At 43.8% G+C, this 72,089-nt stretch overlaps 5 protein-coding genes across 5 annotated transcripts; 1 reads left to right on the forward strand and 4 right to left on the reverse strand.

The window, feature by feature from the left end:
* Positions 1–15,990: 15,990 nt before the first annotated feature.
* Positions 15,991–18,778, reverse strand: LOC123449936 (UPF0548 protein At2g17695). Its single transcript, XM_045127308.1, has 4 exons — positions 18,641–18,778; positions 16,849–17,116; positions 16,551–16,767; positions 15,991–16,458 (listed from the first exon to the last, which is right to left on the reverse strand). Exons 2-4 carry the CDS (start codon positions 17,109–17,111, stop codon positions 16,243–16,245), a joined length of 696 nt encoding a protein of 231 aa, XP_044983243.1. The 5' UTR covers positions 17,112–17,116; positions 18,641–18,778; the 3' UTR covers positions 15,991–16,242.
* A 4,849-nt stretch (positions 18,779–23,627) lies between these two features.
* Positions 23,628–24,728, reverse strand: LOC123447473 (LOB domain-containing protein 42-like). Its single transcript, XM_045124079.1, has one exon. It carries the CDS (start codon positions 24,693–24,695, stop codon positions 23,829–23,831), a length of 867 nt encoding a protein of 288 aa, XP_044980014.1. The 5' UTR covers positions 24,696–24,728; the 3' UTR covers positions 23,628–23,828.
* A 6,484-nt stretch (positions 24,729–31,212) lies between these two features.
* Positions 31,213–32,214, reverse strand: LOC123447474 (LOB domain-containing protein 41-like). Its single transcript, XM_045124080.1, has one exon. The coding sequence runs from the start codon at positions 32,168–32,170 to the stop codon at positions 31,361–31,363; it is 810 nt and encodes a 269-aa protein (XP_044980015.1). The 5' UTR covers positions 32,171–32,214; the 3' UTR covers positions 31,213–31,360.
* Positions 32,215–42,814: 10,600 nt separating this feature from the next.
* Positions 42,815–44,280, forward strand: LOC123450891 (mucin-2-like). Its single transcript, XM_045127936.1, has one exon. The coding sequence runs from the start codon at positions 42,815–42,817 to the stop codon at positions 44,273–44,275; it is 1,461 nt and encodes a 486-aa protein (XP_044983871.1). The 3' UTR covers positions 44,276–44,280.
* A 609-nt stretch (positions 44,281–44,889) lies between these two features.
* Positions 44,890–46,875, reverse strand: LOC123447475 (protein neuralized-like). Its single transcript, XM_045124081.1, has 5 exons — positions 46,220–46,875; positions 45,885–46,146; positions 45,636–45,804; positions 45,401–45,500; positions 44,890–45,272 (listed from the first exon to the last, which is right to left on the reverse strand). Exons 1-5 carry the CDS (start codon positions 46,252–46,254, stop codon positions 45,155–45,157), a joined length of 684 nt encoding a protein of 227 aa, XP_044980016.1. The 5' UTR covers positions 46,255–46,875; the 3' UTR covers positions 44,890–45,154.
* Positions 46,876–72,089: the final 25,214 nt, after the last annotated feature.

The following is a 72,089-nucleotide window of genomic DNA, read 5'->3' on the forward strand; positions in this document are numbered from 1 at the left end:
CTCGGATTCAACTGTCTTCTTATGAATAATACAGAGTACAACGCAGATACAACCAATGTAGTTCCGGTACGGACTACAAAACAAGGGAAATGCTATGCTACCCGCTGCAGGCCCACGATCACGACCACGGTTCAGTCCTCTGGATAGTTCACGTAAAGGCGATCTGTCTCCTCGTCGTACTGCCACGCCAGCTGGGTGCCGTCGGGATCATCTGACTCTGGGGTACCTGTACCTGCTGGAAATTTCGGAGTAATCCGTGAGCCACGGAGACTCAGCAATCTAAGGCCTTGGTGCCAGATCTAGTCCTGCTACTGGGTAAGGAAGGGGTGAAGTGTTTCGGGCTGCTGCATCCTAAGGTTGAATAAGTGGCTAGCTTACGCAAAAGAAGAAGTGACAGTGTTCTATACAAACGGTCGTGAATACTTCATCAGAAAGTGATCCTGAACACCTACCTACGGCATTCATAACCCCGCCGTGTTCCCGATCGAAGAGAGATCTTCGAAGGGACAGTCACGGTTACGCACACAGTTGGCATATTTTATTAGTTTATATTTAAGTTTTCTAATACCGGATGTTAACAAAATATTCCAAGTTGCCACATAACCGCAGGCACGGCTTCCGAAAGATTAAACCCTGCAGGGGTGCTCCAACTAGTCCATCACAAACGAACACAGGCCGCAAAGGCATCCTCTATCACGAATCTCGTGATCTCGTCGGATTCCTTAGAGGAAAACCTCAACTCTGGGGGAAACCAAAGCTTCACCGGGATTCCTATACGCAAGATATACCGCTAAGGCAAGACAAGACTAGCAGGACCTCCCGGTGTGTCGACGACCCGATAAGAGCCGCGTATCTCCGTCTCAGGACAACACCGTCTATGCAAAGTGGACAAGGACCAAACCTCAAGTTACCCCGGGGTGGTCTTGCCGACTGCTAGGTGGTTGGACCAACACTCATGAGGAGCACTGGCCCGGGTTGTTGATTAGGATCCTCGGGGTAGCTATTCCCTATGCAGATTATTATTAGGTGATTAGCAGATAGTACCAAAGTTGGGTCCTGCCGGACAAGCCTTAACACTACGCGATTTATCAAGGGGGTCCCCATAACAACCCCGAACGTGTTAGGAGCGATCATTATGGAACCAAACACCGGTAACCGGAAACTAAGGCGGCAATAACAGAACAAGACACCCGGCAAAAGGCTAGGCCTCCCGTCATTTACCAAGTATATAGGTACATTAATTTAAATACAGGAATTAGGATAATGATATCAAGCTCATGACAACTCATGAGTTATAATCACCTGCAACTAACAATGCTAACATTAGTAGCTGAGCAAGCCTACCTAGCCATGCAAATTTGCTAGGAAAGGGTAAGGTGTTTAGGCTCATGGCATATGAAGAGGCGATATGTTTTTAGTGGTAGGCAGCTAGCAATAACGTGGAATCGAAACTAACATAACAAGTCTAGATATGGGATCAAGGTCATGTCATCTTGCCTGTGATATCCTCAGCTTGGAATGGTTCTGGATCGTCCTGCAAGTACTCTCCTGACTCCACGTAATCGGTCTCCGCTCCCGGTGCTACCCTGTTGGGGAACGTCGCATGGGAAACAAAAATTTTCCTACGCGCACGAAGACCTATCATGGTGATGTCCATCTACGAGAGGGGATGAGTGATCTACATACCCTTGTAGATCGTACAGCAGAAGCGTTAGTGAACGCGGTTGATGTAGTGGAACGTCCTCACGTCCCTCGATCCGCCCCACGAACAATCCCGCGATCAGTCCCACGATCTAGTACCGAACGGACGGCACCTCCGCGTTCAGCACACGTACAGCTCGACGATGATCTCGGCCTTCTTGATCCAGCAAGAGAGACGGAGAGGTAGAAGAGTTCTCCGGCAGCGTGACGGCGCTCCGGAGGTTGGTGATGACCTTGTCTCAGCAGGGCTCCGTTCGAGCTCCGAAGAAACGCGATCTAGAGGAAAAACCGTGGAGGTATGTGGTCGGGCTGCCGTGGAAAAGTCGTCTCAAATCAGCCCTAAAACCTCCGTATATATAGGTGGGAGGGAGGGGAGGAGTCAGCCTCAAAACCTAAAGGTTTGGCCGAAATTGGAGGTGGAGGAGTCCTACTCCAATCCTACTTGGAGTAGGATTCCACCTTCCCACTTGGAAACTCTTTCCACCTTGTGTTTTTTTCCTTCTCAAACCTTATGGGCCTTAGTGGGAACTTATTCCAGCCCACTAGGGGCTGGTTTATCTCTTCCCATAGCCCATGAGACCCCTTGGGGCGTGACACCCGTCCCGATGGTCCCCGGCACCCCTCCCGGCACTCCCGGTACACTACCGATGAGCCCGAAACTTTTCCGGTAATGCACGAAAACCTTCCGGTAACCAAATGAGGTCATCCTATATATCAATCTTCGTTTCCGGACCATTCCGGAAACCCTCGTGACGTCCGTGATCTCATCCGGGACTCCAAACAACATTCGGTAACCAACCATATAACTCAAATACGCATAAAACAACGTCGAACCTTAAGTGTGCAGACCCTGCGGGTTCGAGAACTATGTAGACATGACCCGAGAGACTCCTCGGTCAATATCCAATAGCGGGACCTGGATGCCCATATTGGATCCTACATATTCTACGAAGATCTTATCGTTTGAACCTCAGTGCCAAGGATTCATATAATCCCGTACGTCATTCCCTTTGTCCTTCGGTATGTTACTTGCCCGAGATTCGATCGTTAGTATCCGCATACCTATTTCAATCTCGTTTACCGGCAAGTCTCTTTACTCGTTCCGTAATACAAGATCCCGCAACTTACATTAAGTTACATTGCTTGCAAGGCTTGTGTGTGATGTTGTATTACCGAGTGGGCCCCGAGATACCTCTCCGTCACACGGAGTGACAAATCCCAGTCTCGATCTATACTAACTCAACGAACACCTTCGGAGATACATGTAGAGCATCTTTATAGTCACCCAGTTACGTTGCGACGTTTGATACACACAAAGCATTCCTCCGGTGTCCGTGAGTTATATGATCTCATGGTCATAGGAACAAATACTTGACACGCAGAAAACAGTAGCAACAAAATGACACGATCTTGCAACCTCCACCACACTCCACACCACCTATAGTGCTAAAACTATGGCTCACGCTCATGTATTGCATGAGAGTTGAAAAAGTTTGATAAAGTAAAGGTGTGAAACAATTACTTGGCCAATACCCGGGTTGTGCATGATTTAAATTCGTTGTGCAATGATGATAGAGCATAGCCAGACTATATGCTTTTGTAGGGATAACTATGCTCTATCATCCTTGCACAACGAATTTAAATCATGCACAACCTCGGTATTGGCCAAGTAATTGTTTTCACACCTTTACTTTCTCAAACCTTTTCAACTCTCACGCAATACATGAGCGTGATCCATGATTTTAGCACTATAAGTGGAATGGAGTGTGGTGGAGGTTGCAAGACAAACAAGGAGAAGATGGTCACATTAACTAGGCATATCAATGAGCTATGGAGATGCTCATCAATAGATATCAATGTGAATGAGTAGGGATTGCCATACAAATGATGCACTAGAGCTAAGAGTATGTGAAAGCTCTTAAAGAAAACTAGTGGGTGTGCATCCAACTTGCTTGCCCACGAAGACCTAAGGCAAATTTGAGGAAGCCTATCATTGGAATATACAAGCTAAGTTATATAATGCAAATTTCCCACTAGCTATATGGTGGTGACAAAACAAGAGACTCTCAATCATGAAGATCATGGTGCTTAATAAGCACAAGTGTGGAAGGATAGTAGCATTGTCCCTTCTCCCTTTTTCTCTCATTTTTTTTGTGGGCTCTTTGGCCTCTTTTTTTGGTGGGCATATTTGGCCTCTTTTATTTCCTCACATGGGACAATGCTCCATCAATGATGATCATCACACTTACAACTCAAAATTAGAGCAATGACTCTATATGGAATGCCTTCGGTAGTGTACCGTGACAATGATCTAGCATGGCATAGACATTAATGGAAACATCATGCTAGCTATCTCACGATCATGCAACGGCAATGTAGAAGCTGTGGCACATGTCATGGTGGTAATTGCATGGCAATATATCTCGGAATGGCTTTGAAAAAGCCATGGTAGGTAGGTATGGTGGTTGTTTTGAGGGAGGCTAATGGTGGGTTTTGTGCACCGGCAAAAGTTACACGACACTAAAGAAGATAGTGATGGTGGAAGGTGAAAGTGCATCTAAACCATGGACTCAACATTAGTCATGAAGAACTCATATACTTGTTGCAAAAGTTTTAGTAGTAATTAAAACAAAGCATTCAACGCATACTCCTAGGGGAAGGGTTGGTAGGTATAAACCATCGCGCGATCCCGACCGCTACACAAAGGATGACAATCAATAGACTAATCATGCTCAGACTTCATCACATAGCGGTTCACCATACGTGCATGCTACGGGAATCACTAACTTCAACACAAGTACTTCTAGATCCACAACACCTTACTAATATAACTTCAATATTACCACAACCACAACTCAAAACTAATTGAGATGAATCAAACTTCTCCAACTATTCAATGCACATGAAAGTGGAAGTTTTCATATCCCTTTGGATAACTACCCCTTTTGAGACTACTTTCATAGCATAGATCAACTACCAAGCCACGCGCTTCCGTGCTCTAAAAGATATAAGTGAAGCACATAGAGCAAAATCAACTAGCTCAAAAGATATAAGTGAAGCACATGTGAGATGAATTGTCTAACCAAAGGATATAAGTGAAGCTCGACAAAATCACGGTGAGTGCATGTCTCTCTCTATAGGTGTGCAGCAAGGAAGACTGTGACACAACAAAAATAAAAGACTCCTATGATACAAGACGCTCCAAGCAAAACACATAACATGTGGTGAATAAAAATATAGCCCCAAGTAACGTTACCGATGGATTGAAGACGAAAGAGGGGATGCCTTCCCGGGGCATCCCCAAGCTTAGGCTTTTACGACATCCTTGAATCAACTTGGGGTGCCTTGGGCATACCCAAGCTTGATCTCTTGCCACTCTTTATCTCTTTGTCCATAAGAACTTCACCCAAAACTTGAAAACTTCACAACACGAAACTTAAACAGAAACTCATGATATCATTAGTATAAGAAAGCAAACCACCACTTCCTTAGGTACTGTAGCAAACTTAGATTCTACTTATGTTGATGTTGGGTTACTGTATTTTCAATCTTCCATGGCTAATACCCCCCGATACTATCCATAGTTTCATCAAAATAAGCAACCAACTCAACAAAAATAGAATCTGTTAACATCAGACCAGTCTGTAGCAATATGTATACTTCGTATACTTCTGGTACTTCAAAAATTCTGAAAACTTACGACAGTCTGAAGAATTTGCGTAGCAATCAGCAGCAAAAAATCAACTCAAAAGCTCTTATAGAAAAAAATGAAAATTCTTTTCGTGAGCAGAAAGTTTCTGTCTTTTCCAGCATGACCAAACGATCATCCCCAAGACTAATCATAACAGTTTTGCTTGGCACAAACGCAAAAAGAAACACAAAAAACACAATCATAACAGAATTATGAAAGTGTGGAAAACACAAAACAGAAAGAAAAAGGATAGATTCGTTGGGTTGCCTCCCAACAAGCGCTATTGTTTAACGCCCTTAGCCAGGCAAAAGGTGATGGAATCACGTATAGTCATCTTTGGTGCTCAAACCATAAGTAGTCCTCATCATAGATTCATAAGGCAATCTTATTTTCTTTCTAGGAAAATGCTCCATGCCCTTCTTTAGAGGAAATTGAAATCTAATATTCCCTTCCTTCATATCGATGATAGCACCAATAGTCCTTAGGAAAGGTCTACCAAGAATAATGGGACATGAAGGATTGCAATCTATGTCAAGTACAATCAAATCCACGGGTACATAGTTCTTATTTGCAACAATAAGAACATCATCGATCCTTCCCATGGGTTTCTTGACAGTAGAATCCGCAAGATGCAAATTAAGAGAACACTCTTCAATCTCATGAAAACCAAGAATATCACATAAAGACTTTAGAATCGCGGAAACACTAGCACCCAAATCACACAAAGCATTGCATTCATAGTTTTTGATTTTGATTTTGATAGTAGGTTCCCACTCATCATGAAGTTTTCTAGGTATAGAGACTTCTAATTCGAGTTTCTCTTCAAGAGATTTCATCATAGCATCTACGATATGTGCGGTAAAGGCTTTGCTTTGGCTATAAGCATGTGGAGAGTTTGCAATGGATTGCATCAAAGAAATGCATTCAAACAAGGAGCAACTATCATAATTGAATTCCTTGAAATCCAAAGTGGGAGTTTCATTACTACCCAATATTTTGATTTCTTCTACTCCACTCTCCACACCTTTATCATCAAGATATGTGGACTCCGAATCATTGGGGCGTTTTTCAACCAAAGTGGATTCATATCCAGCCCCTTCATCAATAGGTTTGACACGCGAAAACAAAGATTCAAGAGGAGTCACACCAAGCACTTTAAGATCTTCGTGATTTGCATCACTAGGACACACCCTTTGAAACCATTCATGCCTAGCGCGAATTTGGGCGGTTCTTTCATTGCTCTCATTCATGGAGACACACATAGCTTTTAAAGTTTCATCCAAGTTGACCTTGGGAGGAGCACATCTAACTTTCAAAGCATCAATATCACAAGACATGATATCAACGCTTTTAGCCAAATCGTCTATTTTGAGTAGTTTTTCCTCTATGGACGCATTGAAAATCTTTTGAGAGTTGATGAACTCTTTGATATTACTCTCTAAATCAGAGGGTAATTTGTTGTGATTTCCATAAGTGTTGTTGTAGGAATTGCCATAACTGTTAGAGGAGTTACTAGGAAAAGGCCTAGGAACATAGTTTCCTCTAAAAGCATTGTTGTTGCCAAAATTGTTCCTACCAACAAAATTAACGTCCAAACTAGCGTTGCTACTCTCAATCAAGGAAGATAGTGGCATGTCATTAGGATCTAAAGGAGCATTTCTACTAGCAACCAAATTCACCAACTCGTCCATCTTAGCACTAAGCGAGTTAATTTCTTCTATAGCGTGTACCTTTTTGCTAGCAGGTGACCTTTCAGTGTGCCACTGAGAGTAGTTGGTCATGATATTGTCTAGGAGTTTTGTAGCGTCTCCTAACGTGATTTCCATGAACGTTCCACCTGAGGCGGAGTCCAAGATATTGCGAGAAGCAAAATTCAAACCAGCGTAAAAGATTTGTATAATCATCCACAAACTCAAGCCATGAGCGGGACAATTTCTAATCATTAACTTCATCCTCTGTCGCGGTAACGATTCCGACAATAGAAAGAGGGTAGGATAACGGAGCATGATCTATCAAGATACACATGGGTGACACGGTGGTTTTAGCGAGTTCAGGCCTCTCACAGTGGAGATAACAACCCTACGTCTCGTGCTCCGGAGAGGCTTTGTTTTATCTGTCATGGACATGAGTTACATGGTGTAGAGAGAGCTAGAGCTCGAGGGAAAGAATGAGCCCGAAGCCGGAGAAGAAGAAGATGTCCCTAGTGGAAGGGAGTGGCTTATATAGAGTGCGCCACCTCCTCACCTCTTATGTTACAAGATGGGGCATTGATGCCATAATGTCAGCCCACTACAGATGTCTTGTCGACTGTTGGTATTTGTATGACCGAATGAGTCATACGACCGAGTGGTTGACTGTCATCCGAGTGGATGGAATCTACTGGTCTGAGTGGATCCGTACCGAGTGGATTAGCTGTTGTCACGATCCAGTAGGAATTTCCCTTGTAGTCCTTGAACTAATAATTAGGTGCCCTTGGGTAGGACGTATTGGTCAGACCTATGACCCTACCCTAGGGCTATATCCCCGTCATCCTCTCCCAAGATTGTGCAACGTGTTCATGATCAAGTTGTTTGAAATTCATGATATCGTTACATAGAGAGATAATCTTAGCCGACGGAAAATACATGGATATGTAAACATCTTTGCACTTATCCCAAGAATCGATACTATTTTTAGGCAAAGAAGAAATCCAAGTTTTTGCGCGATCTCGCAACGAGAAAGGAAAAAGCTTCAACTTAATCACGTCATTATCCACATCTCTTTTCTTTTGCATATCGCAAAGTTCAATGAAGGTATTGAGATGGGATGCGACATCTTCACTAGGAAGGCCAGATAATTGCTCTTTCATAACAATATTCAGCAAGGCAGCGTTGATTTCATAGGATTCCGCACTAGTGGCGGGAGCAATCGGAGTACTAATAAAATCATTATTATTAGTACTCGAAAAGTCGCAAAGTTTGGTGTTTTCAGCCATGATGACTTCAACAAACCAACAAGAGCACAAGCAACCAAGAAAACTGGCAAAGGAAAACGACAAAAGGCAAAAGAAAACGACAAAGGAGAAAGGGAAATGAAAACGGCAAAGGAGAAAGACAAATGAAAACGGCAAATGTGAAGTGGGGGAGAGGAAAACGAGAGGCAACTGGCAAAAAAGGTAAATGCAAGAGATGAGTTTGTGACACCTACTTGGATAGATCTTGACTTGATCTCCCTTCCCCACGCCAGAAATAGGCGTGTTGACGGGAGATTATTCTTGTCTTGATACTCCTCGGCAAGCGATCCTCCTCCCTGACAATGGCGCCAGAAATCCTTCTGCTACTGCGACAACAGACCTTCCCTGGCAACGGCGCCAAGAATCCTGTTGCTACGGCTACGCCTATAGGGACTTCCTTGACAAATATGCAAAGGATTTCCCCACGGCCATGGAGCCTTGTGTTGGTGTTCCCTTGAAGAGGAAAGGGTGATGTAGCACAACGGCAGTAAGTATTTCCCTCAGTTTGAAAACCAAGGTATCGATCCAGTGGGAGGATCGCGTCGAGTCACAAGTACCTGCACAAACACAAAGAGCTTGCACCCAGCGCTATGAAGGGGTTGTCAATCCCTTATAGATTGTTTGCAAAGTGAGAACTGGAAGCAAAGAGTAAACAAAGCAAAGTAGAAGTGAAAGTGGAGACGATAGTTGTGAATAGACCCGGGGGCCGTAGTGTTCACTAGTGGCTTCTCTCATGAAAGCAAGTAGACGGTGGGTGAACGAATTACTGTCGACCAATTGATAGAACCGCGCAAAGTCGTGACGTTATCTATGGCAATGATTATATCTATAGGCATCACGTCCAAAACAAGTAGACCAATACTTTCTGCATCTACTACTATTACTTCACACGTCGACCGCTATCCAGCATGCATCTAGTGTATTAAGTTCATAAGAACAGAGTAACGCCTTAAGCAAGATGACATGATGTAGATGGAAAATCTCATATCTATGATAAAAGCCCATCTTGTTACCCTTGATGGCAACAACACGATGCGTGCCTTGCTGCCCCTTCTGTCACTTAGAAAGGTCACCACATGGTATGAACCCAAAACCAAGCACTTCTCCCATTGCAAGAATCATAGATCTAGTTGGCCAAACAAAACCCAAGACTCGGAGAGACTTACAAGGATATCAAATCATGCATATAAGAAATCAGCAAAGACTCAAATATAATTCATAGATAATCTGATAACAAATCCACAATTCATTAGATCTCGACAAACACACCGCCAAAGAGTATTACATCGGATAGATCTCCATGAAGATCATGGAGAACTTTGTATTGAAGATCCAAGAGAGAGAAGAAGCCATCTAGCTACTAACTACGGACCCATAGGTCTGAAGTGGACTACTCACGAGTCATTGGAGAGGCGATGATGTTGATGTACAAGCCCTCCAACTCCAAAGTCCCCTCCGACACGACACCGGAAAGGGTCTCCATATGAGATCTCGTGGAAACGGAAGCTTGCGGCGGCGGAAAAGTGTTTTCGTGGATGCCCTGATTTTTTCTGGGATTTTAGGGAATATATAGGCGAAAGAGCTAGGGCAGGGGAGCTCCAGGGGGCCACAAGCCTAGTAGCCGCCGACCTCCCCTGGTGGCGGCTACAGGGCTTGTGGGCCCCCTGTGGCTCTCCTGCCTTGGCCCTCAAGTCCCCCAATCTTCTTCTGTTCTGGAAAAATTTATTTCGGAGATTTTATTCCGTTTGGACTCCGTTCCAAAATCAAATCTGAAAAGAGTCAAAAACACACAAAAAAACAGGAACTGACACTTGACACTGAATTAATAAGTTAGTCCCAAAAAAGATATAAAAGATATATAAAACATCCAAAGTTGACAAGATAACAGAGTGAAACCATCAAAAATTATAGATACGTTTGAGACGTATCAAGGGCCTCTTGAACCCTCTTTCAATCCCCTTGAGGCAGATTTGAGGATTAACCGAACAAGGTTTCATCGTGGTTTCATGCGATTGTTGCAGCAAGTGTACCGATGTGCTGCCACGGCGTTGCTCCCCCCTCCCCTCCCCTCCCCTCGACTCGATAAAAGCATCTACACCCGGACTTAACAAATATGATTTCGTAAATGTTCGCGGACGCGTTCAGTCAATGACCAGACGTGTCTCTTTTGTGCCCTTATTTCTTCATTTGCGCAATCATATATTTCATATTTTTCTCATATGTCCGGTCACTTGCATGTGATTGATCGAGAAGAAGAGAGAAAAACAAAAGAATGAATAAGAAAAAAGAGAAAAGGTGGTCCGAGATGTGGTCATGTCTTATGTGATGGACTGATCAGGCGTGCCCGAAAGCGTCCGCAAACCCTCATATCGTTTCTAGATTTGAGATGGATATCGGGGGTGCCAATCAGTCTGGACATTTAGGAAGGAAGTGAGATATCCGGTTGAGAACTTTTTTTGACCATACACCGACCAATAGCGAGTTTCACACGTTTGAGGAGGATATATGAGTCCAACTGTAGATGTTTTTTTAATATATTACAAATGTAAGCGTTTATATACACGTGCATACACTCACCCTTAAAAATGCATACATGCACACCCTACCTTTATGAGCATCTTCAAGAAACTGAATTGAAATATCAGACTCAGATTTATGAAGTCATCGTAGGCGTCTCGTCATCGACGGAAACATCCCCTCGCCAGAATTTTTAAGATAAATCCAAAACTAAATGCGAGCACCAAGATTTGAATCCTAGTGCGCTGGGATATCACATTCCCTTTTAACCATCCAACTGGTTTGGCGGCTGTAGATGCTTTAACGTGTGTGATTTTCGCTATTCCTTTCTTTTCTTTGAAAGGTTTTTCGCTGGTCTGATAGTCTCACTCGCAGATATATAGCGTATTTGTTTTTCCGGATTCGGTGGGTACCCGACGAAGCGAAACGAACGCATAGGATACCGTAGCGAGAATGGATCTGGGATATCACACTCCCTTTTAACCATCCAACTGGTTTGACGGCTGTAGATGCTTTAACGTGTGTGATTTTCGCTATTCCTTTCTTTTTTTGAAAGTTTTTTCGCTGGTCTTATAGTCTCACTCGAAAGATATATAGCGTATTTATTTTTTAGGATTCGACGGGTGCCCGACGAAGCGAAACGAATGCATATGATACCATAGCGAGAATGGATCTGGGATATCACACTCCCTTTTAACCATCCAACTGGTTTGGCGGCTGTAGATGCTTTAACGTGTGTGATTTTCGCTATTCCTTTCTTTTCTTTGAAAGGTTTTTTGCTGGTCTGGTAGTCTCACTTGGCAGATATATAGCGTATTGTTGGGAAATGTTGCATGGGAAACAACAAATTTCCTACGCACACGAAGACCTATCATGGTGATGCCCATCTACGAGTGGAGATTAGGATCTATGTACCCTTGTAGATCGCACAGCAGGAAGCATTAAGAAACGCGGTTGATGTAGTGTAACGTCTTCACGTCCCTTGAACCGTCCCACGAACCGTCCCGCGATCCGTCCCACGATCCGTTCCGATCTAGCGCCGAACGAACGACACCTCCACGTTCAGCACACGTACAGCTCGACGATGATCTTGGCCTTCTTGATCCAGCAAGCAAGACGGAGAAGTAGATGAGTTCTCCGGCAGCGTGACGGCGCTTCGGTGGTGGTGATGATCTACTCCTGCAGGGCTCCGCCCGAGCTCCGCAGAAATCGGATCTAGAGGTGAAACTGTGTGGTTTAGGCTAGAGTTGCACGTGGCAAAGTTGTGTCTCAAAAAACCCTAAAGAGAGGGGGCCTCAAGGGTGCGCCTGCCGCCAGGGAGGAGGAGGACTCCTCCTCCAATACGGTTTGGGAAGGAGGAGTCCTCCTCTTCCTTCCCACCTCCCTCTTTCCTTTTCTTCTTCTTTTCTTTTGGTATTTTCTATATGTGGCGTCATGGGCTCCTTGGGCTGACTCCACCAGCCCACTAAGGACTTGTGGCGCTACCCTAGGGCCTTGGGATCACTTCCGGGTGGGTAGGCCCCTTCCGGTGAACTCCCGGAACCCATTCGTCAGTCCCGGTACACTGCCGGTAATGCCAGAAACTTTCCGGTGACCAAATGAAACCATCCTATATATCAATCTTCGTTTCCGGACCATTTCGGAAACCCTCGTGACATTCGTGATCTCATCCGGGACTCCGAACAACATTCGGTAACCACACATATAACTCAACTATACTAAAACATCGTCGAACCTTAAGTGTGCAGACCGTGCGGGTTTGAGAACTATGTAGACATGACCCGAGGCACTCCTCGGTCAATATCCAATAGCGGGACATGGATGCCCATATTGGATCCTACATATTCTCCGAAGATCTTATCGGTTGAACCTCAGTGTCAAGGATTCATATAATCTCGTATGTCATTTGTTTTGTCCTTCGGTATGTTACTTGCCCGAGATTCGATCGTCGGTATCCGCATACCTATTTCAATCTCGTTACCGGCAAGTCTCTTTACTCGTTCCGTAATACAAGATCCCATGACTTACACTTAGTCACATTGCTTGCAAGGCTTTGTGTGTGATGTTGTATTACCAAGTGGGCCCCGAGATACCTCTCCGTCACACGGAGTGACAAATCTCAGTCTTGATCCATACTAACTCAACAGACACCTTTGGAGATACCTGTAGAGCACCTTTATAGTCAGCCAGTTACGTTGTGACGTTTGAAGCACACAAGATATTCCTCTCGTGCCAGTGAGTTATATGATCTCATGGTCATAGAAATAAATACTTGACACGCAGAAAACAATTGCAACAAAACGACACGATCAATATGCTACGTTCATAGTTTGGGTATAGTCCATCACATGATTCTCCTAATGATGTGATCCAGTTATCAAGTGACAACACTTGCATAGAGTCAGAAAATCTTGACTATCATTGATCAACTGGCTAGCCAACTAGAGGCTTGCTAGGGACATTGTTTTGTCTATGTATCCACACATGTATCTATGTTTTCATTTAATAAAATTATAGCATGGATAATAAATGATTATCTTTAAACATGAAATATAATAATAACTATTTATCATTGCCTCTAGGGCATATTTCCAACACGTATCTGTTTTCCCGGATTCGGTGGGTACTCGACGAAGCGAAACGAACACATAGGATACCGTAGCGAGAATGGATCTGGGATATCACACTCCCTTTTAACCATTCAACTCGTTTGACGGCTGTAGACGCTTTAACGTGTGTGATTTTCGCTATTCCTTTTTTCCTTTGAAAGGTTTTTTGCTGGTCTGGTAGTCTCACTCAGCAGATATATAGCGTATTCGTTTTCCCGGATTCGATGGATACCCGATGAAGCGAAACGAACGCATAGGATACCGTAGCGAGTATGGATCTGGGATATCACGCTCCCTTTTAACCATTCAACTGGTTTCGCGGCTGTAGATGCTTTAGCGTGTGTGATTTTCGCTATTCCTTTCTTTTCTTTGAAAGGTTTTTCGCTGGTCTGGTAGTCTCACTCGGCAGATATATAACGTATTCGTTTTTCCAGATTCGGTGGGTACCCGACGAAGCAAACGAACGCATAGGATACCGTAGCGAGAATGGATCCGAGATATCACGCTCCCTTTTAACCATTCAACTGGTTTGGCGGTTGTAGATGTTTTAATGCGTGTGATTTTCGCTATTCCTTTCTTTTCTTTGAAAGGTTTTTCGCTGGTCTGGTATTCTCACTCGACAGATATATAACTTATCTGTTTTCCCGGATTTGATGGATACCCGGCGAAGCAAAACGAACGCATAGGATACTGTAGCGAGAATGGATCTGGGATATCACACTCCCTTTTAACCATCCAACTGGTTTGGCGGCTGTAGATGCTTTAACGTGTGTGATTTTTGTTATTCCTTTCTTTTTCTTTAAAAGGTTTTTCACTGGTCTGATAGTCTCACTCGGCAGATATATAGCGTACCTGTTTTCCTGGATTCGGTGGGTACCCGACGAAGCGAAACGAATGCATAGGATACCGTAGCGAGAATGGATCTGGGATATCATACTCCCTTTTAACCATCCAACTGGTTTGGCGGCTGTAGATGCTTTAACGTGTGTGATTTTTGTTATTCCTTTCTTTTTCTTTAAAAGGTTTTTCACTGGTCTGGTAGTCTCACTCGGCAGATATATAGCGTACCTGTTTTCCTGGATTCGGTGGGTACCCGACGAAGCGAAACGAATGCATAGGATACCGTAGCGAGAATGGATCTGGGATATCATACTCCCTTTTAACCATCCAACTGGTTTGGCGGCTGTAGATGCTTTAACGTGTGTGATTTTCGCTATTCCTTTCTTTTCTTTGAAAGGTTTTTCGCTGGTCTGGTAGTCTCACTCGGCAGATATATAGCGTATTCGTTTTTCCGGGTTCGGTGGGTACCCGACAAAGCGAAACGAACGAATAGGATACCGTGGCGAGAATGGATCCGGGATATCACGCTCTCTTTTAACCATCCAACTGGTTTGGCGGCTGTAGATGCTTTAACGTTTGTGATTTTCGCTATTTCTTTCTTTTCTTTGGAAGGTTTTTCGTTGGTCTGGTAGTCTCACTCGGCAGATATATGACGTATCTGTTGTCCCGGGTTTGGTGGGTACCCGACGAAGCGAAACGAACGCATAGGATACCGTGGCGAGAATGTATCCGGGATATCACGCTTCCTTTTAACCATCCAACTGGTTTGGCGGCTGTAGAAGCTTTAACGTGTGTGATTTTCGTTATTTCTTTTTTTTTAAAAAGGTTTTTCGCTGGTTTGATAGTCTCACTCGACACATATATAGCGTATTTATTTTATCGAATTTGACGGATATCCGACAAAGCCAAAGGAACGCATAGGAAACGAACGCATATGATACGGTAGCGAGAACGGATTCAACGCACCACGTACGCGGCGCCGACGATTGCGATGGTATCTCTGCTGTAGATTGTTCGCCTCGGATTCCCGTTCCCGTTCAGAATTTCATTCAAACGAGAAGACAGACCAGACCAGCAACGTGCGTGCGCGACCAAGTGATAGGGACGGAAGGGGACGTGTACCTGACCAACCAGACCATGGTCTGACTCCCGCTCTTACGGACCCACATCATCGGATGCGCCGAACCGTGGGAAGAGGGGATGGATGGATGAGCTCACCACGTCCGTCTTTCATTCACTCACGTTGTGCAGCCGCTGTGCCGTGTTTTTTTTTTTTTTGACCTTTCGTCCTCGTCTTGAGAGTCAGTGCGTGCGCGTCGGACAACAAAACGAAGAACGGAAATGATTTGTTCAGGAACGAAAGTGCTCTTCTACACACGAGCGGGTGTACAGTAAATTTGAAAATATATATTTTAGACATGTTAAAAAAATCTGAATTTCTTTTACAGCAAACATTTGACAAATATTTTATTAACTAGCAAAATTTCAGTACGAAATCATATTTTTTGAAGTCGTGAAGAAAAAACAATATTAGTGCTTCAAAATGCTTTTGAAAGTAGCATTTTCAGAGTTGCAATTTTGTTTTTTTTTGTCATGACTTTCACAAATGCGATTTCATGATGAAATTTTACGAGCACTTATAACATTTGTCAAAGTTTTTCCAAAAAAGAATCAGAACTTTTTGAACATTTTTACAATACTTTTCGAATTTACTGTTCACCTGAGCTCATTTTAACGAGCTCGGGTGCAAAAACATCGAGTCAGTTCAGGAGCGCCTACGCTGCTACAGGTACCACGAGACGAGAGCAACCTGCCATCTTTCTCCACATGCCCCCACATGTATGTATACATCGTCCAACGGAAGCAGAATGGAGCAGAAAGGACGTCGATGATCACTGCATCGGCGGCGGCGTTGTTGACGAGCAGGCCGCGGCAGCGACGTGCCTGAGCACCGCCTTGCCGGACTCCCGCGCGAAGTGCCTCTGCCGGAGCCGCACGTAGGGGTAACACAGCGCCGACAGCGGGTGCGCCGGCTTGGAGAAGGACACCACCTCGTACCACACCCGCTCCTCTGCGTCCACCTCCACCGAGAACCGCTCCTCCCCGGCCTGCAATGCATCCACAAGCACCGTGTCACCCAAACCATGGTCATTTTGCTTGCTGCAACTCCATCCCAACCGGAAACAGAATGCACTAGTACCAGCAGATGGCCCTGCAGGGTGCCGCTGCCGAACGCGAACACGCCGCCGTCACCGCCTTTCCCGCGCTTGCCGCCATTGCAGTCGTCGTCGGTGACGTAGGCGATCTGCAGCGGGAACATCACCCAGGGCACCACCTCCTTGTAGCAGATGCAGAACCTCGCGCCGGGTTTCACCGGCGTGCCCGGCTCCGCCTCTGCCCACCCCAGGGCCAGGTGCCTGTCCAACAACAACAAACAAGTTTCAGCATTGCTGCAAACATATACTACCACAGCGGAGTTCAAAACAGGCCAGGCTTACTTCCACGAGAGGAGGGCCGACTTGGCGTGGCGGAAGGCGTCGGCGCCGGAGCCTACGAGGACGCGCGACCGGTTCACGGAGAAGCCACGGTTCGCAAGCGCTTTGTCCGTGTCTTCAGAGTTTGTTAATGCGGTTGGTGATTTCGGGTTTGTGGCGCCGTGGAGGTCCGCGTCGTAGTTGAAACCGCTGGCAGCCGCGAGGCACGACTTCTGCTGCTCCGGTGTGGGGTGGCTCAGGCTCAGGAAGAGACCTCCCCACGCCATGGATTCTACAAAGAGAGAATGGTGTGAGGCTGTGAGGGGAATCGATACATAAGGTTCTGTTCAGTTTCAGTGGATTCTGTTAATTTCTGCTAGGTAGGATTTAATCAGAAACAAGCTCACATATATACTTCACTTATGTACTGAAGCACAACCAACTATTTTTTGTCGAAGTTCTAGAACACCATCAAACACAGCTGTTCACAATTTAGAAAAAAATAAAGATCCAAATCAAACACAGCTGTTCATAATCCTAAATTTTCTTTTCAAATGACACACACTGTAACATGCAATTGCAGTGCATTATTCAGAGTTACCACCTACATGTACAACATTATTCAGAGGATTATGGATTGTTGATACCAAATTTTAATACTAATGGATACTCTGGATTTGTAAATCCTGCATCGACTATGGTTTGCTAATTCTATGAAATTCTTCATATAGAGCTGTGCGGTTAATTCTATGCATATGGAAACTCAACACAACACGCTAATTTTGCTTCTGTATACTTATCGCAACTAAGCAGAGCTCATATTATACAACTCTTGGAGCTGACAAAGAAACTCAGAATATAGCTGGAATGATGGTTGTGAATTAGGCTTACAGGCAAGTCATACAACGCCCATGATTGACTGCTCGTACAGGACTACAATAACATGCCAGACAGAATAAGTAGAATTTTCTTCTAATTTAACTATTTTAGTTGCCAGTTAACAGATGGATTATCCTGCTCCCTTAATCTGGACTATAACAAACAATCCAACTACAGCTGCAATGGGGGAAAACAATCACAGGGCATATGAATTCTAGATGATGCATTTAATAATTTAACACCACCTTTCATATAACGAACAAAATGCTATAGAGTACAAGCCAAGCTTATCAAGAAATTCATCAACTACTAACTGCTACTAACAAAGTTGTGTCCATTCAAAATATCACTAACCGTAAGGATTCCATAATGTTTGGCAGCCGACACTCAAGTAAACTAGCTAGGTTCTGAGCATAGTGCTGAAGTGCATAGTATTAATGTGCTGCATCACATTACATCGATGCGATGATACGGTTATGAGCAAATTGAGTATCCTGAACCGAACTCTACCCTGAACTGTGACAGAACACCCCCTCGACCACGAGGAATAGATACTCGTAGATCAAGATCTTTATTTTACCATCTAAGTAAATCTATGAACACATGAGTCAGCCCAAATACACTTGAGCCAGTACTAAATGGGAACCAGGGAGCGGCGAAGGTTCAAGCCACAGCCAATCTGATCCACCCAGCGATTTAGTCACCCATCCCCTTTTTCGAATAAATTCAGAAACATAGCAGTGTTGCTACTTCAAGGGTACATAATATTCATGGACTGATGATGCGAGGCCTATTGTATCAATTCCGAGATGGATTGAAAACTCTAGGGTTACTTGGGTCGTTCTTCCTAGTCTGGTGGGTCCTAAAATTGTTGGAGGTTCCTGGCATCGGACGATCTGGAGATGGATGGGGGCTGGGCTGGGGAGGGCATACATACCTGCAAGATTAAGGAAACGGAAGGCCGATATAGCGGGCGGCAGCGACTGGCCGGCGAGCGCTGCGGCGAGCGGCCGGCAAGAGGGGCAACCCGTGGCGAGGTCTCACAGCCTCTCAGTGTCAGAGGCAGCCGCAGCCTGCACTGGAGGGGATACCTCGCTCGCTCGATCTGAGGCCGTCTGGGTCGGCGTAGGCCCAGCTACCGGCCCAGGTTCATTTCAGTTGGACCTACCCCAACACACTTCTCTTGCGACCGCCTCCTCGTCTTCGTGGGCTTGACAAAAACGAGCCCAGACGCTCGCTCACAAACGCGCCGTTTTTGTTTTTGTTTTTTAGATGACTGGTCGCTCGGTTCGCTTTTGACTGGTCCAATGATGGTGTTCGTTGTTGATTAACCACAAGCAACTACTCCCTCCGTTTCTAAATATAAGTTTTTTTAGAGGTTTTACTATTAGGAGTAGTTAGCAAGCATTTTTTGGGACCTTATGAGGGTTACTCCCACGTGTCGTCGCTTGGCACATTCTCAATCGTCGTCATGTGTCGCACTCGGATTTTTTTCACATGTGTTTTCGGTTTTTAAAATTGTGTTTTTAGGTATTTTTGTATTTTAGTTTTTCACCGGTCTTTTGTAGCTTTTGGACGAAGAAAAAAATTCAAAAAAATTGCGTGAAAAAATGTGTTTTTTGTGAGAGACACGATTTTGCTATCGCGATAGGCACGGACAAAAAGGAAAAAACGTGTTTTCTATTTTTTTACGAGAGACACGGCCGTGCCTTTCGGAAAGGAAAAAAACGTGTTTTCTCCACTCTTTTTTCTCGCGAGAGGCACGATTTTGCTTGCGTGAGAGATATGGTTTTGTTATCGCACCTCGGTAAGGAAAAAAAACGTGTTTTCTGCTCCCTTTTGTTTTTCCGCGAGCGGCACGGTTTTGCTTCCGCGAGAGGCATGATTTTGCCTTCGCGAGAGGCATGGTTCGTGCCTCTTGGAAAGGAAAAAATGTGTTTTCTGTTTTTTCTATCACGTGAGGCACGTTTTTTTGTTTGCTTTTTTTAATCAAAATAAATTTCTTCAAAACCTATCAACATGGATCTAGTTTTGAGGATCTCGACGTGAGAAACCCAACGGTGAAAATGGTTCAAGATTTGAACGTACGGTTTAGGAGATAAAACGTTTTAAAAATACGGATCTACGAAAAAAGTGAAACTCCCTAGTTGCGACAAGTGGCGCGCATGTAGTGCGTTACTTGTCGTAATTCTGGGGAGGTGGAAGTAATCGTTGAAAGGGGTACTCTTCAACTAGTGAATTCGACTATTTACTTTTGAAAAGAATGCAGAAAAAAACAATTCACGAATTCAAAATCACTTTGCCTTGATTTAAAAAAGAGCTCACTGTTTTCGCATGATAAATATTAAATCTATCTGCGTTGGCATTTTAGGTGCGGGCATGCCAGTATACGAGTGTATATAAATTAAAACAAAGCACATAAAATATCACATAGATAAACTTGTAATCTTTATTACTTTGGACATACAAGCTCACTTTACATGCTCTCGCGGTAGCATCTGACATATAAAAGACAATTGTACAGTTCTCGACTCCTAGGGCCTTGAAAGGACCTCTAGTTAAATTACATTCATAGATTCATGTCCATGAAAGACCTCCGATTAAACTGCCTCAAAACGGTCATCATCATTATCTAACCCATGACTTCTGTCTTCAAGGCATAAAAGATGCAAACGATCAATGGAAAATAATAATGTCGTCATGCTGGAAATTGACGGATTTCATGCATCGATCAAACGCGAAATGCAGACCAAGTCGTAAAAACAAAATAGTTCGGCCTCGTCGGTCATGAACATAATGTATCCCGCCTCGTCGGTCAGGAAGTATATATGAGTTCCGGCCTCGTCAGTCGCGGAAACAAGTGTGCTGAGCATGGACTTGAAGATGAACCCATCGTTTGACTTGAGAAACATGATTTTGCAAAATTCCAAACATGGCGTCTTATTTATTCAGGTGTAGATGGCCATGTCTTTATTATTCGCAGGATAAAAGTCCTCATCCTTTGCATGCTGCATGATCTACTTGAAATTATTAATGACTCCTGATGATTTGCATGGGATGACTCGCAATGTTGATTTTGAGTATGTATGTAGCCGTGTCATTGCTCTCTAAAGCCGGACTTTGTCTACCACCTCGAATGAAATATTGCAAAAAGCACTGCTGAAAACTTTGATGAATCCGCAGCAACGATTTCGTCGTGTAGAGCCGCAAAAAGTCACCTTAAACCTTTTTTTATTTGTCGGATTTAACAATAAAAAACATCCGCGGTGACGATTTGATCGCCACGTAGAACCACAAGATGCCAACTCTTCTCTTTCTTTCTTTTGTTCAGACCACGGAACACCGGCGGCGATGATTAGATCACTATGTAGAGCCACCAGGTGTTGGTAAACACTTTTTGTAGATCGGCCCGTAAAACGTCTGCGGCGACGGTTAGATCGCCATGTAGAGCCGCGAGACGACCCTCTTTCAGTTTGTAGCTCAAGCCATGAAGCGCAGGCGGCGACGATTAGATCGTCATGTAGAGCCGCGAAACGCCAGGAAAGAAATAGGAAGAACAAATAAAGTAAAGTAAGCAAAAATAAAATCATATGCAACCTTCATATGATTTACTCACCATATGGCTGCGCCATGGACGCCGGCCGCGAGGGGAAGACGCCGGACGAGAGTCGAAGACGTGCGTGTATGTGAATACTGGAATGGAGATGATATGAAGTGTGTGCGTGTGTGATATGGTGAATGGCAGTGAGATGAGCGTGTAAACGTGGTGTGTGTGGTGAGTAAGCTGAACTTTTTTTCAGCCACTAGAGCAGCCCCTTTTATAGCCTCGTATCCCTTGGTTAGCCATGCAAGTACATAGAAAGATAAGCATCGGAGACTCGCTTGCCGTTGCCGTTAATAACAAACTAAATCTTATCTCTAAACTCTCGGTGCCGTTGAGGAGGAAAAAACAACAAATTCTGTTCAAGCTCCCGTACTCATCCTTGATGGATTTAGTCAAACCAAACAATTGATTTTTCTTTTATCTCCAACCGACACACACCTTGGTTTTGTACCTGTTGGAATACGTACACGTCCAGGTCCAGCTAGCAGGAGGGATTTCGTGTCACACCAAACGTTTTTTTGCATGGATCGTTACTTAAACAATGGGTCCATGCATGCACACATGATTTATTCCCACGATGGGCCGGTCCACGATGGGCCGGTCCATTTACTATTGAATGATGGAAGGGGGATGTGTGATCGCATGATAACTTGCAACGGACACTTAAGCTGCCAAATAGGCGGTGGTCATTTAACACATTCTTTCATCCCAAGTTTTCTAGAATTACAACTTTGGCGGCAAAACTTTATTAGCTCCGATTTTAGTTTCAAGGGGCTTGGGTCGAACTATGAAGTGTCATGTTCTCTCTCCGTTTATCAGGGTCACCGTTAGTCGCTTGGTGTTCCTCATGACTCTTTACGTATCTCGTGGTAGATACTTGTACTATGTATTTTTCCCATATCAATACAATTAAAAGTAGGACGTTGGGTATTATCTCCTTAAGAGAGCCCAAACCTGGGTAAAATCATATGTCCATGTTACCCTCGCTCCAAGATGCCTAGCTTAGGACCCCTACTACGAGATATGTCGGATTTAACACCGACAAGGGGAAGGGGGGAGGGGTTGTGCCCTTCATGGGCTGGTCCATTTACTATGAAAGGAAGGGAGGGGGGTGTGTGCCCTCGACGGGTTGGTCGATTTACTATGGAAGGAAGGGAAGGGAAAGGGGATGGGGGAGGGGTGTGCCCTCGATGGGCTGGTCCATTTACTACGGAAGAAAGGAATGGGGAGGTGGAAGGGGGGAGGGTGTACTCTCAATTGGCTGGTCCATTTACTATGGAAGGAAGGGAGGGGAGGGGGAAGGGGGAGGGGTGTGCCCTTGATGGTCCGATCCATTTACTATGGAAGGAAGGGAGGGGGACGTGTGCTCGCATGATAGCTTGTAACGGACGCTAGTCATTTATTGATCCTAGAAATGACACATTCTCTCATCCCAAGTTTTCTAGAATTACAACTTTTGCGGCAAAACTTTGTTAGCTGCGATTTTAGTTTCAAGGGGCGTGGGTCGAATTATGAAGTGTCATGTTCTCTCTCCATTTATCAGGGTCACCGTTAGTCGCTTGGTGTTCCTCATGACCCTTTACGTATCTCTATGGCCATCTCTTTTGATCATAATGTTTCGTGAATTGCTAAAAGGAAAGCTTTTCTAAAACTTGAGTGGAGGTGCATCGGATCACGGTGCCCGTCAGTGGGAGGGCTCTAATTCTTTTTTCTTTTCTTTAGTTTTTGTCAGCACTAGGATCTGTTGTTTCTTTCTTTCTTTTCCTTTTACGTTTTCTGTATGTTTCGGGTTGGTGAGACGATGGGTGTCCCGAAGTGGGAGTAAGGTCCTTTCCCGCATTGTCCTCACTCAAGTGGTAGTTCTACTGTCGGCAAAGGGCGCGTGAAGGTCCTTTCCCGCTTTGTCCCCTCCCGGGTGGTGCCTAAGGTTATGTTCCGGGTTGGTGAGACGATCGTGTTCCGAAGTGGGAGTAAGGTCCTTTCCCGCATCGTCCTCGCTCGGGTGGTACTTCTATTGTCGGCAAAGGGCGCGTGAAGGTCCTTTCCAGCTTTGTCCCCTCCCGGATGGTGCCTAAGGTTATGTTCTACCAAATATGGTTGGGTCGTGTGGCGTGCGCGGGTGCAGTCGGTGTTGCTGTGTCGAGGTACATGTATATCTAAGTTGTACACTCCATTGCATTTTAATAGCTAGCACAATCAACCTCTCATACCTTCCCCTCACGCATATAGTCTTCAAAATACTAAAACAAGATAGGTTTAGTCATTTATTTCCTGTTAATGAAATAATTGATGTATCCGGCCCTTGGAACAAATAACTCAGGAAATGCAGAAGTCCTAGCATTTTATTTTATTTTATTTTTTCAGGCCTCAGGTACTACAATGTTTTTCTCTTGTACAATCTCTGCCCGAAAGGTGTCAGTATGACACGAACGATGATCCCCAAAAAAACTGCCATTTTTGTCTCTCTCTCTCTCTCACTCAGGTCTCAGCTAGCAGTACGAAGTTCGGCACTTCTCTTCTCTCACACCGGGAGCTCAAGCAGCAGGCCGATGTGGCCGCACTCGGCGCTCGAGCGTCTGGCCGCATCGGGGCGCGCCGGCGGCGACCTCAGCAGGCGGGTGGCCGGCCCGAAACCGAGCGTCAGCTCCAGCCCAACTTCGTCGTCGTCCCCCTGGGCCAGCTGCGGCATTGGGAGGTTCTGCTCTGCTTGGCTGACGTGCGAGTGCGCTTCGGCCCCGGTGTCCGCCGACGACTCTCCCCTCACTTGCTTGGCTGCCACTGCCACTGCCACTGCCATGCCGCCGTCTTCAACAACGTGGTCGTGGCTTCCGGCCGGCTCCTCGTGGCTCGGCGCGCGGTCGAGGTCGCCGTGCTTGGCGCCGGAGGAGATCGTTGGTTTGGCCGTCGAAGAGGATGACGCGCGCTTGAACATGGTGCGCCCAGCGCGGGAGACGCCGAGCGGGCCGGGGGGCGCAGGGACGACCATGGGTTTAGGGACATGGCGGACGTCGAACGCCGCCACGAGGCCGGGATGCCTGACGGCCTCGGACTGGACGGCGATGCGGCGGCCCTCGAACACGGCCTGGACGGCGTCCTGGCACGCCTCCCACCGGCCCATGCAGAACAGCCCGGTGGCGCCGTAGACGGGGTTGGCCACCCGGCCGCACGCCTCGTAGAGCAGCGACCTGAAGAGCGCCGGGCGGAGGGCGGCGTCGGTGCCGGCGGCGAGGAGGTTGAGCAGCCCGGCGCGGCCGTAGAACTTGGCGAGGAAGACGGTGGCGTTGGCCTGCGCGTCGGCGCCCCGGATCCAGGCCAGGCAGGGGCGGATGGTGCAGTCGTCGGTGCACCCCTTGCGCAACACCCGGCAGCCGTTGCAGCTCGCCCGCATCGTCGGTCTTCCGGTGAACTGGTGGTGATGGTGATGTGAGACGGCGGAGATGGGGGCCGGGGCAGGAGGGTTTTATAGGTTGGTTGGCCCATAGTTTTGGGAGGGTGGGTTCGGCGCCGCTGCCAAAACAATGGGAGCTCGACCATGCAGAGCGTGCTGTGTTCACCCTGGGGTTTTAAGAAACGGATGACAGTAAATCGTTTTAAAAGTAAAATTATTCTGAAAAAATCTGGAGTTTTTTGTGGTTCAATATGGTCATGGGCAGTGGCGGATCCAACTCAACATGACTGGATGGTCCAACAGTATAATTCTGTATATTTTCTATTTTTTTCTTTGATATATAGACTATGTGGAAATTTCATGGTGGTTCATGGACCATCCTGGTCAACCCCTGGATCCGCCACTGCTCATGGGCCTGATTTCGGTGCAAAATTTGGTGAAGTTTGCACATTCAAAGAGATCATGGCAAAAAAACAAAACAATAACATCCAAATTTTGACACTTTTTTGCGACAACATCTTGAAAATTTGCATGGACATCACACATTTGAGCATATTGCATTACAAAAGAAAATCTTTTTTAATGTTTCTGCTACTTTTATGTTATTTTACTGTTCACCAGGTTTAGACAAGTCCGGCCATACGAATGGTATTTTAGGAAAGAAATGGATTTTAGCTTAGAAACAATAGGCGGGAGGGAGCTTTGGGTGGAATTTCTTTGCGGCGTGCCGCCGGCCGTTTTTTTGGAGTGATGCGTGTGTGCTATATTACACGAGCATCACACATTTGAGCATATAGCATCACAAAAAAACCGTTCTTTAATGTTGCTGCTACATTTATGTTCTAGCTGAGTCCGCAAACTGGATTGCATTTTTTTTGGAAAGAAATGGATTTTAGCTTAGAAACAATAGGCGGGAGGAAGTTTTCGATGGAATTTCTTTGTGGCGTGCCGCCGCAGTTTTCTTAGACTGATGCGTGTGTGCTACACGAGGATCACACATTTGAGCATATTGCACCACAAAATAAAATGTTTTTAAATGTCTTTTCTACATTTATTTTATTTTACTATTCACCGTGTCTAGATGAGTCCGCAAAACCGAATTGAATTTTTGGAAAGAAATGGTTTTACCTTAGAAACAATAGGCGGGAGAGAGCTTACGGTGGAATTTCTTTACGGTGTGCCGTCGTGGATTTCTAGGAGTGATGTGTGTGTGCTATACGGTAGGTGATATCCCGGCCCACCCAATAGGAAGGGATATGGTGCAGTCATGCAGGTTTGGTCCGTCAAACATGAAGGGGGCATGTATGAGGCTTCAATCTACACACTCATCTGGGTTGTACCCTTTTTTAATATTCGGCGTTATCTTCATTTATTTTAAAATATCATTCTTCATAAAATGTTTGTGTTTTAAAAATGTTAGAAACAATTTAAAAATGTTAGTATTTAAAAAAACTATTTCACATGTTACAAAAATGTGATCAGTTTTTAAAATTTAAAAGCCGCTTTTTAAAACCAAATAAAGAATCGCCCGAAAAAGCGCTCGCTACAGTATCCGATCAACTCTCTGTGATATTCGAGCCACAATAGTCATTTTCTTTTTTAGGGAAGAGCCACAATAGTCTGTCAAGGGACCTCCTACCTCCCGCTCACTGCAGCAGGATTCCTGCGCCGCATATGGCGGGCGCCATTAGGCTTTGTTTGGTTATTAGTGATCTAATCCCCTAGTGGAACTAATCCATTCAATTTTCCTTGCGCCTCCGTGGATTTGTTCCACAAGGTGGAGGCGATTCTCGTGGCACCTGTGAATTGAAGCGGTTTGAACCGGTATTGTCCCCGACGTGAACCAAACTAAACGGACAAAGTATAATCCACGTGTAACAGTTCCCTGCCGAGACGACCCCCGTGGATTAGAGCCCGATCCACGTGGTTTAGACTGTAACCAAACAAGGCCTTGAATAATTCTGTTATTTTTATCCTTTCCTGTTTATTACCGTCTTGTTGTTTGTTTTTTTCTTTTTATTTTTGTAGCAAAAAAAATCGAGTTGGAAACATGAATAAATTTTTAAAGCATGAACACTTTTTGAATTTTAAGAACAAAATTTTGAAAAAGAGAAAAAAATTGAGAAACCTCGAGCAATTTGAAAGTGGAACAAACTTTTAAATCATGAACATTATTTTGAATCTATAGAACAAATTTTGAAACTGAGAACTATTTGGAAAAACCGTGACCAAAAAATTTGGAAGCACAAATATCTTTTGAATCTTGAGAACAAAATTTTAAAAACGAAAATAATTTTGCAAAATCCCAAACAAATTTGAAAGTGTGAACAAATTTTAAAATCATGAACATTTTCTGAATTTTGAGAACAAATTTGGAAACTGAGAAGAACAAATTTGGATGTACGAACAATGTTTTGAATATTGAGAACAAAAAACAGAGAACAAACTTGAAAAACCCCAAACAAAATTTTAAATCACGAACATTTTTTGAATTTTGAGAACAAATTATGAAACTGAGAACAATTTTGAAAAATCCTGAACAAATTAGGTAGAGAGAATAAAATTTTAAAGCACGCGCTTTTTTTGAATCTTAAGATTTTTTTTGAAACGGAAAAGAATTTAGAAAACTCGAACAAATTTGGAAGCGCGAACAATTTTTTGAAACACAAACATTTTTTGAATCTTGAGAACAAATTTTGAAACCGGGAACATTTTGAAAATTCCTGAACAATTTTGAAAGCGCGAACAATTTTTTCAGGCATGAATATTTTTTAGTCTTGAGAACAAATTTTGAAATGGAGAATAATTTTTTAAAAAAATCGAACAAATTTGGAAGCGCGAAGAATGTTTAAAAGACGAATATTTTTTGAATCTTCAGAACATATATTGAAATGAAGAAAAAAATTGAATCTTCAAAACAAAATTTAAAAATTATAACAATTTTTAGAAAATATAGATCATTTTTTTAAATTCAGGAACATTTTTTGAAACAGAAAAAAAATAAAGAAAAATGAATAAGAAAAAAACTGATTCAGTGAACCTTTTTCTAAAAGTTTCCCAAAATCGAAAAAAATTGGTTGCAAACCTCTAAGGTTCCCAAAACCGGGGTGCTGCACCCTTGCTAAATGGGCCAGCCCATTTGTAAAGACTCTGTGCGAAGCCCTCACACCATTTTGCACAGAACGACAAATAGGATTTTTCTGTCAGTCAAGTCACTGCAGTACCCTTGTTGACTCGCTATAGTATCGGTCGAGTCACTAATGGGCCTGCCCAATCGGAGAAGGCTTGTGCAAAAATAGTAGTATCGGTCGACCATTTGACCCGCAACACTGTCTTCATTACTTCCTTTGTATATATATAATTGTAGTTGAAAAGAACTAGTCTAGTTCTCTTCAATTACAATTATTTAGATACACACGGAGTATACAATAAGACTTTTCACAAATGCGTTCCAGTGATCTCTTAACTTCTCTAATGCTTCGCTGAATGCTGGAGTCTTGTTTTTCTTGATATAATCTTGGTCCAATCTTTTTTTCGAGTTGCAGAATTGTTGGGCCATCTTTTTAAGAGCCCACGCCTTGACTTTTTTTATCTATAACATTGTTATTTGGATCCACCTCTAGCGGTAGGGTGAAATTTGTCATGAGCGTTTCCCAAAGCATTTTCTTGGATCTATCATCGAGATAAGTAACTCCAACAACTTTTGGCTTATTCCATTCTTGAATGTTGATCGAGATGGTGTCCCTAACAATAGTTTCACACTCATGTATAAATCGGTTTGCGTTCTACGCGGGAAGAGTCGGAGTGCCATCCGCAGCGATTTCTTTGATCTTGAACCTTTCATTCTCGCCAAACTTTTTTTCGGACCTCATCTCTTTATAGATGGTTGGCTCGATCCGGAGGGCTATATAACAAAAGAAAGAAGCGTTAGTATATGTACATACAAATCAATTAATGCATTTAGCTAGTCAACAGAGGCTTAATTAATATACCCCGCGGGACTTTGTTAGTAATTAAGGTTCCAACACCGGAGCCGTCATGTTCTCTCTCCAATTCCTCACGGGAGCGTCATCTTTTGTCGGCTCTACCCCATCACCGGAGTCATTCAGAAACTGTGTGGTGATATCATCATCTCCGTCGCGGATTATTTTCCCCAACATCTCTTCTTGTTCTTTGTCTCTGTCGTGCTTCATAGTTTGTGCAAATATTACAACATGGCATAAACATAGGAGCAACAGGTTCATGGGAATCATCAAGGCAATATACAACCATGAGATAAGCTGTTTTTCAGACTTAATGAAATCATATGCACATGAGCAATGGATTAGTGGCAAACATCATGCAAAGTTGACAAGTTTTATAACACGCAGTTTCAGACTTAGCAATTTTTAGCAAGTGTAAAACATCAATAGTATCATAGCATGTTTGCAAGCTTGTTATAGTGCCTAAACTCGGAGGTGGATGGAGGGACTCCTCTGGCGATCGTCGGGGACTCCTCATCGGCGATTGTTGGCGACTCCTCCGGCGATCGTCGGGGACTCTCCGCACCGGCGATCGCCGGGGACGACTCCGGCGATCGTCGAGGACTCCTCACTGGAAAAATGCAAAGTTATATAACAACAGTTTCCAGACTTAGTGAAATTTAGCATAGGCATGGCAAAAATGTTTTTCCTAGCATGTTTACAAGCTTGTAGCGTCCATTACAGCCACGGGGTCGCCGGAGATGAGCGCGGCGACGAGGTAAGCGACGACAACAGCTCGGGTTCAGCTTTAATTATGGTGCATGCGGCAGGGTGAATGCGTGGACTGCTCACGGGCGATCGTCGGGAACTCTCCTCATCGGCGATCGTCGGGGACGACTCCTCCGAGAATCGTCGGGGACGACTTCAGCGGCCCCTCGGTGTTACAAGATGTAGCCGCATGGACTAGATGAGGATGGGAATACCTCGATCTGAGGTCGGCCTTGTAAGTCACATACCCAACTTCCGACCCATGTCATTTTAGTTGGACCTACCCCACACATTACTCTCATTTCAAACTTTCCAAATACGACCAACTTTGACCACACAACTTCATTAGTTGTGATTTTTGTTTCAAAGGGTGTGTGTTAAACTATAGATCCATAACCTCTCCAAGTTCTCTCTCCCTTGCAGGTTCGTGATCTATAGCTTCGGTGTTCCTCACGACCATTTTCATATCTCTATGACCACCTCTTGCCATCAATAAACCTTGGTGAATTCCTATTTTTTCTGCAACTTAGTGTATGACTTCCCTCCTATACGAAAATCTCTCTCATATCTTAGAGGTGTTGCGGATCACAATGCCTCGTCAACGGAAAGGCTCCCATCCTTTTTTCAGATTTTGTCGGCATGAAGACATTTTTCTAGGTTTTGTGGCTGTTTAGGGCGACGGACTTGCCCCATTAGCACAAAGGTCTGCATTCCTTTTTCAGATTTTGTCGGCATGAAGACATTTTTCTAGGTTTTATGTGTGTTCGGGGTGACAGACGGTCGCGTCCTAGTGTTGGAATAAGGCCCTTTCCGGCTTTGTCCCCCATCGGGTGGTGCATCCAGTGCCGATGGAGAATGCCCGAAGGTTATGTTCCATTGCATTTGGTTAGATCCTGCCGCATGTGCTGCTGCAGTCGGTGCCGCTGTGTCTAGGTCCGTGAAGTTTCGATCTACCTCTAAAAGTACATGTATCTTTTTTTAGGGAAAAGTACGTGTATCTCTTTTTTTAGCAGAGTACAATCAAAGTCACTCAGATACACAAGCGTACACTCATCCTTATGAATGCACGCACGCACACCCTATCCCTATGAGCACCTACGAGAGACTAAGACGGCACATTATCTTAAGATTTGACGAAGTCGTCACTGACGCCTTCATTGTCGACGGGAACGTCTCCTCCCATTGAAAGCACATCATCGGAAGACCTGAAATAAAACATTCAGCAGATGCAGAAAGTTTTATACTACCTCCGTATCTAAATATATATATTTTAGAAATTTTAATACAAACTACATAAAAATCTATATAGACATATTTTAGAGTGTAAAGTTAATCGATTTGCTTCGTATATGTAATTCATATTGAATTGAAAACTTTAAATGGAGATATATTTAGGCCTTGTTTGGTACTAGTGTATTTTAGGGAATTTGTGGGGATTATCCCGGTCAAACCCCTCAATCCCCACACATCCCATAACTCCATTTGGTTCTAGTGTATTTGACATGTTTCATCCCCACATTTCCTCTCAAATCCCCAAACTATAGTGCATTTTTTCAATACCCAATACACTACCCCTACCTAGTGTATTGGGGATAAATGGGGATTTGAAGGGATTGGGTGAAGGTTGGGGTTTCACCCAATCCCTTGAGGGATTATCCCCACCAATCTTCTCAAAAACACTAGTACCAAACAAAGGCTTAGGAACTGAGGGAGTAGATCTTAACTTTTTTCGAAAAAAAAATGATCTTAATTTTTTCCAAGGTTTTGGGCACTACACAATATTCTTCTATGATAAGAGACATCTCTATCCAAAAGGTGTCACTATGACACGAACGGTAATCCCAAAACTGCCACTTGTGACTCTGTCTCTCTCAGCTAGACAGCTACTACTAGAATGAAGGACGGCACTGTGACACTGTCGCCGCGTCTCTGGTCTCACACCGTCAGCCCAAGCAGCAGGCCGATATGGCCGGACATGGCTCGCGCTGCTGGCGGCGGCGGCGGCGGCGGCGGCGGCGACCTCAGCACGCGCGTGGCCGGCCCGAACCCGAGGGTCAGCTCCAGCCCAATTTCGCCGTCGTCCTGTGCCACCTGCGGCACAGTGGCGCTCGCGCTCTGCGCTGCCTGGCTCACGTGGGAGCCCGCCTCGGCCTCCGACGACGACGACTCTCCCCTCTTGTGCATGTCTTCAGGCGCCTTGCCGTCGTCTTCAACAACGTGGTCGTGGCTGCAGTCCGACCCGTTGCGTCCGGCCGCCGAAGAGGAGGGGGACGCGCGCTTGAAGCTAGTGCGGCCAGCGCGCGAGACGCGGAGCGCGGCGGGCGCGCGGTCGATGGTGTCCTTGGGGATACGGCGGACGCCGTAGGCGGCCGTGAGGCCGGGGTGCGGGGCGGCCTGGTCGGCGCCGACCTGAGGGATGCGGCGGCCCTCGAGCACGGCCTGGACGGCGGCCTGGCAGGCCTCCCAGTTCCCCGTGGAGAAGAGCCCGGAGGCGCCGTAGACGGGGTTGGTCGCCCGGCCGCACGCCTCGTAGAGCAGCGAGCGGAAGAGCGCCGGGCGTTGGGCGTCGTCGGGGGCGGCGGCGAGCAGGTTGATCAGCCCGGCGCGGCCGTAGAACTTGGCTAGGAAGACGGTGGCGTTGGCCTGCGCGTCGGGGCTCCTCATCCAGGCCAGGCAGGGGCGGATGGTGCAGTCGTCGGCGCAGCCCTTGCGCAGCACCCGGCAGCCGTTGCAGCTCGCCCGCATGGTCGTCGGTCGGCCGATGGAGGTCTTTCTTTCTTCTTGCTCCGGTGAAGTGGTGGTGGTGGGAGGAGACGGCGGAGAGGGGAGGGTTTTATAGAGTGGGCTGGCCCATGGTTTTGGTCGGGCGGGTTGGGCGCCGCTGCCAAAACAATGGGAGATGGATAGAGGTGGGTTCCAGAAAAGGAAACAATAAATGGATTTTAGCTCGCAAACAATAGGCGGGAGGGAGCTTTCGGTGGAGTTTCTTTGCGACGTGCCGCCGCGGTTTTCTTGGAGTGCTGCCTGCGTGATATCCCGGCCGGGAGGGAGGGAGGGATATGGTGCAGGCAGGTTGTCTGTCTCACGTGAAGAGGGCACGCATCGGGCTTCTTCAACGTCTTACTTTTCGACCACAATTTAGCCACGCAAACCAATCTATGGTTGGATGATTAGAGGAATACTGATATTTTCAGCTCATAGGGTTTAAATTCTAGTGTTTATATTATTTTTAAATTTATTTTAAGATTTTCGGTGATACGTTTTCAGTGCGAGGAAACGTTTTCGTTGACGACGAAGCACCTACGGTGACTTCGTAAATCTCAAAATGATATGTCGACTCGGTCTCTCGAATGTGCTCGTAAGGATAGGGTGTGCGGGTGTGCATTCATAGAGGTAAGTGTATGCCCGTGTATGTGAGCGCTTGCGTCTGTACTATGTTTAAAAAAATGGTATCCCGCACAAATGTTCGCGTTTTCGAGATATGTTGTTTTTTAATATTTTATAATTTTTAATAATATCTGTATTTTTGAAAAGTACCATCTTTTGAAGAATGTTAAAAAATGCTTTAAAATTGTTAGCGTTTACTTAAAAACTATCACAATTGTTTTTTATAAAACTTCCGTATTTTATCAGAAAAACTCAATTTATAACTTTTTCAACACCAAATAAATGGACCAAAAAAAGTCTACGGGCCGAATTTCCAATGGGACGCGCAATCAATGCGGTCTTTGTCCGAAACAATGAACATTTGACGTGGAACACGCCAAAATAGAAGGACCCTGTATCGCACTATTATTTGTGTTTTCGATATATCGTTGTGACATTTTTGATATAGGAGGACCTTGTGCGAGTTGGAGTAGCCACTTTGCCTACAACGGGAAGCGCTATGTCTCGCTCGTAGCGTGACCTAGCATGCCCGCAAGTCAGGCACGTCTCCCAATGGGCGGGTCCAACGCGTATGAGGCCAGGACGCACTGCTTCATTTTTTTTCTTTTTTATTTTCCATTTTTTTGTTTTGGTTTATAAAGAAAAATGTTCCTCATATATACGAAAAGTGTATCCGTAAAATATTTAAATGTGTGGAAAAAGTTGATTATTGAAAAATCAAGCTTCAAAATTGTTAAGTGGCTAAAAAAAAATGTTTTTCATGTATACAAAATTATGAAGTGTATGAAACCAATGTTGCTCATGTAATTAACAAGTATTAAGCGTAATGTACAAAATGTTCCTGGTCTGCACAAAAAATGTAAGGTATACATTAAATAAATATATATTCAAAATATTTAAGCATGTTAATGTTAAATTTCTGGACCATCATATATTAGAAATGTTAAATATATATAGAAAATATGTACTGACAAAGTTGCCATATGCTAAAAACAAGAAAATCAATGAATATCAACAGAGAAAGAAAACAAATGATCAAACTCGCTGAAAACCAATAAGAAATATAAATAAAAAGGAAACAGAAAGAAACCATTGCAAAAAAATGAAAACAGACAAAATGGAGAAAGAAATACAGAAAAAATGATAAAGATCAAGAAAAACAAAAAAAGAAAGAAGGACTGAGGCGGGCAAAAACAAAGAAACATAGAAAAACAGGAAATTAAACAAAAACGTGGGAAAAGGAAAATAAAAAAAAACAAATAAATAAAGTACCAAAAGAAACGAGAAGGGAGCGCGAGCGAACGAAACGATCGAAAACAGACAGGAAAAAGGGAGAAATGGGCCAGCCTAGTACCTACACAATCATAGAATAGGAGTTGGATTTGTTACGATCAGGGCCACTCACTGATGAGTCGGCAGCAACATGCACTGTTAATTGAGATTATACGTGGACACCTCCGGCCCGGCCCGGTTGGCCCGTCCAGGCCCAGCCCAAAAATCCAGGGCCTATGTCCTATGGGCTTGCCCGTGGGTCGGGCTTGGGCCTGAGTTCTGATCCCATCAACAGGGCCGGTCCGGGCTTGGGCTTGACATACTAGGATTTTAAGGAAGAGGCCCGGCCCATGCTCCCAAGCCCGATGGGCTTTTCAATAGATGGGTCGGGCTTGGGATTCAAAGTAGGCCCGATGGCAGGGCTTGGGCCTTAGTTTTTTATCGTGGGCTTTTTAGGGCCCTGTTCGGACCGGCCCATGGCCAAATATAATTGAGATGGAAAAACTATGGAAAAAGAGGAGATCTATTGGATTCAACGGAGCAGGGCGAATTGGCTTAAGTACGGCGACTGTAATACAAAAAATTCTTACAATTTTGCTACTGATAGGAACAAGAGGAAATTTATTCGCCGTCTTATGGATGAAAACGGTGCTTGGAGAGAGGATAATGAGCCCATGAGAAGCCTACTAGCTGAATACTTTCAGGGTCTTTTTACTTCTGAAGTTAGTATACCCAATTGGGAAGTTTTGAATAAAAACAAACCATGTGTTTCCTCTTATATGAATGAAGCTTTATTGTCTCCGTATACAAAAGAAGAGGTCAAGAGAGTGTTGTTCAACATAAGTGATCTAAAAGCACCCGGTCCTGATGGGTTTCACGCCATATTTTATAAAAAAATGGCACTTATTAAGCCAAGATCTCGTGAAGGGGGTACTTGATGATGTCAACAGTAGGGTCATCCCGGAGGGTTGGAACACGACCACCATTGTACTCATCCACAAGGCGGACACACCGGAAAAGGCGGCCCAATTCCGACCCATAAATGTTTGCAATGTGGTCTACAAATTCATCTCAAAGATGTTGGCAGCTCGACTGAAGGTATTTCTTCCGGACATTATTAGTGAAATTCAAAAGCACTTTTGTTCCTTGGTGTATCATTACGAATAATGTAAATGTGGCATATGAATGTTTCCACACAATGAAGAAGAAGATGATGAAAAAAGGCAAGGTGGGGACAAGTGATGTGAAACTAGACATGCATATAGCTTATGACCGCGTTGAGTGGGTCTTTCTGGAGTCTATTCTTGGTAAAAATGGGTTTTACAGCAGGTGGATTGAACTCATCATGGCATGTGTAACATTTGTAGAATATAAGATGAGATTCAACTTGAATGAGACAACACCTTCCACACCCACGAGAGATTTAAGACAAGGGATCCCCTGTCACCCTACCTACTTTTGTTATGTGCAGAAGGTCTCTCTACTTTGATTAACAATGAAGAGGAACAAAAAAGTCTAAAAGGGGTACAAGTCTGTCGTAACTCCCTTTTTTATTTCTCACATGTTGTTTGTTGACGACTCATTAATGCTTATGAAGGCAGACTGTGCAAATGCTACCTCATTCAAGGGGGTTCTACATGCTTATTGTGCAACTTCAGGTCAAATGGTGAGTGCAGCAAAGCCATCAATACTTCAGCTCGAACACACATGTGGATGACAAAGTTGTGGTATGCTAAATCTTCGATATTATGACAGAATCCCTCTCAGACAAGTATTTTGGTCTTCCATCGGTGATAGGAGTGGACAGGGTTGATTGCTTCAAACATTTAATTGAAAAACTTAGGAAACTACTCAATGGATGAAAGGAGAGAACTGTTTCATATGGTGGGAAAGATGCATTGATAAAGGTGGTGGGCCAAGCCATGCCGACTTATGTGATGAGCGTATTCAAATTTCCAAAAAATGCAAGGGAATCACTGATGCCATATCGCATTATTGGTGGGTGATGGAGAAAACCAGCGTAAAATGTATTGGTTCGCGTGGTGGAAGATGTGTGTTCCTAAAGATAAAGCTGGCCAACGCTTTTTGTGATATTTGTAACTTCAACCTCGCAATGCTCGCAAAACAATGTTGGAGACTCGTTGAAAATTATGACTCCCTTTGTGCCAAGGTTTTGAGGTCTAAATATTATCCCACATGTGGCATATTAAACTGTCACTTGAAGAAAGGATCATCAAAAATACTCGTCATGTACTTAAAATGACTACCGTCCTTCTAGTTTTTTTTAGTATATCTTAAAAAAATGCTACACTTACGTAAAATTCCTACGTACAGTTACTTAACTTTCCTAAACAATCTCTCCCCTCCCTGATTTCAAGTGGGTGGGCCCCCTCCCCTAACTAATCCCAATTAAAAAAGGACAGATAAGCAATTACGTTAATTTACGTAACTACCTTACGTAGGTATAGCATTGCTCCCGTGTTCACTCTATATTTATTAAATGTTTGATCTGTTTTAGACAATATTGAATTTGAATTTGAAAATGTTCAATGTGTTTGAAAAACTTTCTCACTATGTATTAGAAATAGCCCCCCCCCCCCCCCCCGAAACCTGTGAACGAAACATATCGACGGTCCTCCTGAGCATAAGAGAGCCATTGATGGCTATGAGCTATAGGTTTTCCCGAATTGCTAACTCATAATTATAAGTAACGTCGATTTCTGCCAATTCTTCAACCTTTATTTCAATGATGCTATAGAGAAAAAGATAAATTGATAAATTTATCGCTAACAGTCCAAAGGTACCCAAAAATAACTGCATTTTTTCAAACCTGCAGTATTCTTTGATGTTCCTACAGATCTAATGTGCATTAGAAGTTTTAGTTTTTTTAACAGGACTTTGAAAAAAAGTGACTCTAGTTTGTTAGCTTTACGTGTGAGTGCAACAGCTTCTGGCCCAACACCACGGGAACTCTTGCTCCACACTTACAACAATAATACATCATCATTGAGTTGTCGCTTCAACGCATATGCATCGCTAACATGGGTCGACCCACCTAAAGAACTCCCTCGTATGGATAATTCTTTTATGGTGTCTACTCTAAATAAAGACCACTTGAATCTACAAAGGATTTATAGATTTAAGAAAAGTGCACACAAATTTTGAAATGTCCATAAGTTTCAAAAAAAAATCACAGTTTGTGCAAATATACAAATATCAAATGAACATGGATTAAAAATGCTCATGGTCAAGTGTTTGAGAATATGTTCACGAATTTAAGCTGAATTTAAACAAATTCATAGAATTTACAAGAAATCTTTGTTACTCCCTGGCATTTAGATCACTACTTTAGTAATCCATGATTTTAGGACCGGGTCAGTAGATTTCTATCCGACTGACCGAGTCAAAATTAAGGCAAGTCAATTTTAGTACTATAACACAATTAAAGCCTTTTCCACACCAAACAAATAGAAGCCCACACTTCTTGGGCTAACTCAAAACAACCACCCATTGATGAACAAAAACAGAAATCTTCGAAGTCTCCATTCCCAATATCTTTATTGCATGGGTAAAGAAAACAATAAATCTATTACATAAATAAATAAAAACAATAAAAACTAAAATGAAGTGTTTTCTTAAAAAAGTGCATTCTAAAAAGTGATGGATTAGTGAAATCGGTATAATCCTTACAAAAGAAAAGAAAATGAAAAGCACACAAAATTAAATAAAGGAATAAAAACTAAAACTAACATCAGAAATGAAGTTTTCTATGGAAGAATGAATTTGTGGCATTGGTATTACTCTTTCAAGAAAGAAAATCAAAAAATAAATAAAATCCAAATAATGAAGTTTTCTAAGAAAAAAAATGAAACTCTTTCAGAAGAAAGAAATGAAATTGAAAAACCTTTCAAAACTTGCACACAACTTGCATTGAAATTGCACTTTCAAATATGCAAAGAATAAGCATATAATAGTGCAATTTTCCCATTCTACTATAATTTACACACATATAATTTAGTACTTGCATTCATACTTACACACACACACACACACACACACAAACCCAAAAAGAAACAATAAGAATTAAAATGAAGTGGTTTCTAGAAAGTAATGGATTAATGAGATCATGATTATCCTTACAAAAGAGAATAAAATGGAAATAAAATAAAATAATAAATAAATAAAAATAAATGAAGTTTTCTATGTAAGAATGAGTTTGTGGCATCGTATTACCCTTTCATGAGAAAAGGAAATAAAAAATAAAACATAATCAAAATAATGAAGTTTTCTAAGGAAGAATGAAACCCTTTGAGGAGAAAGAAAATGAAAATGAAAAACCTTTCAAAACTTGCACACAACTTGAAATGAAATTGCACATATTCAAGTATGCAAGGAATAAGCATATAATAGTCCAATTTACGCATTCTACTATAATTTACACACATCTTATTGAATACTTGCATTTATACATACACACAAAAATAAATCTAAAACAAACAATAAAAAGTTTGCACGAAATATACACACAAATTGCGCGCTTTTCAACTACGCAAGAATAGAGATACATTAGTGAAACTTTCGCAAAATAGTTTCCTAAGGAGGAATTAATTAGTTGCATTGTTATTAACCTAAAGAAGAATAAAACAATAACTAAAAATAAAAATAATGAAGTTATATACGAAAAATGAATTAGTGACATTGGTATTACCGTTTAAAAAGGAAGAAAAATGAAAAAAAAATTGCACAACATTTTGTACTGAAATTACACATTTTGTAGTATGCAAAGAATAGTTAGTTGTTTTTACGGTAGCACATTATCATATAATTGCATAATTTTAAACATATTGCATATTTGTGTGTATACAATTACATAGTGCCATTGGTATTACCCTTCAAAAAGAAAGAAAAATGAAAAAAGTGCACACCATTTTGTACTGAAATTGCACATTTTGTAGCATCCAAAGAATAATTAGGTATTTTTACAGTAGCACATTATCATATAATTATATAATTTTCAACATATTGCACATTTATGTGTATACAAATACACTCGTCTAACATCTCAAAAATACTCACAAAATAAAAATAAAAATCAACTAACAAATAAAAAGAAAAGCAGAAACACAAAAAAATAGAAATAACAAACAACAAATAAAGGAAGAGATGAGGGCTAGACCGTACAGTTAATGGGCTCCGGTCCAGTACCAAATCGACTGGCCCAGTAGCAAATCGACTGGCCCAAAAATAGGGCCAGCCATAAAGAACAAGCCGAACACAACAAACAAGAGAGGACGCAAAAAAAAATTCAGCACCAATATTGGAGCAGAAATCAATGGTCAGAAAATCAAATTACCGAAATTTAAAATTCAGACAACTTACAAGTAGCTAAAGTGTAATAATTAAGGCCACTTTATTCTGTAATATCATGTCCTGGTCATGACATTCCTCCTCCAACTTAGAAGTAAACCGATGAATTTCCACCAATTTGATATATGAAAAAAATTTAATCTGTAAAGAAATATAAGTGTTTTTAGATCACTAAAGTAGAACAAAATCAAACAAGTTCATGGGCGGCACAATTAACTTCTCGATTTCAATGAAAGACTGGATCCATGCTAAAGGAACTCGGCAGTTTCATGCAATCCGGAATCAGTAAAACTGGACAAAGTCAAATGGTCTTTTCTACAACAAACTCTACGTATGAAAGGGTTTGGAGAGATATGGCGAAAACATATAGATTGTTTCATAAAAAAGGGCAGTGTCGGTATTAAGGTAAATGACGGTGTGGGTCATTTCTTTCAGACACTAAGGGACTTAGACAAGGAGACCCTACGTCACCTATTTTATTTAACATTGTTGCGGATATGTTGGCGCTTATGATCAGGAGAGCTCATGAAAAGGACTTGGTAGAGGGACTAGTACCCCATCTAGTTGATGGGGGTGTCTCCATCCTACAATATGCGGATGACACGATCCTTTTCATGGAACACAATCTCAAAAAAGCCAGAAACATGAAACTCATATTATGTTTATTTGAACAGCTATCTCGGCTGAAGATTAACTTTCATAAAAGTGAACTCTTCGGTTTTGGGAATGCAAAAGAAGAAGAACTCACTTATAATCAACTTTTTGGTTGCAAAGGTGGTAAGTTTCCATTTACTTACTTAGGGATCCCTATCCACCACCGAAAGTTGACCATTAAGAAGTGGAAATGTATCGAGGATCGTTTTGAAAAAAAACTAAACTGCTGGAAGGGCAAGCTACTATCCTACGGAGGACGATTGGTACTGGTTAACTCAATGTTGACAAGTATGCCAATGTTTCTCCTATCCTTTTTCGAAGTGCCAGAAGTGGTGCGAAAAAGGTTGGATTTTTACCGATCTCGATTCTTCTGGCAGAGTGATGAGATCAAGACCAAATGTAGACTGGCTAGATGGGATATTATTTGTCGATCCAAGGATCAGGGAGGTTTGGGGATTGAAAATTTAGAGGTTAAGAATAGGTGTCTGCTTAGCAAGTGGCTATTGAGACTCTCTGTGGAGTCAGAAGGTAGGTGGATACAAATTCTGAGGAACAAGTATCTACAACAAAAGACTTTAGCTCAGGTCACTGTGAGACCGGGTGATTCACCTTTTTGGAAGGGTCTCATGAGGACAAAAACTGCTTTCTTTAACAGGACTAAGGTCAAGGTTCCCCTTAAGATAAAAATCTTCATGTGGTTTGTTCACAAAGAAGTTGTTTTAACTAAGGATAACTTGGCTAAGCGAAACTGGAAAGGAAATCGAAGATGCAGCTTTTGCCAGACGAATGAAACGATTAAGCACCTCTTTCTGGATTGTCCTATGGCTAAACTTTTATGGCGCTCCATTCATATTACTTTTAATATTACACCGCCTACTAGCATTAACATGTTATTTGGGACGTGGCTGGAAGGGGTTAATGTTCATTACGCCTAACTAATTCGGGTTGGAATCTGTGCTCTTTTGTGGGCTATATGGAACTGCAAAAATGATCTAATTTTTAACAGACAACACTATATTAACTTTTTGCAGGTCATCTTCAGGGCTACCGCCTTGATCCGCATGTGGTCCTTACTCACTCCTGTGGAAACCAGGGAGCCTTTGGTTACTTGGTGCGCCCAATGAAAGATGGTAGCTCAGGGTATCTTCAACCGATATGGATGGCGGCATACTGATAGAATAGGTCGATAGTTATCTAGGCCTATTGATATCTCTGAGATTGGCGTTCTGGTCGCCTTGTAAAACCTTTTTTATTTTTTATTTTGAGCTGCTTGAGACTATTTTGTACTTCTTTCAGACTGATTCTTATTTAATAAAATGACTGCATGCATCACTCCATGCAGAGGCCGGGGCGATGCCTCCTTTTCGAAAAAAAGTAAAACTGGACACTTTTCAACAATGGTACTATTTTTTTAACAGGAACAATACTACTCTTTTTTAGCAGGAACAATAGTGCTATTTTTTTTAGCAGACGCTGTTGTGCTCAAAAAAAGAAAGGAATGGGCGCACTATACCAAATAAGGCACACATGTTACTGCTAATTTTTGTAAGAGAAAACATTGAGGCATGTTTTTGATTTATGACTAACTTTATCATAACCAACCTTAGGTAAATTGTAGCTGTCATAAAAAGTGCGACAAACAAAATGACCAACACAAGTGTGGCATGCCAGAAAAGTGTGCTTATGGCATATGGACCATGTAGATGAAAAACTATGCGAATGAACCAAACACAAGACTAAGTTGTTGTGGTTTGACTAACATTAGACGTGACAACCTTAATAAAGATACAAACTAAATATGTCCTTGATGTATTTGAGACGGGCGTGGTTGATATTGATGTTTTTTTTGCAGGCATGATATTGATGTATTTGATTGCGTCGAGTCTCATGAGTGCGTATATACATTGCAAAACTTGGGGGCCAAGAAACCTAAAAATTTGACTGTAGAATGGCGATATGGCCGTATATAAATTAATTTCCGAAAGAGAAGCAGTAAACTGATTGATCCCCTGGAATGATGATGGAATCCTACGCCACAAATCACCCAGCACACGCAAAGGCTGTTTCTCCTTGCCTTTTCTTCTTGAAGTCAAAGGTACAAGACTCTTATACAATCTCCACTTTATAATATACATGACGTATATCTCTGTCTACAAGCTAACAAACGATTATTCAAATTCATGAAGTGAACTAAAGTCGCACCATTGGGTTTTTCATGAAATGAGGGTGTGTCTAGGATATACATCTAGATGTGACATAGTTATTACACATCTAAATGATTAAATCAAGCATAAATAAATAAAAATACCCACATGAATCTTCACTTAAGATCAATGATTAGAATTTAGATGTGTAAATACTTATCTCACATCTAGATATATTTTAACAAAACTATTTCATCAAAAAATAGATTCGCATATCAATATCATTTGACCTACGTATATGTGCATACAAATATTTGGAGCAAGACGCGCAAAGTAAAAATGTCAAACACACACAGTATTTGCTAGGACGTCAGTGCAATGGGAGCCAGCTCCACTCCCACCGTCCCACGGTAGCGACGCGGCGGTGACTTGTGAGACGAGAGTTCGTCAGTGCAAGTGCATTTAGCTTAGCTTGGCTCTTCCATGTCCGGCCGCCTAGCTATATATACAAGCTTGCCAGCTACTCTTCCATTTGCATTTCAGCTTGCCCCAAAGAGATCCATACATGGCCGCGGCCGCGGCGGCGCCGCCCCGGCGCATCGGCAGGTCGAGCGTCCACATGGACGTCGGCAGGCCGACGCCAGCGATTGATGGTGTAGGCGGCACGTCCTCTGGCGCCGGGGCAGGGCGACGGCCGGGCATCAACCTCTTCTCGGGGCCGGTATGTGTCGCCGTGTTCGTCTCCTTTGCGCTCTGCATCGTCCTCTTCTGCGTCTACTCCTTCCTCGCTCGTCGCCGCGCCGTCGTGAGCGCCCGCCAGACGTTCCTCGATCGCATGCGCGACAGCATCGCCCTCGTCTCCGGCTGGTCAGCCCCGAGCGCCGCCAACCTGCCGGTGTCACCACCACCTCCTCCTGAAGCAGCGACACAGCCTCCTCCAGCATCAGGGACAACGGCCGACCGTGATGGCGAGCCACCGCCTCCTCCAACAGCGGCCACGCCCCCCGACGTTGACCTGTCATCGCCGCCTCCAGTAGCGACAACGGCCACCTACGATGACGCGCCACCGCCTCTTCGAAGAGCGCCGGCCCGACGTGTACATGGACCCACCGCCAACCCTGGCCTCGGTAACTGCCCGGTGTGCTCCGAGCCGTTACATGGGCGTACCAACGTCATGGCGCCGCATGCTTGCGCCCACGTGTTCCACGCGTCTTGCATTGAGCCATGGCTCCACAACCGGGGCTCCTGCCCCGTGTGCCGGTGCACTGACGACCCCACCTCCGCCTCCACCTCCACCTTCATCGGCGACTGCCCGATCTGCCTCGAGGCCATGCGCGTTGATTGTGATGGTGTCAGGGCATCACACGCTTGTGGCCATGTGTTTCACTCGTGTTGCATTGAGCCGTGGCTCAACCAACAGGGCTCCTGCCCCGTGTGCCGGTGCAACATTGTCAACTCAACCTTCACCTCCACCCCCACCCTCACCTCTACATCCGTCATCACCCCCTCCCCCATCCCCACCTCTACCTCCGTCACCACCTCCACCCCTACCTCTGACACCATCGGCTACTGTCCGGTGTGCCTTGAGCCCTTGCACGCTGGCAGTGGTGACATCAGGGCGGCACACGCATGCGGACATGTGTTTCACTCGCGTTGCATTGGACGGTGGGTACGTCGACGGGGCTCGTGTCCTGTGTGTTTGTGCATTGCCCGCTTCAACCCCAACCCCACCTTCATCTCCACCTCCAACCCCACCCCAAACACTAGTCTCACCTCCGTTCCCACCTACAACCCCACCCCAGACACTAACCCCACCTTCAACCCCACCCCAAACGCTACCTCCAACTCCGGCCCTATCGACGAATGTCCAGTGTGCCTCGAGCCCTTACGCATTGATGGTGGCGACGTGAGGGCTGCGCACGCGTGCGGCCACGTGTTCCACTCGCGTTGCATCGCGCGATGGATACGCCACCGCAACTCCTGCCCCGTTTGCCGTTGCACCGTCACGTGCAGTCGCAGCCCATGAGACTAAGTAGCATCTACTGCTGCAAGTGGTGGTGCTCGCAACCCCCATGAGACCATGGTCATGGTGATTGCGGAACAAATGGCGGAGTAGGGGCACCAAAGCCGCCAATGGTGATATGCAAAGATCCATGATCACTTGAGCTGAACTACTCAATGGCTAAGACAACATGCAACAATGTAGGTAAGAACAATGAGTGTGACAGTTTGCCAGTAAACAATTTTATTGTACTGTCGTTTTGCTTTGGAATGAGCTTGCTTAGACATAGTAGATGTGGTCAGCAAATTGCTTGGATTTATTTCATTTATGTTTGTCATTTGTTCATTGACAGAAAATTCATTTGTTGTTGTTGTTATATAGAGCTTGTTGCTACGATGTAAACCAACCCGTACAGATAAGGGTTTGGAATTCGATTTGATTCTTTCATTGTATCTCAAGCCTTGTAATCTCTGGATGTAATCTGGTACATGTATATAACACGCACGCGTCCCTGCTAATTAAGAGGCATACGCTTCAACCCGATCGTTCAACTGAAAGTTTACAATCGGTTCGGTACAGATCATGAGACTGAATTAACATTCCAAAAGACATTTAACACATGGCAGAACTAATACTTATTTCCAGCGAATAATCTCTTTGATAACTTATTGCATTACAAGGCTATTGGATTAAAAGTTTCTATGATGGCACATCGCCATGGTAATGGAGGCCACAGAAATAAAACAATGGAGAAATTCGACACTAGTTTCAGAAACTAGCAAAACCCCTAGCGAGTACACAGACAACTCCTGCCGTCAGAACATAAACCCTTCGTCCAGTCAGACTAACCACTCCTCTCCTTCTGTTTGCTTGTTTTTTTTTCCCTTCTGTTGTAAAGATCTGTCAAATTATGCTGTAAGCTCGGACGACCTCGACGATGGGAGCGCGGCACAGCGGGCACTTGCCGGCACCGCGGAGCAGCTCGCGGGCGCACTTTGAGCAGGTGCACATGTGCCCACACCTGAAAATGCCAGCAGAAGATGAAGCAATGTCACATTGTGTTTCTGAGCAATTCTTTGTGCAACTAATGTCACAAAATGTGGGCACATGATCAAGGTGAGAGATGGCAAATGGAGAAGAAGGATAGACCTGTAGAGAAGCGAGTCGATCTGGCTGTCGCAGCAGATGCAGCAGGTCCCTTTCCTCACCAGCTCCCACTGTGATCCGTCATCATACCATCTAACCGTCCCTGGTATACACAAGTTCAGAATCCAGATGGTTTTCTGGTTAATCACCATGGATAGATAGATAGATACAGATAGATGGCAGGAGATCGATGAGGAAGAAGAAGAAGAAGAAGAGGGGAAAGAGTGATCTGACAGACCTTGGAGGGACAGAGAGCCGTTCATGGCAGAGGCGACCTCCTGCCTGATGGACCTCTGGAGCTCGACCTGCATCTCCATGCACGCCTGCAGCATCTGCTGCGTGCTGGCCATCCCGCGCTGGAGCACGGCCATGTCGTCCCGCAGGTCGTGGATGGCCTCGTCGACCTCCTGCCGAACACATTCCCGCTCTCTTCAGCAACAACACACAAGATGGTATCTCTGAAGAAAGAGGAGGAGGGGAGGCTCACAAATTCATCCGGGCGGTCCATGGGCTGCCGGCTCCAGTCACGGCCAGGCGGCATCATCCGCCAGCGCCGCTGCGGCCTGTGGCCGGCGGGAGGCTGCGCGGCGTGCTCGGCCTGGTCTGCTCCATGGATCCGGTGGTGTTGGACATGGTCTTGGTTGAGTGGAGCTGGAGGGTCATGCTCCTCCTGCCTCTGAGCGTACGAGTGCACGAGCTGGTCCAGGCTCTCGCGGAAGCCGCTGCTGAGGAGATTAGACACGCTGCGCCTGCAAAACGAAGATGATTATGTGACCTTTATCAAGCACGATGATGCAAAGAATTATGTTAACTTTACTCTACCTGCTTAAGAGTTCTCTGAGCTCGGCCCTGTACATGCCGTAGAGCGCGTCTTCCTGGAGGCGATTATGCCGAGCGAAGCCGCCTAGGTCCGGCCGCCATTGCTGCGCTTCAGCTTCTGGATTATCAATGACATGCCACTCCTCCTCGTCCTCGTCCTCCTCCTCCTCCTCTGCTTCCTGGCCACTGGCACCAGATGACTCCCCTCGCCACTGCACACTGGGTGTCGGCTGCACGTAGGCTATGGCTTCTTCCTGCGCGCCGCCGTTGTCGGAGGAGGAAGAGCCGGTCTGCTCGCCGCTCTGGTCCGAGGACCCCGAGTCCGACGAGTACTCTTGGTACCCGTGCACGTGCTGTTCCTGATCAAGATGGCCATCCTGCAGAGCGTCATGAGTGTTTGGTACGTTGCCGGATTGATCTTCTGTTGGCTGAAGCGCCTGGATCTCATGGCTGGCAGAAGCATTCTCCAAGTGTTGGTTGTCATCCTCTGGGAGACTGCTATGATCACCATTAGTTGCTTGATCACTGGTGATGTTTTCTGCTCCAGTGCCAGGACGATGATGGCTCTGTGTAATCTGTCCTTCTTGTCCGGCTGCCGTCGAAATCGGTCCGCCGTCCTGCCTAGGCCTTCCGCCAAGAAAGATCCTGCCTCGCAGAACGGACTGCAAACAATAACACAAAATCGTATGCAAATTTTAAAAAATGGTGCTCATTTTTCTAAATTGGCAGATAAGTTACGATCTACTCACTCCGTACCATAATATAAGAACGTTTTTTACACTACCAGACGGAGTAAATCAGTACATGTGTAGCTTCTTGCAGTGCACGTGATCCAACACAAAAGGCGGCACAATGGGAATGTTGAACATCCACTCATGTGTTTCCAGAGTGAGGAGTGCAGGCGCAATAGGCATGAATCAGGTACAGCTGGGGTTTTGGGGGCAGAAAGATGCGAACTTTTCAGGTGCTATCATCAGGTACTACAAACAGGAATGTGCAGAGGACCCCATGGTGATGGACGACGATCATGGTGACTACAGAGAGACCCCATGGGGATGTTGGGCTTTGATTTGACGGACGGACCTGGATGCGGCCACGGTGAGCGAAGGAGGACACGGCGCGGTGCTCCGAGAGGCCCTGGAGCTCGCGCAGCCGCTCCATGGACATGCGCCTGGCCGCGCCCGGCGCGCGCGCCTGCCGGCCGTGGAGCCCCGGCGCGTGGCCGTCCGCGCCGTCGCCGCCGCCCTGGCTGGCCCTGCGCACGCGCTCCCGCACCGACCGCACGCGCTCGCGCTCCGTCTCGCCCAACCACTCCTCGCCTGCTCCGCCGTCGCCGTGGCGGCCGCGCGGGGACCCCTGCCGCTGCGCGGGCGCGGGGGCGGTCCACTCCCGCGCGATCCGCCGCACGAGCGCGCGCTCCGGCGACCGCGCGCGCCTCCCGTCGTCGGCGTCGGCGCGGGCGCGGAGGAAGGAGGAGGCGTCGAGCATGGTGGAGACGGCGTGGAGGCGCGCGAGCGCCATGAGCTCCGAGTCGCGGTCGCGGCGGTCGAGACCGCCGAGCACCATCTGCTCGCACGCCTGCCGGCGCCGCGCCGCCCACTGCGCGATGATCCTGGACGCCGCCGCGCTGGCCGCTGCCGACGACGACGCCTCCCCTCCGCCTCCTGCGGGGCACACCATGCTCTTGACGCGGAGGTCGTCCATGGTGCTCGCCGACATGGTCCTAGCTAGGCGGGAGGGCGAGTGGCGGGTATAAGTAGAGGGAAGGCGGAAGCGGAAGTGACATTTTTCCACGGGCGCGCGAGCAGAGGAGGAGGAGGAGGAGTTCGTCCAGAGCAGCCTGGCAAATCCCGAGGCGGGACGCTGGCTCGATCGAGGGGCGGAGGAAGAAGAAGAAGAAGAGTGGTGTGGCCCTAGCGAGTTCACCATTGCTGCCGATATTAAATCCCAGGATTTGTTTTGTTTCTCGGCGACCAAATCGGCATATATATATATATATATATATATATTACTCGGGGTAAATGTAAAAAATCACAGGAATTAATGGAATAATTATTGTATGAGCTGTCGTAAAAATCTTTAGTCGGGTTTTATGATTATTCGTCAGCGCATTTTTATGACCGTGCATCTAATTGTAGGTAAATATTACAACTCGCCTTTTTATAGGTGAAATATTATGTTTCACCAAGTCATTTATAAAAAAGAATGCATTGTGTTTTAACGGCGTTTATTATTTACTCGCTGATTCAAATTTGCACACGTAAGAATTATTGTTCCTACTGGTAGTTTGTTATGTATTTTCATGATTGTCGCTACTAGGTGATCGGTTAATGCGATTGGTACATGAGTTATCCATGAAACGCCTGTTCTTGTTGGAATCATCTTTAGTAGTGTAGTTTCAATTATTATCGGGAGTCTATTTTTTATGACTATACACCTAATTATAGGGTTTATGATCGAAATATTAAACCTCACTTGGCAAGTTTGATATTTATACATAACGTTTAATTGTATTTATTATTTACTCATTGATTTGTATTCGTACACATCAGTACCTCATTCGGGCATTTCCATTATGCAAGGCTCTCATCATGTCTAATAAGTGTTTTCGAATTTGTACACGTGAGAATCACTCTCTCCTTCCGGTATTTCCGTTATGCAGGCCAACTTGCATCTTTTCACCTTAGGTAAATGTTTCAAGTCTCATTAACGGTTCACGAGCGCAGTTAATATGAATATGTATGGGAACCTATATGGTGTAGTAAGAGACATACGTGTGAGTTTGAGCGTGTTATGGAAGATCGCGATCATCGCTAGTTGGTGATTAATGAGATTGGTATACGAATTATCCATAAAACGCCTTGTATACTCCTTCCGGTAAGAGTCATCTTTAGCCAATTTTAAAACTATACATCTAATCCTAGATAAATATTATATCTCACTTATTATCTTCTATATTTATATATAGTGCTTTAGTTGTAATTAATATATGTTCGTTGATTTAAATTTTTACACGTGAGAATCACTCCCTCCTTCCGTATATGTGTTATGCAAGGCAACATGTATCTCATTGTCTCTGATAAATGTCTTGAGTCTCACTAACGGTCTATAAACGCAATTAATATGATATATGTGCGGGAACCAATATGTGTGCAGTAAGAGACACACGAGTGAGTTTGAACGCGTTAAGGGAGATTGTGATCGTCGCCAATTGGTGATTAATAAGCTTGGTATACGAGTTGTCCATAAAACGCCTTATATGCTTTTCCTGTCAGAGTCATCTTTAGTCCAATTTTATAACTAACATCCAATGATAGATAAATATTATACCTCACTTATTATCTTCTATATTTATACATAAATAGTGCTCCAGTTGTAATTAGCATTTGCCCCTTTTAAAAAAAATTTACACATGAGAATCGCTCTCTCATTCTAGTATTTCTGTTATGCAATGTCGCGTGCATCTCATTGCCTCTGATAAATGTTTCAAGTCCCACTAACGGTTTGCAAGAACAGTTAATACGATATGTGTGTGAGAACCTATATGCGTGCAGTAAGAGACACACGGGTTGGATTTGAGTGTGTCAAGGGAGATCGTTATTGCTAGTTGGTGTCTAATGAGTTGGGTATACGTATATTCCAGGGGTTATGTTTAGTCCAATTTAATAACTATACACCTAACGTATTATGCCTCACATACTCTCTTCTATATCACTACAAGAAAATATGTCAACTAGTGACCTTTTGTCAGTGACCCTGGCAGAAATGGTCGTAAATCTACGACCATTTGTGATCAATTGGTCCTAAGCTGTTCGGGAGGCTCCAATCCCAAACCATAACGACCAATTTGATCAAAAAATGTCGTAATTTCCTTACGGAAAATGGTCGTAAAGTAGATAGCACTCGTCCGTTGCCTAATTTCTAGCTAATTACGACCAATATAGATGGTTATAGCTATGACTAGACGCAACATCATCCGTTTTGCCCATGTGTCAATTTTTACACCAATATTATGTTTCATCAAGTCATTTATAAAAAGAATGCATTGTGTTTTAACCGCGTTTATTATTTACTCGTTGATTCATATTTGCACACGTAAGAATTATTGTTCCTACCGGTAGTTTGTTATGTATTTTCATGATTGTCGCTACTAGGTGATCGGTTAATGCGATTCGTACATGAGTTATCCATGAAACGCCTCTTATACCATGTTCTTGTTGGAATCATCTTTAGTAGTGTAGTTTCAATTATTGTCGGGAGTCTATTTTTATGACTATACACCTAATCATAGGGTTTATGATCGAAATATTAAACCCCACTTGGCAAGTTTGATATTTATACATAACGTTTAATTGTATTTATTATTTACTCATTGATTTGTATTTGTACACATCAGTACCTCATTCGGGCATTTCCGTTATGCAAGGCTCTCATCGTGTCTAATAAGTGTTTTCGAATTTGTACAGGTGAGAATTACTCTCTCCTTCCGGTATTTCCGTTATGCAGGCTAGCTTGCATCTTTTCACCTTAGGTAAATGATTTAAGTCTCATTAACGGTTCACGAGCGCAGTTAATATGAATATGTATGGTGTAGTAAGAGACACACGTGTGAGTTTGAGCGTGTTAAGGAAGCTCGTGATCATCGCTAGTTGGTGATTAATGAGATTGGTATACGAATTATCCATAAAACGCCTCGTATACCCTTCCGGTAAGAGTCATCTTTAGCCAATTTTAAAACTATGCATCTAATCCTAGATAAATATTATATCTCACTTATTATCTTCTATATTTATATATAGTGCTTTAATTGTAACTAATATCTATTCGCTGATTTAAATTTTTACACGTGAGAATCACTCCCTCCTTCCGTATATCTGTTTACGCAAGACGACATTTATCTCATTGTCTCTGATAAATGTTTTGAGTTTCACTAACGGTCTATAAGCGCAGTTAATACGATATATGTACGGGAACCTATATGTGTGCAGTAACAGACACGCGAGTGAGTTCGAACGCATTAAGGGAGATCGTGATCGTCGCCAATTGGTGATTAATGAGCTTGGTATACGAGTTGTCCATAAAACGCCTTATATGCTCTTCCTGTGAGAGTCATCTTTAGTCCAATTTTATGACTAATATCCAATGGTAGATAAATATTATACCTCACTTATTATATTCTATATTTATACATATATAATGCTCTAGTTGTAATTAGCATTTGCCCGTTTATTTAAATTTGTACACATAAGAATCGCTCCCTCATTCCAGTATTTCTGTTATGCAAGGCGGCGTGCATCTCATTGCCTTTGATAAATGTTTCAAGTCTCACTAACGGTTCACAAGAACAATTAATACGATATGTGTGTGAGAACCTATATACATGCAGTAAGAGACACGATTAGATTTGAGTGTGTCAAGGGAGATCGTTATTGCTAGTTGGTGACTAATGAGCTGGGTATACGTATATTCTTCCCGGGGTTATGTTTAGTCCAACTTAATAAATATACACCTAACATATTATACCTCACATAGTCTCTTCTATAGTCACACATAATGTTTTAATTGTATTTGTTATTCACCTGCTGATTCAAATTTGCACACATGAGAATTATTCACACCTTTCGGTATTTCTGTTGCGCAAGGGGCGAATCTCATCACCCCTAATAAAAGCTCATTAGTCTCATCCATGGTGTGTGGGCACGGTTAATATGATACATTCACCATTTTTTACCTTAATCTGCCACAATTTCTGCAAACTTGCAACCAAATTAATATTAGCCCCACCCAACTTCGATGCCCTTGCCTTTTGAAGCCTTCAACATAAAATTCAAATCGAGATATTGTCTAGAGCAGCCTAGCAAATCCTGAGGCAAGTTCACCATCGTTGTTGATATTAAATGGTGGGATGTATTTTGTTTCTTTGCACATAAATAATTCAAACCGTATTGTAAGAGTCGCATAAATTAATTGGACAGTTATTATCCGACTCATTGTAAAATCTTTAGTATGATTTTTTATTATTATTCCGAAAAAAATATGATTGTGCATCCATCTAGTAGTAGATAAATATCATAGCTTGCTTTTATGATTGAAATATTACATCTCGCCTAGTCATTTCTATATTTGTACATAGTGTTTTCATTTTATTTAGTATTTACTCATCAATTTATATGTACACGTCAGAGTTATTCTCTCCTTTTGGTATTTCTGTTATGTATTTTCAGTATGCAAGGCGGAGTGCATGTATCATCTCCTATGGTAAATGTTTGTGTTCTACACACCGTTTGCAAACACATTTAATACAATATATGCGGGCAGGAAGAGAGACACGAGGGGGTTTGAGCGCGTTCGTAAGAGCTTGATTGTCGCTAGTTGGAGATTGATTTATGAGTTTGTATATGAGTTGTCCCTAAAATGCCTCGTATGCAAATATTATAGTTCGCTCAGTCATTTCTATATCCGTGTCTAATGTTATAATTGTATTTGTTACTCGCTGATTCAAATTTGTACATGTGACAACCACTAAATAGCGAGGTGACGCGCATATCATTTCCTCTTGATAAATACTTCAAGTCTTACCAGGTATGATATCATTAAAGTACATTGTGATTCATTAGTTGATGATTAACGAGCCATGTAAACGGGTTGTTTTAAAACGCCGTGTATGCCCTTCCTGATAGAGTCATCTTTAGTCCAATTTTATAAGATAAATATTATAACTCACTTATTATCTTCTATATTTATATATGGTGTTTTAATTTTAATTAGTATTTGCTCACTAATGTAACTTTTTACACATCAGAATCGCTCCCTCCTTCCGGTATTTCTGTTATGCAAAGCGATGTGCATCCCATCAAGTTTCACCAATGGTTTGTGAGCACAGTAAATACGATATTTGTATGGAACATATATAGGCGGCCAAATACATAGTGCTTTAATTGCAATTATTATTTGCTCGCGATTTTAAAATTTTTACACGTGAGAATAACTCCCTCCTTCCAGAATTTCCACTATGCATCGCCTAAATGTTTTCAAGTCTAATCCATAGTTCACGGGCGCAATTAATACGATATAATTGCCATTGTATACCTTATACCGCCACAATTTCTGCAACTGCAACTTGCAACCAAATTCCTATTGCCCCTCTTCTAAGCCTTCACCTAAAAATTCAATGAAAAATAGACAACATCTAACCAGTAATGGTTGCCCTAATAAACCATGAAAATGGAATCTTTTTTGTATGTTTTGGAAGACATGGGACAACTAGGAGGCAGCCAACTTTTTTGGGTGTGACGGTGAAGTTGGGCAGTGCCGATGGTGGGAATCGTCGGTGAAGTTGGGTAGCGACCGGTATGGAAATAATGGTTCCTCGGCTTTCCCCGCCTCTCCGGATCAAGTTGGGTTTTAGGGAAGAAAATTATGGAACAGAGAAATAAAATTGTTGAGAGGACTCCAATAAACACTTATTAAGAGATATTTTTTGGAACCTGTTGTCTTAGCGAGTGCATGTAACGGCGACACCTGGTGGGCTCTTACTTGTTCTCTTCCGTGCACATGATCCAAGCAATTGTATAGTTTTGTTGTCGTGGATTTCTATACTACGGCGCGCTCAGGTTGTACACACCCCGCGCATGAGCCGATGGAATGTTGGCGTAGTTAAACAAGCTCCACACATCACAAGTTATTAACATAAACTACACATTGTACGGCAGCTGGCCCGGGGTACATACATACAAAGTGTGAACTAGAGTAATGCATGAATTCCTCCATCATTTACGAGATGGAAAGAAAAAATTATCCAAACTTAAAATATACTCCCTCTGTATCGGAATATAAGCCGCTGGAGTAGCTAAAGTTCTTATATTCGAGCACAGAGGGAGTAGTAGTTTTATATGTAACGCATGGATATGCTTTGGCTTGCATGCATGGATGGTAGCAGGCATATGCATGTTACATATGTCAAATTGTCAACTTTGATCCGTGGAGACGATCGAGAGAACAGTGCATGTTTTCGCAGCTTCTCCTTGGCCTTGGACGCCGGCGCCATCGATCACCATGCATGTGTTGGCTAGCTTGTGGATCTGCACTTTTTTTTTCCTTCCTTTTTTCGCGCAAGGCCGAATGTGTCTTGCGTGTGTAAATGTAAAATGTACAGATACACATTCTATTTTTATGAGCACTCCTGAAAGAAGACGGAGCATTCGTGTCAAGACTAGGACTTGAGCCCGGATGAATGGATAAGAAACCCTAACAAATTCACATAATTTGCAGCTTGTGGACATCATTGGTTGCATGGGATCGGAGGCAGCATGGAGAGTATACAAATTGCTTGGTGCATGTTGACGTTGCGTACACAGACATGGGATAGATGGATCTCTATCCGCCATGTCTCCTGCTAGTAGTGGCACTAGCTAGCAACAACCCAGGCGTAGTTTCGGCATCCATCGAATCCATGCCTGCCGTACGTGTCGTCATGCATATATAGTTGCCTAGCTAGGTTGTGAGCTCTAGCCGCCAAATCCACGGATACTCTCGAGAGTCGTGGCCCCCTTGTTGCTTACCGCCGATGGCCCGATTCCTTGTTGCAGATGTACGTGGTGGACACTGACTGACGTACGGCCGGCAGCCGAGATATCTTCGATTACTCTCTACTATTACAAATAACCGTGCTTTGCATCGGGTAAAAAAAAAAAACACAACATGCTTCATGTATCATTATGCATTATTTTTTATATCCTCACGTTCACTCTACGAAGCCTTCAATTCAGCTCTAACTTGAAGTTCAGTTTCAAGTTCACTCTGGAGAGCGTCCATTTCACCTCTAACTTCAAGCTCAGTTTCAGGTTGACTTTTCGGAGCCTCCTTTTCACCTCTAACTTCAGAACAATCACTGTTTTCAGCCACTGGTTCAATCAGACATGCATCCACACGCACAACGCCCGCCTCCGTGTCCTCCTCCACGTCGCTAAGCTGGGACTGCGTGTGCGCCGGTTCCTCAGCAGGCTCTGATGGATGAACATCCAACATGAGCAGTTGGTGGCTGGCATTTATTTCAACAACATCTGCATCATTCAGGCCAGCAAGAGCAGCAGCTTCATCGTCCTGGCCAATGTCCTCTGTTTCCATCTATTCATATTCATAGGTGACACCATCATCATCTTCACCATGTTCATCTGATTTCACCACCTCTGCATCTTCATCTTCAGGCCTTGCACCATCGTGCTCTGGTTCCACCGCATCTTCGTCTTCATGCCTGGCGCCGTCCTCCACCATTACCACCTCGGAGTGAAGAATCTTCGGATCCCTCGGCAATTTATCGACATCATCACGGTCCACTTCACCGTCACGGCCGGCAGCAGTTCTAGACTCTGCGGGCACCTTGCTCTGATCTAGATCGCCACTGCGTGGCTGATCGAAATCACCACCCCGTGGTCGCCAGTCTGAATCCCTCCGGCTGGCACTTTAAGAGTTCCTGGGCCTTGTTCTGCTCCGGCTCCTGCTCCTGCTCCTGCTCCGACTCCGGCTCCTCTGCCTCCGGTCCAGTCTGCGGTCAATAGAGGGCCGGCGGTCATCGCTGGGAATTTCTTGAAATGCACGAACATTATTTGAATTATGATGAAAATGGTAAAGTATGTTTTGTTAATTAATGATAGCATATGCATAAGAACATTATTTTTATCTTGCTGATATATGTGTTTGCATTTGTAATCTAAGTGAAGTTTTAATTTCGTTGCAAACATATTAGACAGCTCCATCGAAAACAATCAATTTGTAAGTACATGCATACCAAATATTCCAGGTTACATATCAATATCGATATTCTTAAAAATAAAATAGCAAAACAGTTTATATATATGAAAAATCGAAGCTCAACCATTTGTTTACGTAAAGCTTGTATAAACAACATTGTATATTTTTTATACATTAGAAACTCTTTTTGCGTGTGACATCACAAATATTATTGAGTTTTGATGTCTAATTTCTTTAATACGCATTTTACATATTTTGTATGCATCATGAATATTTTTTATATACATGTTTTACATTATTCAAATACATGATTAACATTTTTGAAAAGTTCTATTTTTATGTCTACTTTGTTCCATACACATGATATATTTTTGTATATGTTTTCTGATACACCGGAAACATTTTCCTACGCACATTTAAAGTTTTTTAAAACACGATCAATATTTTTCAAAATAAAAGAAAATATATTATTTATTGTCCATACAGACTGTATATTTTTTTGTATATATGGAAACTTATTTGTCTACAAATTTGACATTTATTTAATCCATAATTAACATGTGTGTAAAGTTTGTCGAAATAAAGGCAAAAGAGAAAAAAAAATAGAAAACGAAGAACAAAAACGGTTGTAGTCCACGATGAGTATCGAACTTGGGTCTCCTGGGTGGGAGGAGGCGCACCCAACCGGTTGGGCTAGCTTGTTCTTGTGATAAAATACGGAACCGCAGCCTTTAGAATCGGAAGGGAAGAGCCGAATCGAAGTGCAAAAAACGAATCGTTTTTGTCACTTACGGGTGACATTGGTGCGTAATTTTGGCGAACTTTAGGGGCAAATTTAATAACATACCACAGAAGCAATATGTGCTTTATTAGTAGGTAAAGAAGAGCATACATAGTTAATAATATAGCCAACAATCGGTTATAAAGAGTTGTCATGTCATATACAGTCAATCTAATAGCCGTCATATACAATAGTAATTTTAAATGTGTGCTAGTTTAATAGTATTTTACCCATCTTACAATCTCATAAAATGTCTTGGATCTCGTGCTGCAGCTGGCAACTCATCAAAAACCTCGCTTCTCTTCTCTTCTCCTTTCTCTCCTCCAACTAAATAAGGATATAATATTCTAATCCTTATAGCGTGATTATGTCACCTTATTATACTTGCTCTAAGCGCATGCATGTATAGGGATAGGTTATATATCCAATAATAGATTCAAAGTGAAATGAGTTGCGGATGGAATGCATATCATCTCTTCTTCTTTTTTTGGTCAGTTTAAAATTTTGTATATAAATGGTTATTATGAAACATTCCCCACGATCGACATGATGGATTGCTATTTTTAGATGTACACATTCTTCGGCCCCTATATCTGAGGATGTACCCAACCTAATTAATTTCTTAGAGCATCTCACAACATCATCAAATTAAACGGGAAAGAATGGGAGCGCCTATTACCCAGGCACGTGGAAAAAGAATTTTGCCATTCACTTTTTGTTAGTATTGCTAGATCTTCATCCAACGACCAAGAACACATCACACACTATTTATCTTCGTCTGCCCGCTGCCACCAAGTAACGCCGGCATAGCCACCTGTGTGATCGCTAGCACTCCGGCGCACGCCTCCGCGCACCGCACCCCCCCCCCCCCCCCACACACACACGACATCCCTCGATCTACAGTGCTAGTGACTACCCCGCGCCCCTGACCCGCACAAAACAAGTTTTGGATCCGCTCCCGCTATTTGCAGCTCATGCTCGTTCACAGCTCGCACTCCGCTGCCGCTCCTCCCAGAGCCGGCTTGACATTGTTGGTTGCGGATGGGAAGTCGTCGAACGGGTCAAAAAGACCACATCCATCCCAGAGCCGAAGAAGAAGGATGAACCGCCGATGAAGCTCCATGACGATCCGGAGACCGCCACCGCGAGAGAAATCCTCAAGAACCACACCACTCCCACGAGCTTCTTAACGTCACCGCTGAGATGGGGCTGAAGCTGGGGAAACATTATTGCAAGAAGCTTTGCCACCACCAACAAAGCGCCACCCCAGCAAACTTGGACACTAAAACCGAAAAAATGAAGCCCTCTCGCCGACGAGGGCCGAGATCCATCGCGCCTCCATGACCTGAAGGCCACACAGGCGGGGCAGACCTGCGCCGGCGCCGATGGGAGCCGAGGATATCTGATCACCTCTCTCCTGGTTAGAATGGTGAAATTATATTTTGTACAAAAAGAAGTCCACGTGAGTCGGTGAGTGGACTTTATCTTGTTTTCGACAATCGGCTTTTTTCGTGAGTATTTTTTTTGTTGGAAAAGAATTGCGAGGAACCTTTTTTGGCAAGGAATTGTAAGGTGCCTTTTGTACACTGGTCCACAGCATTTTCTGATTTGTTGTTGTTGTTGAAGCAAATGTTGGAATCAAACGTGCGTCCTGCCTTTTGTGTTGGAAGCGATCTGAATATGCATACATGATACAATCACGCTGTTCCTCCTGCTACTCATTACAGGATACCTACCCATTTGCATCATCTTCCTAGATAAATCAATCATGCCTGCATGTATGCATGCACCTGATCTCGATCGATCGATGGATCGTATCCCTCTCCATTCCTTGGAGCTTTCTTCAGCTAGCACTTGTCCTTTTCTCAGTGTACCGGCCTCCTTCGCACTGTTGGTATCCAATGTTGATGTTGGTCACGTGTACAATCTTAGTGGAAACCCAGATCGATCGTTGTTGATCAGCTGGACGACTGTGTTGGTCTCTACGCTTGTCAGATTTGTGATACTACTTAACACGTCTATGCTTGTCGAATTCGTAATAGAGTGAATTCCAAATTTTACTCTCTACTTCGATACGTTTCACACGGAGGTTACCCCATTTGACAAAATTTCAAAGGAGTTAAAAATGGTAAACTTGATAATTTGGATGAAATTCTATTAAATGGGGTAATTGGTGTCAAGAATGTCGAAGCATAGGGTAAGAAATGGAATTAGGAGGATGGATGCTCTTACCTCCAGGTAGATCTCAGGACTAGGATAGGACAGAGAAGTGAGAGAGTGCTGGGGACAAGCAGGAGGGAACAGATCCGTAGGAGGGAGAGAGAGGAAGGGACGCTGTCCCCCTGGCCACCTTACATGCTCTATGTTTTTAGGGACTATCCATCCATCCATCCAAGACCCCAAGTCCCGAGAAGATCACCATGGATACCATCATCACCAGTTCACCACCACCACCATACAGATCAATCCATCCTCCCACATTCCCACACTTCATTCTCACAAACATCGGATTGTTCACTGCAAATGTATTAATCGTAGTACATTTGTTTGCTTGGCCCGTGTAAAGTGATCCGTTTTTAGTGATCCAAGAGATTAGAGGAGTTGCTCTTCCGGGCCACCGATATGGTGGGGGAGTTGTTGGTAACATGAACATTAGCTACATGCGCCTAAACTACTACTAGAACTACTAGCATAACTGTGTGTGTAATCATAATTAGTCCTGCTACCAGTGTTATGCCACCAGCTGGCTAGTATTCCAGCCGTGTGATCATGTGGTAAGAAGCTGTCCACATGTCAACCAAGGACAAATATATATAGCGCAGCGCTGCAGCCACACCAATTGGTCCTTCCTATGAGGATCACGACGTCTACCCCAAAAGGGAACTAGTCCATGTGTTCATATTAACTATGCTTAAACGGGTGTATCTAGAAAATACTTCCTTCATTCCTAAATATAAGTTTTTTTAGGAATTTCATTACAGACTACGTACAGATGTAAATAGATATATTTTAGAGTATAAATTCTTTGTTTCGTATGTACTTCGTAGTGGAATCTTTAAAAAGACTTATATTTAGGAACAGATGGAGTATATTTCAGGATGAAGTGCATGTCGCAAAATGACGTAAGAAATCAGCTCACTAGTAGAAAAAGGGCATTTTGTCCCGGTTTTGAAACCGGGACAAAAAGGTCGTTACTAATGCCCTTTGCCTTTAGTCCCGGTTCTTACACGAACCTGGACAGGTGGGCCTCCACGTGGCCGCTGCGGCCAGGCCAGGCAGGGGAGTCTTTAGTCCCGGTTGGTGACACCAACCGGGACCAAAAGGCATCCACGCGTCAGCACCTGGCTGGAGTTGAGGTTTTTTTTGAAAGGGGCTGGTTTAGGGGTTAATTTAGGTTGTTATTAGCTAGCTAATAGAGAAAAGTGTCCTCTCTTATATATCTCCGTGCTTGGTCATCCGTCGTGCTTTGTCGAACATATTTACAAAATGTAGACACGAGTTACATGCACATATATGCATCTTTTTTACACTATATCATTTCATATCATTTCCGTCCAATGGCAATAGTATTCTAATCGATCATCTAACAACTCATCATCAACTTAATCATATACCAAGTTATCATATGATAGACATAAAATAAAACAGAGAAACATCATTATATATATATATATATATATATATATATATATATATATATATATATATATATATATATATATATATATATATATATAGTCATCATATGCATCATGCATCCTAATTAATCGATCATGTCAAGTAATAATATAAACTAGAATAACTTGTCTTTCATAAGACCTAGTCCTCGCTCTTTGATATAATGTCATAAAACATAATAAGACCTATGGCTCCATGATGAATCACAGAGATCCAATGGTCTCCAGCTTGTGGCTTGCGAACCTTCTTTATTTCTCTCCATGCTTCAATTTGGAATCTTTTTTATCTTGATTTGAAGTTAATCAAGTATGGAGCATAGAACTCAGCCCTTAGCGGGCTTCTAATTCTCATTTGACCTTCTGGGTCCATTAACGGAGGCACTACATCATGTGGCAGTTGCTATTGAAGAACATAATAATAACCTAGTTAGCAATGTAATCAACACCATTTATGCAATAGTGGAGCGTACTTAATTAGGAAACTCTTACCAAGACATTTCGGTGAATGTCATCTGGACTCAACCTATGCACTAGTGACATGTAAAATGAATAATTTTGGCCAATTCCAAAATGATACGGGAAGGTATCCCTAGAAGCCAGAACACCAGCAACAAGAAAGTGGAGAAGATCATCCTTCTGTTGGAATTATGCCCTAGAGGCAATAATAAATATAGTTATTATTATAATTCCTGTATCAAGATAATCGTTTATTATCCATGCTATAATTGTATTGAATGAAGACTTATATACATGTGTGGATACATAGACAAAACACTGTCCCTAGCAAGCCTCTAGTTGGCTAGCCAGTTGATCAAAGATAGTCAGGGTCTTCTGATTATGAACAAGGTGTTGTTGCTTGATAACTGGATCACGTCATTAGGAGAATCACGTGATGAACTAGACCCAAACTAATAGACGTAGCATGTTGATCGTGTCATTTTGTTGCTACTGTTTTCTGCGTGTCAAGTATTTGTTCCTATGACCATGAGATCATATAACTCACTGACACCGGAGGAATGCTTTGTGTGTATCAAACGTCGCAACGTAACTGGGTGACTATAAAGATGCTCTACAGGAATCTCCGAAGGTGTTCGTTGAGTTAGTATGGATCGAGACTGGGATTTGTCACTCCGTGTGACGGAGAGGTATCTCGGGGCCCACTCGGTAATACAACATCACACACAAGCCTTGCAAGCAATGTGACTTAGTGTAAGTTGCGGGATCTTGTATTACGGAACGAGTAAAGAGACTTGCCGGTAAACGAGATTGAAATAGGTATGCGGATACTGACGATCGAATCTCGGGCAAGTAACATACCGAAGGACAAAGGGAATGACATACGGGATTATATGAATCCTTGGCACTGAGGTTCAAACGATAAGATCTTCGTAGAATATGTGGGATCCAATATGGCATCCAGGTCCCGCTATTGGATATTGACCGAGGAGTCACTCGGGTCATGTCTACATAGTTCTCGAACCCGCAGGGTCTGCACACTTAAGGTTCGACGTTGTTTTATGCGTATTTGAGTTATATGGTTGGTTACCGAATGTTGTTCGGAGTCCCGGATGAGATCACGGACGTCACGAGGGTTTACGAAATGGTCCGGAAACGAAGATTGATATATAGGATGACCTCATTTGATTACCGGAAGGTTTTCGGAGTTACCGGGAATGTACCGGGAATGACGAATGGGTTCCGGGTGTTCACCGGGGGGGGGGGGGCAACCCACCCCGGGGAAGCCCATAGGCCTTGGGGGTGGCGCACCAGCCCTTAGTGGGCTGGTGGGACAGCCCAAGAAGGCCCTATGCGCCATAGGAAGAAAATCAAAGAGAAAAAAAAGAGGAGGTGGGAAAAGGAGGAAGGACTCCTCCTTCCAAACCTAGTTGGACTCGGTTTGGAAGGGGAGGGTTGCCCCCCATGGCTCGGCCTAACCCCTTGGGGGTCCTTGGACCCCAAGGCAAGGCTCCCCCTCTTCCCCCTATATATACGGAGGTTTTAGGGCTGATTTGAGACAACTTTGCCACGGCAGCCCGACCACATATCTCCACGGTTTTACCTCTAGATCGCGTTTCTGCGGAGCTCTGGCGGAGCCCTGCTGAGATTAGATCACCACCAACCTCCGGAGCGCCGTCACGCTGCCGATAAACTCATCTACCTCTCCGTCTCTCTTGCTGGATCAAGAAGGCCGAGATCATCGTCGAGCTGTACGTGTGCTGAACGCGGAGGTGCCGTCCGTTCGGCACTAGATCGCGGGACTGATCGCGGGACGGTTCGCGGGGCGGATCGAGGGACGTGAGGACGTTCCACTACATCAACCGCGTTCACTAACGCTTCTGCTGTGCGATCTACAAGGGTACATAGATCGAATATCCCCTCTCATAGATGGACATCACCATGATAGGTCTTCGTGCGCGTAGGAAAATTTTTGTTTCCCGTGCGACATTCTCCAACAGTGGCATCATTGGCTAGGTTCATGCGTAGATGTATTCTCGAGTAGAACACAAAAGTTTTTGTGGGCTGTGATGTGCGTTTTGCTGCCCTCCTTAGTCTTTTCTTGATTCCATAGTATTGTTGGATTGAAGCGGCTTGGACCGACATTACTCGTACGCTTACGAGAGACTGGTTTCATCACTACGAGTAACCCCGTTGCTCAAAGATGACTGGCAAGTGTCAGTTTCTCCAACTTTAGTTGAATCGGATTTGACCGAGGAGGTCGTCCTTGGATGAGGTTAAATAGCAACTCATATATCTCCGTTGTGGTGTTTGCGTAAGTAAGATGCGATCCTACTAGATACCCATGGTCACCACGTAAAACATGCAACAACAAAATTAGAGGACGTCTAACTTGTTTTTGCAGGGTATGCTTGTGATATGATATGGCCAACGATGTGATGTGATATATTGGATGTATGAGATGATCATGTTGTAATAGATAATATCGACTTGCACGTCGATGGTACGGCAACCGGCAGGAGCCATAGGGTTGTCTTTATACTAACGTTTGTGCTTGCAGATGCGTTTACTATTTTGCTAGGATGTAGCTTTAGTATTAATAGCATGAGTAGCACGACAACCCCGATGGCGACACGTTGATGGAGATCATGGTGTGGCGTCGGTGACAAGAAGATCGTGCCGGTGCTTTGGTGATGGAGATCAAGGAGCACGTGATGATGGCCATATCATGTCATTTATGAATTGCATGTGATGTTAATCCTTTTATGCACCTTATTTTGCTTAGAACGACGGTAGCATTATAAGGTGATCTCTCACTAAAATTTCAAGACGAAATTGTGTTCTCCCCGACTATGCACCGTTGCTACAGTTCGTCGTTTCGAGACACCACGTGATGATCGGGTGTGATAGACTCAACGTTCACATACAACGGGTGCAAAACAGTTGCGCACGCGGAACACTCGGGTTAAGCTTGACGAGCCTAGCATGTGCAGACATGGCCTCGGAACACATGAGACCGAAAGGTCGATCATGAATAATATAGATGATATGATTAGCATAGGGATGCTTACCACTGAAACTATACTCAACTCACGTGATGATCGGACTTGAGCTAGTGTAAGTGGATCATGAACCACTCAAATGACTAGAGAGATGTACTTTTTGAGTGGGAGTTTAGCGAGTAATTTGATTAAGTTAAACTCTAATTATCTTGAACATAGTCTAAGTCCACTTTGAATATATTTGTGTTGTAGATCATGGGTCACGCGACAGTCACCCTGAATTTTAATACGTTCCTAGAGAAAGCTAAGTTGAAAGATGATGGAAGCAACTTTGTAGACTGGGCTCATAATCTTAAACTAATCTTACAAGCTAGGAAGAAGGATTATGTTCTTAATGCTGCGCTAGGAGATGAACCACCCGCTACGGCTGACCAGGATGTTAAGAACGCTTGGTTAACACGTAAGGAGGACTACTCAGTAGTTCAATGTGCAGTCTTGTATGGCTTAGAACCGGGACTTCAACGTCGCTTTGAGCGTCATGGAGCATTTGAGATGTTCCAGGAGTTGAAGTTCATCTTTCAGAAGAACGCCCGGATCGAGAGGTATGAGACCTCTGATAAATTCTATGCTTGCAAGATGGAGGAGAACTCGTCTGTCAGTGAATATGTGCTCAAAATGTCTGGGTACTCAAACCGTCTAGCTGAGCTGGGGATAGAACTCCCGCAAGAGGCTATCACTGACAGAATACTTCAATCACTGCCGTCAAGCTATAAAGGCTTTGTGTTGAACTACAACATGCAAGGGATGAACAAGTCACCCGGCGAGTTGTTTGCGATGCTGAAAGTCGCAGAGTCTGAACTCCGTAAAGAGCATCAAGTGTTGATGGTGAACAAGACCACTAGTTTCAAGAGAAACGACAAAGGCAAGAAGGGTAATTCAAAGAAGAGCGGCAAGCCTGTTGCCAATCCGACGAAGAAACCCAAAGCTGGACCTAAGCCTGAAACAGAGTGTTACTATTTCAAGGGTATGGGTCACTGGAAGCGCAACTGCCCCAAGTATCTGGCTGATAAGAAGGCGGCCAAAGAAAAATCAGGTATATTTGATATACATGTTATTGATGTGTACTTAACCGTCTCTCGTAGTAGTGCCTGGGTATTCGATACCGGTTCTGTTGCTCATATTTGCAACTCGAAACAGGAACTGCGGAATAGACGAAGGCTGGCGAAAGATGAAGTGACGATGCGCGTAGGAAATGGTTCCAAGGTTGATGCAATCACCGTCGGCACAGTTTCACTTCAGTTACCATCAGGATTAGTTATGAACTTGAATCATTGTTATTTAGTGCCTGCGTTGAGCATGAACATTATATCTGGATCTTGTTTATTGCGAGGCGGTTACTCTTTTAAGTTAGAGAATAATGGTTGTTCTATTTCTATGAGTAACATCTTTTATGGTCATGCACCCAATGTGAGAGGATTGTTCATATTGAATCTTGATAGTGATACACACGTACATAACATTGAGACCAAAAGAGTTAGAGTTAACAATGATAGCACAATATTTTTATGGCACTGCCGCTTAGGTCATATTGGTGTAAAGCGCATGAAGAAACTCCATGCCGATGGACTTTTGGAGTCAGTTGACTTTGATTCACTTGACACGTGCGAACCATGCCTCATGGGCAAGATGACTAAAACTCCGTTCTCCGGAACAATAGAGCGTGCAAGTGACTTGTTGGAAATCATACATACCGATGTGTGCGGTCCGATGAGCGTAGAGGCACGCGGCGGATATCGTTATTTTCTCACCTTCACTGACGATTTGAGTAGATATGGTTATGTCTACTTAATGAAGCACAAGTCTGAAACATTTGAAAAGTTCAAGCAATTTCAGAGTGAAGTTGAAAATCATCATAACAAGAAGATCAAGTTCCTACGGTCTGATCGTGGGGGTGAATATCTGAGTTTCGAGTTTGGTGCTCACTTAAGACAATGTGGAATTGTTTCACAGTTGACACCGCCTGGAACACCATAGCGTAATGGTGTGTCCGAACGTCGTAATCGTACTTTATTAGAGATGGTGCGATCTATGATGTCTCTTACCGATTTGCCGTTATTGTTTTGGGGTTATGCATTAGAAACAGCTGCATTCACTTTTAATAGGGCACTATCAAAATCCGTTGAGACGACACCATACGAACTGTGGTATGGCAAAAGGCCAAAGTTGTCGTTTCTTAAAGTTTGGGGATGTGATGCTTATGTCAAAAAGCTTCAGCCTGAAAAGCTGGAACCCAAAGCGGAAAAGTGCATCTTCATAGGTTACCCAAAAGAGATAGTTGGGTACACCTTCTATCTCAAATCCGAGGGCAAAGTGTTTGTTGCTAAAAACGGAGCTTTTCTCGAGAAGGAGTTTCTCTCGAGAGAATTGAGTGGGAGGAAGATAGAACTTGATGAGGTTGTCGAACCTCTCATCCCTCTAGATGGTGGCGCAGGGCAAGGGGAAACCTCTGTCATTGCAACGCTGATTGAGGAGGAAGTTAATGATGATGATCATGAAACTCCGGTTCAAGTTTCTGTCGAACCACGCAGGTCGACGAGACCACGTGCTGCTCCAGAGTGGTACGGTAATCCCGTTTTCTCAATCATGTTGTTAGACAACAATGAACCTGCAAGTTATGAAGAAGCAATGGTGGGCCCAGATTCCAACAAATGGCTAGAAGCCATGAAGTCCGAGATAGGATCCATGTATGAGAATAAAGTGTGGACTTTGGAAGTACTACCTGAGGTCCGCAAGGCTATTCAGAACAAATGGATCTTTAAGAGGAAGACGGACGCTGACGGCAATATGACCGTTTATAAAGCTTGACTTGTGGCAAAGGGTTTTTCACAAGTTCAAGGAGTTGACTACGATGAGACATTCTCACACGTAGCGATGCTTAAGTCCGTCAGAATCATGTTAGCAATAGCTACATTTTTCGATTATGAAATCTGGCGGATGGATGTAAAAACGGCGTTCCTTAACGGTTTTCTTAAGGAAGAGTTGTATATGATGCAACCCGAAGGTTTTGTCGATCCTAAGAATGCTAACAAGGTGTGCAAGCTCCAGCGATCCATTTATGGGCTGGTGCAAGCATCTCAGAGTTGGAACAAACGCTTTGATGAGGTGATCAAAGCATTTGGGTTTATACAAGTGGTTGGAGAATCTTGTATTTACAAGAAAGTGAGTGGGAGCTCTGTGGCGTTTCTAATATTATATGTGGATGACATATTGCTGTTTGGAAACAACGTAGAGTTTTTGGAGAGCATAAAGGATTACTTGAATAAAAGTTTCTCTATGAAGGACCTAGGAGAAGCTGCTTACATTCTAGGCATTAAGATCTACAGGGATAGATCGAAACGCCTGATAGGACTTTCACAAAGCACATACCTTGATAAAGTTTTGAAGAGGTTCAAAATGGAACAGTCCAAGAAAGGGTTCTTGCCAGTTTTACAAGGTACGAGATTGAGTAAGACTCAGTGCCCAGCAACTGATGAGGATAGAGAGCATATGAGCACCGTCCCCTATGCTTCAGCCATAGGTTCTATCATGTATGCAATGATGTGCACTAGACCGGACGTTAGCTTGGCCATAAGTATGGCACGCAGGTTCCAGAGTAATCCAGGAGTGGATCACTGGACGGCGGTCAAGAATATCCTGAAGTACCTGAAAAGGACTAAGGAGATGTTTCTCGTGTATGGAGGTGACGAAGAGCTCGCCGTAAAGGGTTACGTCGATGCAAGCTTTGACACAGATCCGGACGACTCTAAGTCGCAGACCGGATACGTATTTATTCTTAATGGGGGTGCGGTAAGCTGGTGCAGTTCCAAGCAAAGCGTCGTAGCAGATTCTACATGTGAAGCGGAGTACATGGCTGCCTCGGAGGTGGCTAAGGAGGGTGTATGGATGAACCAGTTCATGACGGATCTTGGAGTAGTGCCAAGCGCACTGAATCCAATAACCTTGTTCTGTGACAACACGGGTGCCATTGCCCTAGCAAAGGAACCACGGTTTCACAAGAAGTCCAGACACATCAAACGACGCTTCAACCTCATCCGCGACTACGTCGAAGGGGAGGACGCAAATATATGTAAAGTGCACACGGATCTGAATGTAGCAGACCCGCTGACTAAACCTCTTCCACAGGCAAAGCATGATCAACACCAGAACTGTATGGGTGTTAGATTTATTACAATGTAATTCGCATGATGATGTGAGGGCTAGATTATTGACTCTAGTGCAAGTGGGAGACTGTTGGAATTATGCCCTAGAGGCAATAATAAATATAGTTATTATTATAATTCCTGTATCAAGATAATCGTTTATTATCCATGCTATAATTGTATTGAATGAAGACTTATATACATGTGTGGATACATAGACAAAACACTGTCCCTAGCAAGCCTCTAGTTGGCTAGCCAGTTGATCAAAGATAGTCAGGGTCTTCTGATTATGAACAAGGTATTGTTGCTTGATAACTGGATCACGTCATTAGGAGAATCACGTGATGAACTAGACCCAAACTAATAGACGTAGCATGTTGATCGTGTCATTTTGTTGCTACTGTTTTCTGCGTGTCAAGTATTTGTTCCTATGACCATGAGATCATATAACTCACTGACACCGGAGGAATGCTTTGTGTGTATCAAACGTCGCAACGTAACTGGGTGACTATAAAGATGCTCTACAGGAATCTCCGAAGGTGTTCGTTGAGTTAGTATGGATCGAGACTGGGATTTGTCACTCCGTGTGACGGAGAGGTATCTCGGGGCCCACTCGGTAATACAACATCACACACAAGCCTTGCAAGCAATGTGACTTAGTGTAAGTTGCGGGATCTTGTATTACGGAACGAGTAAAGAGACTTGCCGGTAAACGAGATTGAAATAGGTATGCGGATACTGACGATCGAATCTCGGGCAAGTAACATAGCGAAGGACAAAGGGAATGACATACGGGATTATATGAATCCTTGGCACTGAGGTTCAAACGATAAGATCTTCGTAGAATATGTGGGATCCAATATGGGCATCCAGGTCCCGCTATTGGATATTGACCGAGGAGTCACTCGGGTCATGTCTACATAGTTCTCGAACCCGCAGGGTCTGCACACTTAAGGTTCGACGTTGTTTTATGCGTATTTGAGTTATATGGTTGGTTACCGAATGTTGTTCGGAGTCCTGGATGAGATCACGGACGTCACGAGGGTTTCCGAAATGGTCCGGAAACGAAGATTGATATATAGGATGACCTCATTTGATTACCGGAAGGTTTTCGGAGTTACCGGGAATGTACCGGGAATGACGAATGGGTTCCGGGTGTTCACCGGGGGGGGGCAACCCACCCCGGGGAAGCCCATAGGCCTTGGGGGTGGCGCACCAGCCCTTAGTGGGCTGGTGGGACAGCCCAAGAAGGCCCTATGCGCCATAGGAAGAAAATCAAAGAGAAAAGAAAAAAAAAGAGGAGGTGGGAAAAGGGGGAAGGACTCCTCCTTCCAAACCTAGTTGGACTCGGTTTGGAAGGGGAGGGTTGCCCCCCTTGGCTCGGCCGAACCCCTTGGGCGTGCTTGGACCCCAAGGCAAGGCTCCCCCTCTTCCCCCTATATATACGGAGGTTTTAGGGCTGATTTGAGACAACTTTGCCACGGCAGCCCGACCACATATCTCCACGGTTTTACCTCTAGATCGCGTTTCTGCGGAGCTCGGGCGGAGCCCTGCTGAGATTAGATCACCACCAACCTCGGAGCGCCGTCACGCTGCCGGAGAACTCATCTACCTCTCCGTCTCTCTTGCTGGATCAAGAAGGCCGAGATCATCGTCAAGTTGTACGTGTGCTGAACGCGGAGGTGCCGTCCGTTCGGCACTAGATCGTGGGACTGATCGCGGGACGGTTCGCGGGGCGGATCGAGGGACGTGAGGACGTTCCACTACATCAACCGCATTCACTAACGCTTCTGTTGTGCGATCTACAAGGGTACGTAGATCGAATATCCCCTCTCGTAGATGGATTTCACCATGATAGGTCTTCGTGCGCATAGGAAAATTTTTGTTTCCCATGCGACGTTCTCCAACACCTTCTCCTCCCAAGTTAGATGTGATCCATACGTGTAGTGTGTCGTGTCAATTAATTTTCGTCTTTCAGTCGAAGCAACAAAATAAGTTGTAAATTATAATTTAACAAATTTAGTATATAGATGAACACCAACTATTTCTAAATATAAATGCAAATTACTTCACATGGAGGTAAAACATGAAGCATATCATCGATAACCACCCAAATTTTGTAATAATTTAATGTTTCAAAAATACTTAGAAATTTTGTAATTGTCCACAAGATATAAGTATAACTTGTTAAAACATCAAATTCCACTACGTAATAGTACACCTTGAGCTCTAAACACTTCCACACAATATGGGCATTATATAAACCATTTAAAACGACCACATGTGCTACGATCATTCAAAGGACAATTTGGGTTGTTGTTGTTGTTTGTACAACATGTAACATGATACAATTATAACTATGGCCCAATAACTAGGAACCTGCAACATGTGGCCAAAGTTTTAATAGACGATGAACACCACATGACATGTAAATTGCGAGAGGAAAATAGGTTGACTACACCAACTATTTCTAAATATAAATGCAAATTACTTGACAAATATGGTTGAGAAACTCACATGGAGGTAAAACAGGAAGCATATCATCGGCAACCACCCAAATGTCGATGTTGTCTGGCATATTATCTTCAGGACGAAGATCGAAGGTGATTTCCATTCCCTTCTAAAATCCATATGCCTTGCAAAGATCTTCCCACTTTGGGCACCCAAATTCTGTTTGAAAAACTGAATTAAATACTTGGATAACAAATGTGTGACCATATATAGTCCTCAGCTTAGCGCTCCTCGTCTCAATTCTCTCGTGGTCTTCGAAACCAAGCCTCTTCAACACATATCTTCTTTCATGGAAAGGGAGGCACATATCGCCGTTCTCGTCAAGCTTCATGCTGAAGAACCTATCGTCTCGCAGGTGAGGCATTCACACATACCCCGAGAGTCGCCGCAATATTCACACTCGCAATATCCATCGTCATACATTTCCTGTTTTAATGTGGTAAATGTGTGTAAACAACAATATAATCGTGACACACTATATATATCGAAAGAATTGAACATCTATATATAATAACTCTTCATGCTCGCATCATGCATCATCATATATAATAACAAGTCCTACTAATTAATCATCATCATACAACTTCTACTCGTTATTAATAACAAGTCATACGATCGTCATCCTCATAGTCATCGAACCAACCCTACTTAATTGTTCTTAGCACATGATCATCAGTATTAGGTAGGACCAATAAGCAAAACCAAATCGTAAAATAAAGTAGTATTCAAATTAGCATGCATTCAGTTATAAGCAAAACTACATCATCTCTTATGCTCGTACATCGTCGAATATTATCATTAATACTCCTCGAATACTATCATACATATAGCATCAGTAATACAGCTAGAACCGTAGCGCCCGGCGGGTATCGTCGCGGGCGGTGGACACCCAAAAAGAAGGAACCATCACAGGATCATAGCTCCAGTGAGATCCCTGAAGAACCTGCCATCCAACGCAACCATGTAGCGACGGACGTGCTCGTCCTCCTCGCTGACACGGTGATGTATCACCTCCGCGGTGTCCGGAAGCCTCGGCACCGTCACTGGCCCACGCGACCACCACCAAACAAGGATCGGGTCAACAACGGGTTGGCTCCTCACCAACCTACGCCCCCAGAAGGTAGCACCTCCCAATACCAGCCGGGCGGAGCCCAGTCCCAGACAGGGCCCCTCTGATCAAGCAGGTGTCCTCCGCCGAGTCGACGACGAGGATGCGGGATATGCATCGTAAAATGAACTAAAAAATAAACTAGTTCTATTAATTTTGTTGCTAAAAATAAACTACTTCTATATATAGTAAAATAAAGTAGTTTTATTAAATCAACTAGTTCAACTACTAAGCACTTACTATAAATAAATAAAATAAAGTAGTTCTAATACATGGATTCTAGCTTCAAGATCAAATTTCTAAGGTAGAGACCACTTGAAGCTATTTATTTTCATGATTTAGAGTCCAGTTGAAGATATTCATGATTTAGAGTGTGAAATTTGAATCAA

Source organism: Hordeum vulgare, chromosome 4H (genome assembly GCF_904849725.1).
Source record: "Hordeum vulgare subsp. vulgare chromosome 4H, MorexV3_pseudomolecules_assembly, whole genome shotgun sequence".
NCBI lineage: Eukaryota > Viridiplantae > Streptophyta > Magnoliopsida > Poales > Poaceae > Hordeum > Hordeum vulgare.

What these genes read in the sequence shown, in the direction of transcription:
- LOC123447474 (XM_045124080.1), bottom strand. Translation starts at nt 32,170, where the DNA reads ATGCGGGCGAGCTGCAACGGCTGCCGGGTGCTGCGCAAGGGCTGCGCC.
- LOC123447475 (XM_045124081.1), bottom strand. Translation starts at nt 46,254, where the DNA reads ATGTACAGGGCCGAGCTCAGAGAACTCTTAAGCAG. An exon ending in CGGCTCTCTGTCCCTCCAAG is followed by an intron (nt 45,501 to 45,635) that starts GTCTGTCAGATC and finishes TGTGTATACCAG; the next exon opens with GGACGGTTAGATGGTATGAT. An exon ending in ATCGACTCGCTTCTCTACAG is followed by an intron (nt 45,273 to 45,400) that starts GTCTATCCTTCT and finishes TGGCATTTTCAG; the next exon opens with GTGTGGGCACATGTGCACCT.
- LOC123447473 (XM_045124079.1), bottom strand. Translation starts at nt 24,695, where the DNA reads ATGCGGGCGAGCTGCAACGGCTGCCGGGTGTTGCGCAAGGGGTGCACC.
- LOC123450891 (XM_045127936.1), top strand. Translation starts at nt 42,815, where the DNA reads ATGGCCGCGGCCGCGGCGGCGCCGCCCCGGCGCATCGGCAGGTCGAGC.
- LOC123449936 (XM_045127308.1), bottom strand. Translation starts at nt 17,111, where the DNA reads ATGGCGTGGGGAGGTCTCTTCCTGAGCCTGAGCCACCCCACACCGGAG. An exon ending in TCGGCCCTCCTCTCGTGGAA is followed by an intron (nt 16,768 to 16,848) that starts GTAAGCCTGGCC and finishes GTTGTTGGACAG; the next exon opens with GCACCTGGCCCTGGGGTGGG. An exon ending in CCCTGCAGGGCCATCTGCTG is followed by an intron (nt 16,459 to 16,550) that starts GTACTAGTGCAT and finishes GATGCATTGCAG; the next exon opens with GCCGGGGAGGAGCGGTTCTC.